Source organism: Papaver somniferum, chromosome 10 (assembly GCF_003573695.1).
Source record: "Papaver somniferum cultivar HN1 chromosome 10, ASM357369v1, whole genome shotgun sequence".
NCBI lineage: Eukaryota > Viridiplantae > Streptophyta > Magnoliopsida > Ranunculales > Papaveraceae > Papaver > Papaver somniferum.
In genome coordinates, this window is record NC_039367.1 from 143,049,340 (window position 1) to 143,121,428 (window position 72,089).

The following is a 72,089-nucleotide window of genomic DNA, read 5'->3' on the forward strand; positions in this document are numbered from 1 at the left end:
TAAGGATATCTTTAAAAATACTATCTATTTGTTTCTCATTAGATGGAGTTATAGACTTAAAATGACTAGTTATCAGGGTGCTTAACTGTTCCTGGCCTTCAATCCAAAGACCAGAACTGTCTCTAAGAGCATATATATTGTTATATCTTTTCATATCTGAGGCTTGTTGATGAAAAATTTTAGTATTACTATCATTCTCCTGCAGCCATTTATTTTTGACATGTTGACTCCAATATATCTTTTCTATTTCATACCAGGAACTTAATTCATGTTTAAGTTGTTCTATTTTACTTTTGGTTTCAAAATTTAAGGGTTTTTTATTTTCTTCTTCAATGTTGTATAAGATCGTAGAAATGTTTTTAAAAATGTTGCCAAATTCTGTTTTGTTCCATTTCCTAAGATCATATTCAACATTCGTAAGCATTTTAAGTAAATTATGATCATTTTCTTTACTCTTTGAGATAGAATTATTAATGACTTCGTTATATTTTTGATGCTCCATCTAGCATCTCATGTATCTATATGGCTTGTAACCTCTATCCTTATTTGGAACAGTTTTTAATAATATTGGGGCATGATTAGAAGCAATTCTAGTTAAGTGGTTATTGCTAGATTTTGGAAACATTTCTAACCATTTATGATTTACAAAAACTCTATCGATTCTTTCCTGAATATTTTTATCTCCTAATCTTCTATTTGTCCAAGTAAATGGAAGGCCTGTGAAATTTAGATCTACTAATCCTAAGGTTTGAATACGGTGAAATACATAAGCAAAACTACTTGTTTGGGGGTAATTTCCACCTTCTTTTTCATCTTTGTGAATTATAAAGTTCATGTCACCTATGATAGCCCAAGGGACATCTAGAACATCAACTTTATTGATAAATCCCACTGTTTATTCCTATTGGCATTGTCTAAAGCTTCATAAATGAAAGAAACAAACATATTCAAGTTATCTTTGATAATCTGAAAATGAAAAACATTATTTTCGAAAGAAAACAGTTTAGCTGATACTCCCTGATTCCAAGCTACAACAAATCCTCCAGACTTTCCCACAAAGGGCATTATGAACCAATCCTTGAATTTCAATTTCTTAAAAAAAATTTCAACTTTTTGACAACCAACTTTTGTTTCAGATAAAAAAATGACATCAAGGTCATGAATTTTGTTAAGGTGGCAAAGGTGATCTTCTTCAAGCTGGGATCTAATTCCCTGTAGGTTCCATGATAAAATTTTAAAATCATATCCTAAACTATTTTCTTCTTCAGTGACATACCTACATATCAATCTATTATTCAGAGGGAACAAAGTATAGTATAAGCATTTGAAGTAAATAACACTATATTTAAGACAAAAGTAATAAACATAATGTAAATCATAGAAATTGAATTGATAAAAGAAATTTGCATATTTTCTATAAGTATTCAAAATCTGAAGATTCCAGGATAAAATTCCTAAGTTATACTCATGTGCCTTATTGCCTATTAACTTTAAGAATAAAAGGGTGTTCATGAGATAGACATGTTGTGAAGTAACATTGTAATTTATATGCATTTTAAGAGTTATGCTGAAAAATCTGACTCTATTTAATTCAATTTTCCTAAAGAACATTCTAGTAAAAATAATCATCAGTGAAATAGCAAGAGAGGTGATATTTAAGCAAATTTAATTAATTTTTCTAACATTAAAAAACTGATGATTTTTACCAAGATTAGTTTTGTGAAAGAATACCTCATTTTGATTAACCAGAGAAAGAGTGCCAGCTCTATCCTCAGCGTTGGTCCTGCCAGTTTCAGTTGCTCTTTCTTTTTCTTCTGGGAGAATAACAGCCCAATTCACCATATCTTCAACGCAAGCAATTCTTTCTACCTCTTCATTATTCATTTCAACCGCTGCAGATGCACTGACTAAAACTTCCCCAAATCTTTTTTCTTGTTTTTTCTCTATGACTGACATTTCTTCTTTGTCTTGTAGAACTTCTTATGCCATTATGATAAGGAGATTATTTTCATCTTCTTCTATTTCCACCCAGTTCTTGCTCAAGTCCTCTCTGTTGCTGTTACTGTTGTTATCATTAATTACAATGCTGCTCATTCTTCCTAGGATAGAATACTGTCTTAATATTCGGAACCATTCAGATTGCTTCTTCTTCTGTTTGCTTTCTTTGAAATTAACCTTTTGTGTAGCACCTTCTGAAACATCTTCTCCCACAGTTGATTTCCCTTTTAGAGCCCTTTTCAAGTCCTCAGCAGTGATAACTTTTCTATCTCCCTGTGTTCTGGATTCTTATCCTTTTCCTACATTTACGTTACTCAATTGCTCAGCATCCTCACTTCCCCATTCCTGAACATCCATTCTCCTTCTTTTGCTTCCTCTATTGACATAGTCAATCCTATCAATCTCACTATCATATATACTAAGGCTAGCAGCTGCATTAGTGAGATTTTCAACCCTTCCAGCTTGAGTTCTGACATTTGTAGAGCTTCCCACATTTTCTGCTTCCTTATCCTCTTCACCATAAACAAAAATTGTAGGAAGTTCTTTTGATACTCAATGTACCTAGCTTTGCAAATATCATCTGAGTGTTTACCATCTACAAACCAGCAATCTCTACAGGTACCATGAGGGATTGACATAAAGAAAATCTTTAGTTTGATTGCTTCTCTATCTCTCCCCTCAATGATAATTATCTTCACCTGGTGAACCAACATTTTTGTTAAATCAGTAACCACATGAGCATTATATTCACCTTGGGGATTAAGACGACCAATAAGAGTGAGGACCCTTCCAACTTTATCAGTTACCATCTTTGCTACAAAGCCCTTTTCTACTAAATCACTTCTCAAGTTGAATTGATCCAGCGGTCTTGGTCATTGAAATCAATTTCTTCTATTTTTGATTCAATAGTCCACAACCTCATAGTGAGAAGCTTTCCACGAACACGATTTGGGATAGAGTAGACTGCAGCTGCAAAGTCACTAGCATTAGTGAATCTTATTATGAAGACTTTAGGATTAGATGTCTTTTTAATAATAAGCCTTCCAATAGGTGACCATGCTTGATTAAGAGCAAATTCCATCTCTCCCACTATTAAACCTTCAGGATCATCTTTCTTCTTTATTTCCTTAAACAACTTCACTACAACTCTTGGGTATTTTCTTTGATCAATGAGGAGAGCAGCAGTACGAAGGAATTCAATATAGTATCTGAAAGAAACCGTGAGAGGGTTGTATTGATCTTCTAGAAAACTAATGAGATGAGCAATATAATTGTCTGTTGGAATATCAGAATTTTTTTGATGAAATGAGTAAACCAGAGATGAAAATTTTGATCTTTATCAGTGCTGAAAGTTTTTTTTAAAAGCTTTGTGTTTCTTTCTACTGAGGGTGTTGTAGCAAGCTTGATCTTCCAGAGGGTTGTTATAAACACAATCTTTGCATGTAAATAGTGCTTTAGGCAGTCTGAGATAAATTGCCACTTGTATGAATCTACCGTTAATAACAATGTTGCAAGAGATAGATTTTCTGACATGAGCACAGTGGATGACTAAATCTTCACAATTTTTATATGCAATACTCTTCTTGGAAAACAAGTAAGTTGTAATGATTGAGATTTTCTCATTATTCTCATAGTATCTCTTCACTCGGTTGTCTTTTAATAGAAAGAACTGCTTCTTACTTGCATTTGAGGGAATGTCGCCGCCATGGGGAAAAGATGAGTTGAACTGTAGCTTTCCTTCTTTTCTCTGAAACGAGCAACTGACCTGACAAGGCCTTAACCGAGCAATAGCTCCAACACATCTTTCCCTGAAACACAAAGAAAAGATAAAGAAAATAGTTGTGATGAGGATTTTAGATCCAACCATGATAGAATAAAGCAATTAAGATGAGAGAATTAAAACAGATTTAAAAGAAAGAATAGAAATAAATTAAGATAGGGATTTTAAAGAGTGAAACAGATTAAGCCTATGAGCAAATACAGAATTTTGATTGAGAGGATTTTTATAGAAAAACCAGGTTTAAACCTAGAAAAGAACTAATCAATTGATGAAAATTGAAAAGGGAAGTAATTAATAAAAACGAAGCACTAGAGAACTAGAATTATAGACTTAAATCAGAGAAGAAAGTAAAGAAAAACATAAAACTATGTCGAAAAAAATATGGACTGAGATTTAGAATTGTTTCATTGAAGGCAAATTTGGCACTGAGTCAACTCGGATACTTATCACCGATCCGCCAAATAGTAGGAGTATGAATGTTAAACAAAAACAATTCAGATAATTCACTGTCTAGAATAATATTATCTTGATATTTTGGCACCAATTTTCTTTATAAAACCTAAACGGTAACAAATTTTTGTACATAACTGAATTTTTGATGATGTGTATTTCTCATAAGACTCTATATGTCTATTAAAAATAACTGCATTCTAAGATTCCAAACCCATTAATATTTATAAACAACTGTTAATATTCAGACTTTCCAAGTAATAGATGATGGCCTTATACGTCTTGAAAGCAGTTATTTTTGACAGGAATATAAAGCTTTATAAGAGAAACGTGTCTAAAAAAATTAAAATGTCAAGATAATGTCTTCTAATTAGACAAAAATTAGGAGATGATTAGATAAATATAGATAAATGGGATAAATGTGTTTGCAATACACCAAAACACACTACTTTCTTAAATGATTTTGTAGATCTTCTGTTTGTCTTTGTTACATAAAAACACCATTAAAAACAAGAAAAAAACAACAACATACTTACAACTTAAAGATCAAACTTATCACCAACTATTCATGCACATATTTCTCCGGCTAGCTTGAGATGTGGCAATAAAGATCCCAACAAAAGAAAAGGCTAGATACCAAGAGTTTTACGCATGAATTCAATTTGCTCGGCATAGCCAAATGATGGCTACAAACAGAAACGAAGAGAAAAAAGATCAGGGTAAAACAATGTGTTGCAAACTGTGCAGCACTTTCAAATGCCTACATAATTACCAATCTCAACAAGTGCCTAAAGTACTACCAAAGAAAATTTACCTTACTCCTGCTGTCGAGATCCAATTCCAGAGAACGGATGGAACACTTCACACAGCCTCTCACCGCGCCAAGTTGTTTCAGCTGTCTAAATAGCGGTGTACACTTGTCCTCAGCCTCTTGTAGTTTTGCTTGCAAATCCTTTAAGGAGATCACCAACAAAATAAGTTTTGAGGCGGAAAATCAGGCAAATGTCCTAAGAAAAAACAGATATAAGATATTACCCTAACACGCTGTTCATCAACTTTGTAAAACATCATCCTGCGTTTGTTCTCAGCTACTACTTCTCGGTACAGTTCGAAACTTGATTTTTGTTTGTAAGAAAATAGTTCTTCGAAGCATGGCAGATCAACAACGTAAGGATGCTGATCATATGTAAGCCAAAAAGGTCAGGACTTAGGAATCAATAACACCAAGACCATGGAAGGTATAGTAAACTGCATAATGTACTACCTTGTCAATTAATTCAATTCAGCATCATAGTATTCTTTATTGATAGCTTCGAACATGAATTTGAGAATAGCGTGTAGTGTCTAATGAACGAAAAACCACAACAAAAACAAGACAATATCAAGATGTTTTTCTTTCATAAAAAAGAAAAGAAAAAGGTGTCCTCTAACAATACAAACAGATATATACCTTCATATCCTTGATTAATTTTTCTTGATCACGCACTTCCGTTTTTTGTGGCAGTTCTGGCAGTTGGCTGAGATAACCACAGAAACCCTTTTCCATATCCTCAAATGTGTCCCATGTACGAAATTCTTGTAGAAGATCCTTCATGATATTACCTGCAGTAACTGATTAGAACAAATAATTAAAGAGAAAACTCAACAACCAAAACAACAATGCGAAGCAATTATCTAAATATGACTAGAACACGAGAGCCAATCTAACGAATTCAGATAGATGAAACACAGAACGCATCATCTAAGCGAGCAATGAGCACAAATTCTAACAAGAAAGTGTAAGAAAAACTGAGATAGACCCAAGTACATGAATGTCAAGCATAGCTCACCATAAAAGAAGGTTATAAGTAAAAAAATTTAAAGCAAATATATTTTCCAGTGAAAAGCCTGTCTAATCCAATAAAACTTAGGGTTTTCCGTCAAATTCAAAATCTACAAAAAAATTAAGGATTCAAACCAAAAAAGGATCAGTGTTTTATTGAATAGATACATTTGATGCGATGATAAGAAACCCTAGCTTTTATAATTTGCGAAAACAAACAACCAGATTTATTCTTAGGGTTATTCTTATCACAGGAAAAAAAAACACCAATTTCCATTGAAAGACTTGGAAAAACAAGCCAAGATTTGCACAACTTACAAAGATGAAGAAAAGATTAGCTGAGCCTAGAGATTTCGTACCTTTCTCACCATATGAAACAAGCCTCTCGATCGCGCCACGAGAAGTTTAGAACAAGGGTTACCCATGTTACCATGTCCGAGTGTTACTAGCATTTGTTTGAGAATCCTGATTTTGGGCATACCTAAATCTTTCTAGGCATACAAAGCAGCAATCCTAATTTGGGTGACCTTATAAGGGGTACCCTATGGGTAGTTTAATTACCTATATGCCCTAAAATATTTTAAATTACTAATCTATCCCTAACCCTAATACAAAAACGTATAATAAATAAACCTAAAATCAGTTTCATTCAACCCCTTCTTCTTCTTCCTCCTCCACATCCGAACCTTTTCTTTTTTTTTCTTTTTTTTATCGTATCATCGTCGAAATTTAATCGTCGATTCGTGAAAATTTAGTCGACGATTAAACTCATCTATATAATGGGTCGTCGTAAGTCAGTATCTCGTTCTAATCGATCGATTGAACAACCTATTGAAGAAGAAGAAGATTTAGAGAGTGAAAAACAAACTCAAAATCAACCACAAAATCAACCGGAAGAAGAGATTGAAGAAGAACCAACTCCGGAAATGAGAATAAGAAGGTTAGTTCTACAAACCCATCTCGTATTTGATGTTTTTGATTGGTATGATAGATTTAATTCGTCAAAAACATGTTTGTGCGGCGGTTACAGGGTTTGGTTCGGCGTAAAAAAAACCTTAGATGTGCGCCTAGTTGTTCTTGAAATTGAACCCTGAAAGTGCATATGAACGACTCGGCTTACAATGCATATTAGTTTTGAGCCGAACTTAAGGACACATAGCCTAATTTTTAGGATCGGCTTATTCAATGGTTTTAAATTTGAGCCGAATTTGTGTTGTGTGAATTCTATAAATTTTGCATGTCTATAGGATCGGCTTATATGGTTGTATTAGTTTTGCGCCGAACAAATGTTTTTGAATTTCAGAAATTTTGCATGTGTATAGGATCGGCTTATATGGTAGTATTAGTTTTGCGCGGATCAGTGTTGTTTGAATTTCATGAATTCTGCATGTGTAGGATCGGCTTATTTGTATGACACCAATTTGCATCGAATATATGTTTGAATCATAATTCTAAATTCGGCTTATTCGGTAGTATTAGGATTGAGCCAAATATCATTGTTAAAATTCATAAATTTTATAAGTGTAAAGGATCAGCTTATTTATATGATATCATGTTGCACCGAATACAAGTTTCAATTCATAATTATAGCTTCAGCTTATTCGATAGTTTTGTTTGTGAGCCGAATATGTAGAATCGGCTTATAAGTCTTTGGTACTTATGAGCCGAACTACTCTCTGTGTAAGGTAAGAAAAATGTTAACACATAGTTCGGCGTATATGTGCTATTTCGGATAAGACGAACCTTCTTATTTTCTTACAAGTATTTGGCATTCCAAATTCCTTTGTTGTTCGAATTAGTCTTATAACTTTCATACTTGTGTCAGGGCCAATGCATCTACAAAGAGGAAGAAGATGGAGGTAACACCTTCTACTTCTAAAACTCCCGATCCTAGAGGAGGAGGTAAGAAAATATTGGGAGCGGGAGGAAGAGGAGGATTTTTAGAAGAAGAATATGAACAAGTAAGAATTGAAAGACAAGAAGAAGGAATAACTGAAGATGAAGAAGTTGGTGATAATCAAGAAGTTCATCAAGAAACACAACCCCAAGGAAAACCCAAGAAAGACAAGAAAGGTAAGAAAGTGGCTAGACCCGAGAAAGAGAAGGGCGATGATGATAGACGGATCACTGGTTTACACATTCCTGATGAAGAGGACGTAATTACACCTCGATGAGATGGTTTGCCTCATGGTATTCCGGAAGATGGAGGAAATGTGTTGATTGGTTATGCCGAATCTTGGGTGAAGAGAATGTATGAGACTCCTAATCACAATCGTGCAGTCCGAGTATTGAGACACCAGAGCCAGCGGAATGGAGTCTTGATGATGATGTTCCTGAGGTGATTGCTTACGTACAAGCCAGTGCTTTATGGCCTTCCATCAATTATGGACATAAGCAAAATGATAGTGTGTCGGCTTCTGCCTTTACCAAGAGATTCTGTCCAGAAACTTACACATTTCAATTACCTTTTGGAAAGATGGCAATCACTCCTGATGAGGCTAGTAAGATTACATGCCTTAAAGCAAGGGGTAGAATTGTGGATGCTGATTTTTATGACATGAGTTGGGATGAGCTCTACAATTTGTACCGGGAAAGTCTTGGTTTGGGTAATTACAAAATTGAGTTGGAGTTTTTTCGATCCGTTAAAGATGTCGATTCCGTATGCACTCCCAATGGCAGAAATTAGAAGAATAAGAAGATCAAGCTGACTAACTTGAAAAAGGAATTTGAGAGCACAAAGGAGAGAGTAAAGAAAGGTTTCTTGGCAATGGATCCCATCAAAGTGAAGCAAACCGGAACTGCCTACTTGCTTTATACTATTGGTAGAGACATATTTCCCGACCTTACCGGAAACAAGGTAAATGCTAATTATCTCCAATTGGTAAAGAATCTTGAAACTTGTAACAAGTATGCTTGGGGAACGGATACGCTCGCTTACATGCTGGACCAACTTGCCACCGCGTCTAGGTTGACAAATACAAACATCGGAAGAAACTTCACTTTGCTCCAGGTAACTTTTGGAGTTCAGAGTATGGTTCGGCTTATAACCATAAAATCGTATAAGTCGAACTTATTATTTATTTGGTTCGGCTTATAATACTTGATCCATATAAGCCGAACAGTTCTCTTAGTTTGCAAACTCAACAAACAGACGCGTTAGTGACGTTCTATTCTCAACATTATAAAAGCCGTCAGAAAATATATTCATTTGTGACAGTACTTATGTAACATCTGTATTGTGTTAGCTAGGTGCTAAAATAGGGTGATCTTAATAATTTGCAACACCCGTGTTGGTGCCGTATAAACTAAATGAATTAATTTAAAAAGTAAAAAAAACAAACAAACAAACAAGAGATTTGGTTTTGGTCAAGAACTGAACCACCACATCTACATAACGGTGCGCACGTTGGACTAAGTTAGTTAAAATATTCTGATAAAAAAAAAAGTTAGTTTTGATATATTATGTTTTTGGTTAATACGTGGTGTAACCCTAAAATAACAAATATTATTCTCTTATTATCTTCTTAGTCTCCATCTTATTCTCTTCTTCCTTCTTCTAAACCAATCAACATGTCAACTAAAATAGCCGCCGCCGCCACCACCACCAAATCCTGTGCAACCTATAGACTCGAAAAGGACATCACACAGTACAAAGATAAGTCTTGTCTCCACCATTTTTTTTTTGTTGATTCTATATTTTTTGAACAGGTGTTCTTATTCCTTAAGTAAAAGGAAAACATTTCTTTGAAGATTTTTGATTTTCCTTTTTCTGTAAGTTTCGCTATTGTACTTTTCAGATTTTGAGGATTTGATTTTTCTTTTTTGGATGTATTTTTGTATGTAATCAAGAAAAAAAATGGAAGAAGCATAAAATACTTTATGGGCTAGGACTTTGAAGATCTGATCGGCGTTCCTTCGATCCACATGCTACTTTAGGCATACCGAAATCATTACTTATTTGAGGTTTTGTTTTCTCTTCTACAACATGTATCTTGAATTCCTTCACGAGATAGAAAAACATATTTGGGAATCATTGTCGATTAGTCATCTCTAACTCGGAGAAGCGATTCCAGATCCGAAGCAACAACCATGAAGATAGCTAATAAAAAAATACTTCATTGGTTTCTTTTTTTCTGGGTGTATCTTTTTTTCATTTTTAAGGTTACTTGTAATTTTTATTAATCTATTTTAATATATGATCATTTTGTACTCAATTTTGTTCAACTTAGCTCAATCTATTACACAAATTTATTTATGATTTATTTATCTTGACAAAAAAATATTGTGAAGATTATGAATTTAGAAAATGCAATACATTACATAAAATTTCAGAGAAATTATTAAAAAAGTATCAAAATAAATAAATGATTTATTAATAAAATGGAAAAATTAGCTTATGTGGTATATGATTTATTCCTGACAGAAAAAAACATTTGCAATGCAAAAGTTGTGTTATAAAAGCACCTTGATATAAGTAACGTTTTCCGCGTTAGACATAGTATTTGCAACACCTCTTTTTATAATGCACTGACCGACAAGCAAAAAGTGTCAGGAAAATATATTTCTGACGCAAAATCAATTATTTGTAACAATATTTTTCATTGCAAAAACTATGTTTTGTTGTAGTTCTTACTTTGATGTTTCCAAGTAAAAATTATTTAGTTTAAAACCGATCCCCTCGGCTTTGTTGTCCTTTAACTAGTACACAATTTACCTTCATCGCGTGTTCCTCAACCCAATCAAGAACTTCGGGTTTAGTTTTCCATCTCTACGTTCATTCCAAAACAAATTATTTGTAAGAAAAACTTTGGAATATTCTGACAACATTAAGGTAAACAAAAAGTTCTTACATACCAAATCATTTTGGAAGTGATCCTTGGTATCCTCGTGAATTATGTCTACTGGATCAGGTTGATTTTCCATGGGTACAGGTCCGCCAAGAACGATCTACAAAGAATATCAGAAGGTTAAATACTAGAAAAGGAATATAATAGCAATGTTCGGCTAATTCGATAATCATATTATGTGCCGAACCATGAACAATTACAAGTTTCGGCTTATACGATATTCTCAATATGTGTCGAACCACGAACAATATTTTAACCCAAAAATTAACAAATTCATGTTCGGCTCATACGATAATCATATTATGTGCCGAACCTTGAACATTGAGAGGTTTCGGCTTATACGATATTCTCAATATATTCCGAACCAATAACAATATTTTAACCCAAAAATTAACAAATTCATGTTCGGCTCATATGATTTTGAACATATTAGCCGAACCAGTAATTATTTTTATTCCGGGCTATTCAGGATGTTGTTCGGCTTACTATGAAACTTTCATATAAGCCGAACTAGTGTCTAGCAAAAGGGTTGGAATCGAAAATTATATAGGTTTGGCGCATTCTGTAAACAGATTCAGTGAGCCGAACCGTTCATCATTTGGTTGATTCGGCTCATAGATGTGAGGCGAACCTCAACCTGGTTCGCCGAACCATGAAGCAAAAATCCAAACTTTTGATAATTTCGAGCTATAGAAGTGAGATTCAGCATAAGATAGAAGTGTACATGTGTATTAGAAGTATTGGGTTCCTCATATATGTACTCATCATCTGGATTTGACTCATAAAAATCATCATCTTGAGTTTGTGTTTGAGTTTGAGCTTGAGCTTGAGTTTGTGTAAAATCATTCTCATAATCTATGAAATCAACCATTTGGGAATCATTGTTGTAGTTGATATGTATTTTTCTAGGTTTTTTATACGAATTATGACCCTCCTCATCCTCCATTGAATCAAGAATTAAAATCCACTCACTTTGTCCTTTTCTTTCTCTCCTTCTTAACCAAAACTTTGATTATTTTTTTCCCCCAAATTTTTTCATCTAAACAACCTTTATAATTCTGAAAATTATCTTAATCACTAAACAAAATATTTAATCACTAATCCAAATTACTAACACTACTACGTAAGGGGTAGATTTGCTATTATAAAAATTTTGGGTTAAGGGAATATCTGATTTTGTTATTTCACAACCTTTTATTGTCTTTATTCAGTATGCCTAGAAAGATTTCAGTATGCCTAAAATCAACATTCTTGTTTGAATCAGTTCACACTTGGTTTTCCAAGCCCAGGCCCATTCAGATTTATAAGTTTATCTGGATGCACTCTGAGAAGTTCGGCTGAATTGAGTAAATTGAAAATGAAAATGCAAATCAGATGCCGAAAAGAGTCGGAGTCAAAATGGTGCATTTGTTTATGAGAAGTTCGGCTGAATTGAGTATATTGAGTTTGCTTCGTTGAGTAACGAAATTCTCCGAATTGACATGATTGATGGGAGACTTTTGCTCTGTCCCCGGCATTTAGAATCGCAATTTGTCTATTGGCAGCTGTGAAAATAACTAGAAAGAAAATGTGACTTGAAGATGTGGCTTTTACTTTTTCTTTTGATGAGAGACTTGTGGATAATGATTGTTTTCTCTTCTCACTAGTATAGAAAAAATCTAATACACAATTGTCTTTGTTTCATTGTCGGGGAGAGTCTTTTTCTTGCAGGGGATAAAAGAGGATAGTTAACGGTTCCTAATTTACAGCCTGCTTGGTAGAGAAGCAGAGCACCCAGGAAGTTTAGCTCACATATTATGCCGAGGATGGCATGAGTTCTCCATGCGGCATCCATAGATCCCTTTAAACCGCAGGCGTTATATCCTGGCATACCTCAGAGAGGGTTCCACAAGAAGGGGAATATCAACACCAAGGAAGATATAAAACCAACAGATTTTTCTGGTCGAACAAATACAAAAGCCAACTCCATATAATCCCATACATGATATGATATTACAAAGTAATCTATAGTGCTACGAGTGCACCATGCAATCATAGAGATGCACATAATTAGCACCATGAGCATGAAGATTTGCAATTATAGAGATGCACATAAATAGATTGTGAAGCCTGACGTACTCGAAGTGCACGCTCATTGTGTTACTATGCACTCGAGTGTTCATCTATATAATATCAATATTGGTACAAAGAAAATAAACTAGTTATATGTACAAGATCAACGTTTCAGAAAAAGAAGAAAAACGAGCACAAAACCCTGTAAATGGTAAATCAGTCAAGTGTTAGCTATCATCCCACCTGCAATAACAAAATTCCACAACAGAAAATGTCAAAACGAAATTCAATTGATTATAATCGACTTCTAATCGAATTTCGGAAAGGAGGAGTAATTCAATTTAATTACCATTTGGATGGAGGACTTGGCCAGTGAAATACGAAGAATAGTTCTGATTAGCTAAGAAGATATAACACGGTGCTATCTCATGAGGCTGTGCAGCTCTTCCCGTAGGCGTCTCTTTTCCAAACTTCGTCACCGTGTCCTCATTATACGTATCCGGTTGTGCTGGAGTCCAAACCGGTCCAGGAGCAACACCATTAACTCGAATACCCTTGTTCACAAGCTCAAGTGCTAGTGCCCTGGTAAACGAAACAATCGCTCCTTTCGTCGCAGTATAGTCCAATACAATTGCATTTCCTTTATACGCATTCACCGATGTTGTGTTGATGATACTACTCCCTTCCTTCATATGCTTCACAGCATGTTTGGCCATAAAGAAGTAAGCAAAGATGTTGGTCCTAAATACCCTTTCGAGCTGTTCTTGACTAATATCTTCAATAGAGAATTTCATATGCTGTTCGGCCGCATTATTAACCAAAACATCAATTTTCCCAAAATTATCAACAACTTCATCAACAACCCTCTTTCAATTCTCGTCAAATCCAAGATCAACTGGTATAGCCATTGGATGTTCGGAACCAGTGTTTTCTCTGAACTGGATTAGCATTTGGAAAGTATCAAGTGCATCTTTATCTTCATGTCCTTTTACATATGTAAAAGCTACTGTTGCACCTTCTGCCGCAAAATGATAACACACTGCTCTTCCGATACCTGAATCTCCTCCGGTCACCAACACCACCTTTCCCTGAATCAACACAGACCATTAGTAATACACACACAAAAATGAAGGCTGCTCGAACATTTATAATCTAGCAGAATCACACCCCCAATCATTGTACATATAAAAATAAATTAAAATAAATCAAGTGAGAGATGAAGGTGTGTACATGAAACTTGTTGGAGGGTATGTAATGAGGGCTGATAGGTTGTGGGAGTGGATCCATGATATATTCTTTCCCTGGTTTAGTATCTTGCTTCTGTGGTGGAAAAGTTTGATTAGTTGATGCTGCTGCCATTTTATCACACTCACGGTGTCTAAAGAGAGAAAGAGATAAAAAGAAAAGAATTCTATGGTTTGAGTTGGAGTTCTCTGTTCAATCAATGTCACCGAATTTTGATTAAATAATGTGTGTAGTAGACTGTAGACATAAAGTGTTGTGTCGTAGTATGTAGATACGTGTCATTGCATGTAGAATCACGTGTCCCTTTTGGAAGTCACATGTGGCGTGGTGTTTGGATAGGACACGTCTTTTGCTTTCTAAGTTCATGAATGAAGAACGGGTCTAGAATGGGATTGGAGGCTTGGAGCACAGGGTGAACTTGAGAAAGTCCATTATAAAATATAGGCCCATTACGTTAACCCACATGTGAGATGACTCGCAATGAGAGGAAGTGTAGTAGGCGAACGTTCATCGTCAAACCAAAATTTGTCTCAAGATTGTCTGGACTGTGGGTGCAAAATACTGCACACTTATTACCCACGCGAATTAATACACTTACTAACTATGCGAATATGAACGCACGTTATATATCCAGGATGACGAATCCGATGACGTCACTAAGTCACGATAAAAGTGTGAAGATCTATGCGTCATCAAAGAATCCGTGCGGCAATATAAATGTCCAAGAGACTTTGACGCACGTCAGATCCGAAAATAGGGGCTTTCTTAGCTATCCTCCACTATGTAAACTCATATATAAAGGACCAACCACCATTATAAAAGAGAGAGATCTTTTTGGTGAGCGAAGGATAGAATTTTAAGAGAGAGAGTGTGTTATTTGTTTCCCAAGTTAGGGTTTCGTCATATCTCATTTGTATTTGTTCTACGTTTTTAATAAAAGATCTAGAGTTTATCATCATGGTTTCTTAGATTATTTCATAAATTATCATTAGGGTGTAGTTGTGGGATTTCCTGCAACTACATGAACGGTGAATGATATCTTCCCAATAAAATGAAGAATCATATGAAGCAAATGAAAAGCGAAACCAAACAAATGAACAATCTCATATTATGTATGTTATATTTAAATGAGCTCGAATGACATAACCCAGTTAGGATGAACATAAGAATATGGTCTATTGTAACACTTTTGGAGCATATGCAATAATGAGAGAGTTTTTCTCGATCAGATTTTATGTTCTTTATCCGAGTTTATGATATTTGCATTTTCAGTTGGTTAAGACACCTGCATCATAAGGATAATGCAAGGTAAGGATGGAATGAACCTGGATGATGCATCCTTGCACGAACAAAATCAATACATGTGTCCAGTTAAATATTGAGTCAAAACAAGGACCTAAAATTAGGTTTGCAGTGACGTAAGTGTAATTTCAAGGCATAATGCTTGGACAATATGTGCGAGATTGTGATGCGTACAAAATGCATTACCATTGGCCTTTACGACCTTGTATCCTTCACAAAACAATAGTAAGTTGGAATAATGTGGAGTTAGTATGAAAACTACTTTTGTCATGATTGAAAAGGTAAATCAACATGCATTTGCCGGTGAGAAGTAAACATTTATGTCCCGATGACTGCTTTACGAGTGGTACATTGGGAAGTTTCGACCAACTTGGCATAGTGCCGGATACAAAAAAGTTCGGTTCATCACATAGGGAGTCTTATATTCTTACAGAATCATCCTTTTGTTAATTCCATGGAACATCCAACTTATTAAAGATATACGATTAATCTAGTTAGGTGAAACATCTTGTACTGCCTTTCGTTGAAAGTCTTCTTTGGAATCAAGAAGCCTCAAGATTTACCTTCGGTGGAGGTTAACTATAAATATTTTTATTTAGTTTTTAGGAGTTCAATTACTTGTTATTGAGCTAACGCTATAGTAATCTTCGATAGATCAAACTTGTTTATTATATGATTTTTCCCTTCTCATATAAGTCCACTCAATTTCGTTTGAAGATCTACTAGTACTGATCTACGTCATTCTAGATCTGTGGGATAAGAACTAATATTTACAGACTCCGTTATGTATGTTCGATCAATAGTAGAATCCGGTTTACTTTGAAGATTATAATTAAAGATTGAAGACTTTAATTATTGGTTACGATTTTGGGTTACTGATGTATTTTCAAATGTTGTTGTAGACAGTGGTAAAAACTAGGTTCTTTCGAACTTGTGAAGGTAACTTTTTTTAGATTTAATTAAATTGTAAAGAAACTAACAAAGCGATTGAAATATTTTTGGAGGAAACTGGGGCTAAGGATTTCACTTTTCTACCAATTAAATTGATATTTCTAATATTTATTATGCAAATTTTTCCTTTCAAATAATTTTAATTATTGCAAAAACTGATTTTTTTTAAAATAGTAACTGTAAGTTAAAAGCATGGAATATCAAAAACTCTAAGTCAAGCATAATCCATCAATCAAAATAACAATTATTGAATAAAAATCTTTGGAAAAATCCTATATACTCAAGGCAAATAATTAAATAAATTTAATTGCATAAATAATAAAAATAGAAATTACCAATTTTTTTATTGGTGGAATTGCTTCCTCCGTCGCCCCAGAGAATAAGTTTAGCTCATCATTGTGTAATGCATCTCAAAATATATTATTATTTCTCCAAAGTTGATTACAAATCAGTAAACAATGCAACAGAGAAATCGCAACAGCAGTTCCTGTTGCGAAGACGATGTTGAACTGTTACAGAGAAACAATTGTGACGGAAACTAAAGTTTTGTGGTTGAATATGCTGTTGCAAATCGGATGAAGGAACCGTGGCCGATTCCTTGTTCTTCAGAGCAGCAGCAACGTGTATTTCTGTCAAGTTTTCTCTTGATGATTTCGACCTCCTAAACTCCTCCAAACACTCGCTAACACTCTCCCCTCTAATTTTACGTCTATTTATAGTTGTTAGGGACAAAAAATCCGACCATTGATGCAGTATAATCCTCATTTAATTCACTTATTCTCGCTGCCCAAAAATAAACAATAATTTCCATTTTTAGAAGATTTTCACGTCAACTTCAGTCCAGCACGCTCCCAATTGTCTTCTCCACGCCTCAGCACTCTCCCAACGCTAGTAGAACTCTCCCATGCACACAGGAACTCAAATTTTGCTTGCTTACAGTGCGTGTTGCTCTGTTTTGGTTTGGTGAATCGAACCAGGAATTTTAGCCAAAATTGACCGATTCCGTCACCCATACTGTGTTCCTCAACCTATATCACATCTCTATACCAAAATTCAGCCATTGAATCGACCTACCACTACATCATTTCTTCGATCGAAAATTCTCCTGTGCTGTGAACATTTTTCCCGCCAAAATCGATATTCAAATGAAGAAGAGGGTGTCCCCCTATCCTGTCTTGGTTTCCCCTTAGTAATTTGGGCTGAAATAGTAATTCTTGGGTTGAAATAAGTAATTTTTATGGTTTCCTCCGGGACATTTCTGGGACGTTTCCGGTACATTTATGGGGGGCCTCCAGGACATTTCTGGGGTGCCTTTAGTACTTTTCTCCGGGGTGTAAATCATCATTTTTTTGAGCAACTCTTTCCATACAAGGGTATTTTCTCCAAAAACACCTAAACAAACATAAAAACACCATAATGAGAACAAATGGGTACTAATAAAATACATAAAAGAGATCAAAATAGACACATAAATGCGTCTATCAAATACCCTCAAACTTATTATTTGCTAGTCCTCGAGCAAATTTATTCTAGAAAGGAAAATCATTTGAACCCCTAGGTGGCCCTAGTGGCGGAGTGTTGTCTCCGGAGGGTTTACCAGAGGTGTACCCACAAAACCAATACTCCAGACCCTAGCTATCTACGCAGAACCTTGGAAAGCACTAAAGAACCTCCTTGGTTGGTATACAATTATTGACTCTAAGAGGAAGAACCCTGATGCGAAATTCCAATTGCTGTACACGAGTTTGCACTCAAGCATACTAAAATTCATATAAGTGACAGAGCTCTACTAAGATAGTTTCACGATGGACATCATACTCGGAGTCAGACTAATCACATGAAAAGATTAAGAAGATGGAAAAAGAAAAATGTAGATGGTTGAAAAGCGAACGGTGTTTCCCATATATGTCTGAAGGCCTCTGCCAAGATGAACCTAACCTAAATGACTGAGATACCGGTCTGACTAATATTAACACACTGGCATATACAAGGGAACCAGCGGTCAATAACTTAAATCTAGATCAACAAACTGGAAAATACAAGGGAACCAGCAGTTGACTACACATAACAATAACCATTTTTTTTTTTTTAACTTAACGGCATGAATAGATCTTTTTGATCCAAGCGCATGATTCTTGTCAGCAGATTACACGATAGTTCCCACGGGTCCTGCATTTCACGCTTGCTTAGGCGACGGAAACAGGGAGAACACACACATATTGCTATCCAAGTGTTAGTATTTATTCCGATTGGTCTACTGGTCTGGTCTATTTTTTTTTTATTTTTTTGAAAAGGTAACTCAGTCAATCTATTTCACCCTAGCAAAGGTAACAACTTGAATCGTGTGCCCCACCAAATCACTTGAAATAAAAGAAAACTAAAAATAGAAAGTGAAAAGGACTCGAAGAGATATGGCGAAACTATCATGTTAATTCTAACACCTGAGCTCTGTGCTTTTATGAATAGACTCTATAGATGTTTCCATCTAGTCAGATTGGTTCCTCAACTCCTAAAACAAAAATGTTTCCATCCACTTAGATTGGTTAGTGCTATCCTTAATAGGCGTAAATTTCTAGGCTCTGGAGTTTATTTATTGCAACTTAAAACTAACAAAAAGTTTCTTCCCCACCCCCAAACTTAAATCTAACATTGTCCTCAATGTTTCTAATGAAAGAGCAGTACCAAAAGTAACATAACACGAGGATAAGTTGGAAAGATAGTACCTGGGTGAAGAAAATCAAAAACTAATATACAACATACAATCCGCCTCGATGGTCAATCAAGGGTAAACAGGGTCCTCCAGAGGGACCTCCTCAACATCACCTGTAGGCAAAGGCTTTAAAAAGGGTTTCAATCTCTGAACGTTAACCTTCGAAGAACTACTACCATCCGGTGACTTAATTTCAACAGCTCCATGAGGAAAAACAGTGCGAACAATAAAAGGACCCGTCCACCGAGAATGCAACTTTCCAAGGAAAAGATGTAAGCGGGTATCATACAGAAGAACTTTTTGACCTGGAGAAAATGTCTTTCTTGGAATATTCCTATCATGCACAAGTTTCATTTTGTTCTTATACTCCTTCGCACTATCATACGCATCTCTACGAATCTCTTCCAACTCATTGAGCTGGAGTTTCCTATGGGCTCCTGCCTTGTCGAGTGAAAAATTTAGCTGCTTAACAGCCCAATAAGCTCTATGTTCTAACTCAACAGGTAAATGACATGCCTTGCCATAAACAAGATGATAAGGCGACATTCCAATAGGAGTCTTAAACGCAGTACGGTAAGCCTAGACGACCAGTCTTTCCGATTAGGATTAACTGTTTTCTCTAATATACGTTTTATCTCCCTATTGGAAACCTCAACTTGACCACTAGTCTGTGGATGTTACGGGATAACTACCTTATGAGTAATACCATATTTCTAGGGCTGAACATGGTTTCGGTTTTTCGCTGGAACCGAACCAAACCAGACCATTTAGGAAGAAACCAAACCGAACCATTTACTAATGGATTGGTTACGGTGTAGAAAGTGGAAAACCGATAGTGTTGGTTTCGGTTTGGTTTGACCTCTAAAACCGAACCAAAAATCATTAGAAAACCGATTAATTTTTAAACTTAGTTTCTACCTTTAATTTACAAGTATTAGATTCTACCCATTGATTTAGAGGATAAATAGAAACCCTAAAACTAATATTTCATTATGATACTCTCCCTCTTTCTCTTTCTCCTTCTCTCAGTCGCCTCCCTTCTCCACCCCCAACTACAGCCGCTGCTACTCGACTTTTTTCTTCCCGTCTTCCTTCTTTTTTGTTTGTCAATAACTAAATTAAGATATATTATATATCTTCTTTTGATCTATAGAATTAGAGTAAGCTTTAACTATTCTTGATATTTTTTGTATTTTTTTTGTCTGTAAATTTGTGTAAACCAATACTATCGGCAACTACGATTTTTTTATCTGTAGATTTGTGTTTTTTTTTTTTTTGGTTTGACATAATTATTGGTTAACCAAAAACCACTGGGACAAACCGAAACCAACTGGAACCATTTGGAAACCAAACCAATGGTTAATGGATTGGTTTGGTTTAGATTTTTAGAAACCAATAATATTGGTTTCGGTTTTGGTTTGGCTAGAAACCGAACCAAAACCGACCATGAAAATCCCTACATATTTCTTCATTAAGAGCCTAAAAGGTCCATTACAAAAGTGCGACCCTCCATCACTAATTATAGCTCGCGGTGTACCAAAACGTGTAAGTATATTTTCTTTCAAGAACTCTATCACAACCCTATGGTCATTGGTTTTACACGCAACCGCTTCAATTCACTTAGAGACATAGTCTACAGCGACAAGGATGTATGGGTTACCAAAATAATTAGGGAACGGACCCACAAAGTCAATACCCCACGCATCAAAGACCTCAACAATCAGAATCGGGTTCAAGGGCATCATGTTCCTACGGGAAATGGTTCCTAATTTCTGGCAACGTTCACAAGTAACACAGTAACTATGGGATCTTTAAACAACGAAGGCCAATAGAATCCACACTGCAATATCTTAGCAGCAGTCTTCTTAGCACTAAAGTGACCCCCACAAGCATGATCATGACAAAAGGAAATAATATTGGACTGGTCACTCTCAGGTATACATCTCCTAATAATCTGGTCTGGACAATACTTAAACAAATAAGGATCATCCCAAAAAAAGTGCTTAACCTCGGCTAAAAACCTAGAACGATCTTGTTTACCCCAATGTTGGGGCATTCGACCAGTAACAAGATAGTTCACTATATTTGCGTACCAAGGCGATTGGGTAACAAAGAACAATTGTTCATCAGGAAAGTTATCCCTTATAGGAAGGGAGTCATTAGGGGAACTAACAACGAGTCTAGACAAGTGGTCTGCTACTACATTTTCTGCGCCCTTTTTGTCTCTAATGTCTGGGGAAAATTCTTGCAACAATAGGATCCACCTAATCAATCTAGGTTTGGTATCCTTCTTAGACAAAAGGTATTTTAAAGCAGCATGATCAGTATAGATTACGATCTTAGAACCTAAGAGATAGGGTCTAAACTTGTTTAGAGCAAACACAATGGCTAAAAGTTCCTTCTCTGTAGTGGTATAGTTTAACTGGGCTCATTCAGAGTTTGCTAGCATAGTAAATCACATGAAGTAATTTTTTCTCGCTGACCTAGCACAACACCAATAGCATAATCTGAAGCATCACACATGATCTCAAAGGGTAGGTTCCAGTTGGGTGCCTGGACTATGGGGGCGGTAGTGAGTAATGACTTAAGCTTCTCAAAAGCCTCTAAACAAGCATCATCAAAGACAAACTTAACATCTTTTGCAAGCAAATTGCAAAGAGGTCTAGACATCAAGCTAAAATCCTTAATGAAACGACGATAAAAACCAGCATGCCCTAAGAATGACCTAATATCTCTTACGGTTTTTGGGACCGGTAAAGTTTTAATAAGGTCAACTTTGGCTCTATCTACCTCTATACCCTTTGAAGATACAATATGCCCTAGAACAATTCCTGAACGAACCATAAAGTGACATTTCTCCCAATTAAGCACTAAATTCTTTTCCTTACACCTAGTCAAAACTAATGACAAATGATGCAAGCACTCATCGAAAGACGAACCAAACACTGAAAAATCATCCATAAAGACCTCTAAGAACCGTTCTACCATGTCAGAAAATATGCTCATCATGCAACGCTGAAAAGTCGCAGGGGCATTACATAGCCCGAAAGGCATGCGTCTATACGCAAAGGTACCAAAGGGACAGGTAAAAGTGGTTTTCTCCTGGTCTTCTGGGGAAATAACGATCTGATTATATCCAGAGTAGCCATCTAAAAAGCAGTAGTGACTATGTCCAGCTAATCTCTCTAGCATCTGGTCGATGAAGGGAAGGGGAAAGTGGTCCTTCCTAGTGACCTTGTTCAATTTCCTATAGTCAATACAAACACGCCAACCCGTGGTCACTCGGGTCGGGATTAACTCATTGTTATCATTCTGGACTACAGTAATACCAGATTTCTTGGGAACAACCTGAACGGGGCTGACCCACTTACTGTCTGAAATAGGGTAGATAATGCCTGCATCTAATAGCTTAAGAACCTCAGTTCGAACTACTTCTTTCATATTGGGGTTTAGTCGACGTTGCATCTCCCTAGAAGGTTTGGTGTCTTCCTCTAAATAGATCTGATGCATACAAACAGTAGGACTTATACCCTTAATGTCTCCTATGTCCACCCTAAAGCTTCCTTGTTGTTTTGAAGGACGGTTACTAGCCTACTTTCCTGATCTCTATCCAAGTCGGAAGAAACAATCACAGGTAAACTCAGACGGGCCTAAAAACACATACTTCAGGGTATCTGGCAATGGTTTTAGGTCCAACTTAGGAGGCTCTTCTAAAGAAGGAACTAGGGTAGACTTAGAAACTGGTAGTGGTTCGAACTTAGGTTTCCATCATTACTAGTATCTAACAAAGGGGTTGAATCTAACAAAGCATTCACCTCATTAATCACCTTATCATCATCAAAATCAATCCCAAAGTGAGCTAGGCATTTCTCTAATGGATCTTCTAACAAAGTGTTTGGTAATGACTCTCTCGACTAATGTTCCTATCATGTTCACCTCTTCTATATTCGAGTCATCTAGTTCAGAGGTAGCTTACTAATATTAAAAATGTTCAGCTCAATAGTCATATTACCAAAAGACAAATTCATAATACCATTTCGACAGTTAATGATCGCATTGGATGTAGCTAAAAACGGGCGACCTAAAATCACTGGTATTTGGTTCTCTGGGTCAGGGATAGGTTGGGTATCTAGGATAACAAAATCCACCGGATATATAAACTTGTCGACCTCTATGAGAACATCCTCGATCACACCACGAGGAATTTTAACGGACCTATCAGCTAACTGAAGTGTCATCTGTGTAGGTTTCATCTCACCAAGTCCTAGCTTAAGGTACACATGGTATGGCAGTAAGTTCACACTGGCTCCTAAGTCAAGCAACGCTTTCTCAACACGGTACTTACCTATTGTACAAGCAATGGTAGGGGACCCTGGGTCTTTATACTTAGGAGTAGTGGTATTCTGAATAATAGAACTCACATGACTAGCTATGAAGGCTTTCTTCTGGACACTGAGCTTACGCTTTCGCGTACACAAGTCCTTAAGGAACTTGGCATAAGAGGGAATCTGCCTAATTGCATCTAATAATGGAAGGTTGATATTAACCTGCTTAAAAACCTCCAATATATCATTAAAGTTGGACTCCCTCTTAGTCGGAACTAGCAGCTGGGGGAACGGGGCTCTGGGAACAAAGCCGGGCTCATCAGGACCCTCATTGGTCTCTTTGGAGACTCTATCAGTCTCCTCATTTTCTGGCTCATAAGGGTGAACTACAGCATGTTCACTATCAGGCATGGCAACCTTATTGTCAACTTTCTTTCCACTCCTAAGGGTTGTAATAGAGTTCACATGATTGTACGATTTCTGCTTTAGGATTGGGTTGAGTTTGACTAGGAAACTTACCTTTTTCCCTCAAAGACTCATTTATATGACTAACCTGGGTTTTCAACTCGGAAATAGCCTGAGAGTTAGCCTGACCTATTCTCTTATTTTCTTCTATACCTTGAGCAACAGATTGCTGAAACTCCATAGTGTTACGAGTTAACAAAGCAAGAGACTCTTCTAAACTCATAATCTTCTTATCCGAAGGGTTCTGAAACTGTGCGGGGCTGAAGGATTCTTAGGATAGCCAAAACCTGGGGGAGCTTGAGAGTTACTAGACTGACCTTGATTCTGGCCCTTAGACCAAGAAAGGTTGGGATGGTTTCTCCAGCCAGGGTTATAGGTTTCTGAATAAGGGTCAAACTTCTGACGGTTATCGAATCTAGTGTTGTTATAAAGAGCATTGGCTTGCTCTTCAACAGTATGGTCTTCCCAAAAAGGCTCTATTCTACCACTAGTACCACTAGAATGACCTAATTCCAACGCTTCTAACCTTTTGGCTATGGCTGCTATTTTAGCATCTGACTCATAGGATCCTTCTACCCTATTGACATTTCCTCTACTTAGAAGAATTGTTTTCTGGGGTTCCCTATTATTTTCCCATTGTTGGGTCTTATTGGCGATTTCATTCAAAAATGTCATCGCCTCATCAACAGTTTTATTCTCAAACCCACCTGTGCATAAGGACTCAACCATGGTCGTTGTTGAATAGTCTAAACCCTCGTAGAGGATCTGAACTAACCTAACCTTCTCTAAACCATGATGAGGACATTGAGAAATTAAGTCATTGAACCTTTCTAAATACCTATATAAAGATTCTCCCTCTTGTTGAGCAAAAGTACAAATTTGTGTCCTAATAGACGATGTTTTGTGCCTTGGGAAAAACTTATGTATAAAGGCATGTAAGTTGTTCATAGGTTTCAATTGACTCAGAATCCAAACTATACAGCCAAGATTTGGCTTTATCTTTTAAGGAAAAGGGGAATAACCTAAGTTTCAGTGCATCATCACTAAGGTTTTTAATTTTCAGAGTACTACATACTTCCTCAAATTCCCTAACATGAAAATAGGGGTTCTCATTCTCTTTTCCTAAAAAGGTTGGGAGCATCTGTAAAGTCCCAGGTTTGAGTTCATAATTTGCCTCGGTTTCAGCTAACTTGATACAAGACGGACGAGAGGTCCTAGTTGGGTTCAATAAAGCTTTTAAAGTTGCCATTTCTGGCACTACCAAAGGACTAGGAGAAATTTCTTCACAAGACGCAGATTCTCAAAACTGAAGTTTCCAAAAACGGGCTCTCTAAAGAAGAGTCTTCGAGCTCCCCGCCTCCACAAGAAGAACTACTAGGTTTATCACTAATCAGACGACCTAGAGTATCTCTTTTCCAAGCCCTATTAACAAAATCGGGCATACACTAAAAAAAATCAAAAAGAAATAAAAATCCTAACAGGAAGGTTCTAGCAATCACACAGCAGGCTGACTCGACTTTACCACGCAAAACCTAGAGATTTCTAGCAAACAACAAGCATGATGGCTCACTTAGATTGTTTCTAGACTAGCTTCTATATCTCGAAAGGGAATTCGTTACAATTTAAGCAAACCCTCTGGAATCAATCCGAGTCAAAGTAAGTTGAATCGAGGCGAGGGAAGCTTAGTGGAGCTTTGATACCCAAGGCCTCACCGCAGTACAAGGCGGCGCAGTCACGCATTCAACTCACAGAAACCGTCATGAACTTCGAAGTATGCTAAAAGAATAACCAATATCCTTCGAAATTTTTTCCTAACAAGCTCGATACCCTATAGGTCTCTTTCTAATCAGATTTTAAAGCTTGGGTTCGCGTTAGGTTTTGTTCTCCTAAAGCGGGCAAGAAGGGAGCGGTGATGAAATCCGAACCCTTATCTTGTTTAGGCCAGGCCTTGCCCTTTACTAGGAAAATAAAGACAGTCCAAATTCGTCCTCAATCAATGATCACCTTAAGGAATATAGTAACTCGCTTACAGGAGATTCGCGAGTGTTTCGATTGGACTTACCTCCCGTACCAGACGGGGGATGAGCCGTTGTCGTCGACTCGGGCCACGACTCCTATGCCGTGTGCGAACCCGAGGGGCCGAGGTGATAGTGTAATCACCGTCCTTCCCTGCACACAGTTTGTATTTAACTACCCTTCCGTAGGGTTTTTAAAAAAAAAATAAAATAATAAAGTCCAAGAGTCAAGTCCAAATAAAGTAAAGTGCAAAAGAAAAAGAAAAAAAATAACCTAAAAAAAATATATAAAAATCTCTTTTTTTTTCTCTCTTTTCTATATATAAAACAAAAAAAAAAATTCCTATTTCGCTCCTTTCGCTAAGATTTTCCTTCCAAGGTCCTTAGTACTCCACTTCGAACCTGCAAATCAAAGACAAAAAGAAACGTAAAATGGAAAAAAAAATAATAAACCTAAAAAAAAAAAAATCTACCTAAGCACAGGTCCGCGTCGGCGGCGCCAAAAATTTGATGTATTTTCAAATGTTGTTGTAGATAGTGGTAAAAACTAGGTTCTTTCGAACTTGTGAAGGTAAATTTTTTTAGATTTAATTAAATTGTAAAGAAAATAACAAAGTGATTGAAATATTTTTGGAGGAAACTGGGGCTACGGATTTCACTTTTCTACCAATTAAATTGATATTTCTAATATTTATTATGCAAATTTTTCCTTTAAAATAATTTTAATTATTGCAAAAACTGATTTTAAAATAATAACTGTAAGTTAAAAGCATGGAATATCAAAAACTCTAAGTCAAGCATAATCCATCAATCAAAATAACAATTATTTAATAAAAATCTTTGGAAAAATCCTATATACTCAAGGCAAATAATTAAATAAATTTAATTGCATAAATAATAAAAATAGAAATTACCAATTTTTTTATTGGTGGAATTGCTTCCTCCGTCGCCGCAGAGAATAAGTTTAGCTCATCATGGTGTAATGCATCTCAAAATATATTATTATTGCTCCAAAGTTGATTACAAATCAGTAAACAATGCAACAGAGAAATCGCAACAGCAGTTCCTGTTGCGAAGACGATGTTGAACTGTTACAGAGAAACAATTGTGACGGAAACTAAAGTTTTGTGGTTGAATATGCTGTTGCAAATCGGATGAAGGAACCGTGGCCGATTCCTTGTTCTTCAGAGCAGCAGCAACGTGTATTTCTGTCAAGTTTTCTCTTCATGATTTCAACCTCCTAATCTCCTCCAAACACTCGCTAACACTCTCCCCTCTAATTTTACGTCTATTTATAGTTGTTTGGGACAAAAAATCCGACCATTGATGCAGTATAATCCTCATTTAATTCACTTATTCTCGCTGCCCAAAAATAAATAATAATTACCATTTTTAGAAGATTTTCACATCAACTTCAGTCCAGCACGCTCCCAATTGTCTTCTCCACGACTCAACACTCTCCCAACGCTAGTAGAACTCTCCCATGCACACAAGAACTCAAATTTGGCTTGCTTACAGTGTGTGTTGCTCTGTTTTGGTTTGGTGAATCGAACCAGGAACTTTAGCCAAAATTGACCGATTCCGTAACCCAGACTGTGTTCCTCAACCTATATCACATCTCTATACCAAAATTCAGCCATTTAATCGACCTACCACTACATTATTTCTTCGATCGAAAATTCTCCTGTGCTGTGAACATTTTTCCCGCCAAAATCGATATTCAAATGAAGAAGAGGGGTGTCCCCCTATCCTGTCTTGGTGTCCCCTTAGTAATTTGGGCTGAAATAGTAATTCTTGGGTTGAAATAGTAATTTTTCTGGTTTCCTCCGGGACATTTCTGGGACGTTTCTGGTACATTTCTGGGGGGCCTCCAGGACATTTATGGGGTGCCTTTAGTACTTTTCTCCGGGATGTAAATCATCATTTTTTTGAGCAACTCTTTCCATATAAGGGTATTTTCTCCAAAAACACATAAACAAACATAAAAACACCATAATGAGAACAAATGGGTACTAATAAAATACATAAAAGAGATCAAAATAGACACATAAATGCGTCTATCAGTTACTTCTTTCAAATGATTATGGGATCCATAAACACTTTATTTTGGTAAACTTAAGAATTGCATAATATCGAACAAATTGCGTAGTTGCAAGGATGATTACTTTGAAAATCATTGTCTTGGTTTGATATTCTAGAATAAAGTATACCCAATTAATGTAAAGGGAATATCCTTTACTCTACTTTATCACAGATCTAAATATTTATCTTGCTAACCGAATAAGTGAGTTGGTTATTGTAACATATTTATTAGTCTTATGCTATTTTGAGTTAAAATCCAAAGGAGTCGAGAGAAGAAGTCTTCACGACGGTGAAGCAATTCAAGATAGTGAACTCTTTCTTGGGATTGACATGCTTTGGCCAGATTAGTTGTAGGTGCACTGATTTCGAAGGAACTGAGTAACAAAGGGTAATAAATTTGTATAACGTCTTAATTTTAAGAGTGTCTAAAACTGGACTAGGTCTCGGATTTTTTCACCAGGAAACATGAATTCCTCGTTAACAATCTTGCATGTGGTTTTATTGCTTTACTTTCCGCGTTAAAAATATTATCATAGTTATAATAAGTAATCATAATACTTGTAATCAATCAACTTGGTAGTTAGTTTGTTTCGAACTCTGACTATTACCAAGTGGACCTTGTTGAATCTAACCGTTATTGTTTCAGTAAAATTGTATAAGGTGTGCTTGCACAGGTTTTGGTATACTCGGTATCCTCGGCATTTTATGTTGAAATCATACAAAAAAAACATTTGTATTTGTGTATACCTACTAACATAGGCATTTCAAGAATGAGGCAACAAGTCGTCTGATATTTCAATTATTTTTATACAGAACTCCTTGTTTGATTAATATGTATTTTTCTATTATATATAAAAAAAGCGTTAATTGCTCTTGAGATACCGTAATATTTCTCTATATAAAAACAGAGTTTTTTCGAGCGCTCTTATTAATCGGAGCTTCTGTTGATTCTGTCCCCACCATTCTAAATTTCGGCCAATAAAATTTCAAGAGAACCTTTTGGGCCCACAAAATATTATTTGACCAATCACATGCTAGAAAATAATTATGAAAATTACTAAATCTTATTTAACCTTGAAAACATAACAAAACAAATATAGACAACTTAAACATTACCAAAAAAAAAAAAAAATCATAATAAAATTAAATATGAAATATTCATCATGATTTCATCATAAAATTATATCAATCATAAGAATTAAAAAAAAAATCCAATGTCCAATGTCCATTTACAATTTCTATAAAATCCGCCTAATTACAACACCAAAATCCCGATAAAACAAAATACTTGCAATTACACTTTCAGTTGGTATTAAATAACTGGATCATTGATAAAATTTAGATCGACGATTAAAAAAAATACCTGATTTGTGGATGTCACACATGAATCGAGTAATCTTCTTTCGAGGGCTTATATAAAAGGGTTTGTTAATCTTGTACAAATAAAAATAATACAAAATCATTAAGAGTAAAAATCACCAAACAATAAAATTTGCAGAGAGGGAAAAAAAAGAGAGGATCATTATCAGCGACAAAAAATAAAATAAAATTGGAATAAGATATTGAAAGATACCAAAATAAATGTAGATATAAAATTAAAAAAAAATAGTTTTTCGAAATCCAATATTTCCGCGTTTAATTTGGCCATCAATAGATTATATTCGAAATCCAAAACTATAAAGAACTAACTAAAAGAATATATTCGAAATAAAAAAATTATAGAAATTTTATGGAAATTTTGATATATTAATTTATATTATTTCCAAAATATCGCCTTTTTTTTGTTGGAATGATCGCACTTAATATAAAGAGCTTGGGACAACACCAAATCTCATCGTATGCATGTTGCTTTTTCTTTAGCTAGGGTTTAGTAGTTCTTTTTCTTTTGTTTCTTCGTTTTGTTGTCTAATCCATTCGTTTTTGTTTTGCATAAACCTCGAAGGTGTGATTAGTGGCATGGCTGCGGCAGTGGGAGGTCATGTGTATTGGAAAAATAATTGTGTAGCATTCTGGCCATTACAATAAACTCATGCAAGGTATAAAATCGTGAAATCTATCTGTATACTTGGTATTTGTTTTAATTTTGATTTGATTTTTTAGATGTTGATGGTACATCACGAGCACTAGAAAATAGGGGTTAAAGTTTTATTTACTAATGGAATTTCTGATTATAGCTCACGAGCTATGCAGGTTTTCTCTATCCTACGTTTCTCTTGCCAAATATTTCAGCAGATAAGGGTATTTTCGGGTACAACTTAACTATTCCGCGATTAACTACTCTGCAATTTTTAGCCAGGAGCTTGGCCGAATTAGGATCTTAGTTATTGATTAAGGAATAAATGAGTTTGATTGCCTCTATGTTTCAGTTCAAGACACAAACATAATATAATGATACACCACTAGAAATATGATCGACGTACACCCACGATAAAAATCAAGTGATAGCCCAGGTAAATATTTTCCAACTAACTATCGGCTTTACTAGCAATTGAGGTAGCCTTCCTATAAGAAGAAATTGCAAGAACGTTTATAAAGCTAACGACAAATAGGTGAACAAGATCTATACTGCATTACCATTATTAAACAATACCAATTATCACTATAAAAACCTTACGTTACTACTCGGAACAGTGTCAAGCCAAAGAAAAGTAGACATAACTTTGATAACGAACAAACTAGGGAAAACTGCCAAATATGGACCATCTCAACTAAGCAATGGAATAGTGAGCAAAAGGTATCTTACTTCCGCCGTGTCTCCACGAACCTCTTGTAAGGACACTCACGCTCGTCGGTGTTATTAGACTAGTCGAGAGACGTTTTAGCCGATAATAACTCGATTAGTTTAATTCGAACATTAATTAATAGGAATTAATCTAACAATGATTTAGATACGAAACTAGTATCGCTGAATAGATCTCGAAAAATTATATGTATTGGACTACCTGCACGCGTCATTCGGACACTGGGTGAGAAAGATTTATCAATTTGTTTTCGGAGGGTAAAATAGTAATTTCGGATAATACCCTTATGGTTGCACGTGTCGAAGCGAGTGGTGTCTCATCAAATTGGGTCGGCCTTATCTCAAGACTAAATCGAGAAGATAAACTCGATTTCTCTTTTTTTTTCTCTTATTCTTCATTCTTCTTCTTTCTGTTCCTATTCTCTTTCTTCTTTCTCCGTTCTTTCTCTTATGCGAGTGATTGTGAGATTAACAGGAGGTTGTGTGATCGGTAGGAGATGGAGAATATCATGGAGTAGTTGATGGTGGCGGTGTGGTTGCTATTTGAGTTTAGGAGGAAGATGAATCGAGAAATCAGGAAGTCATGGTTTCTGAGGATTATTCGAGTATGAAATTGATGGAGTTATTGAAGAATAAATGATGGGTTTTTCGTTGTGGAGACCATAACGAGCATTCGGTAATTGAATTTCAACTTGAAGGAAGATTTGTGAAATTAATTAGGGTTTCAGTTTGAGTCGGGGTTTTGATGGAATTAACAAGTTTATTGAGTTAGTAACAGATGAATAACACGAGGGTTGTGGATGAATTGTTGTGTTGAGGTTACTCTGATGGTTAATTGAAGAGTTAGGGTTTCATGAGAAGAAATTCTAAGAAGATTAGAAGATGAAATTGTTGTTCTGGAGGAATGATTTGATATGGGTATTGAATGATTGAGTGGATTAGAGTTGAGTTATAGATGGAAACAAGTTTCAAGTGATGAAATAACAATTCATAGAGAAGTTACGGCTTCCAATTGAACCGTGGATAATTGATGATCCTGTGAAGAGCTGTTGAACTGAATCAAGGGGAAGAAGAGTTTGAATGCAATTGTCTCAATAAGATTAATTTGAGGTAATAGCTCTTCATCAGTAATTTAGTAAAGGTATTTGTTTTCTATGATGAAGTTGTGTCTTTGTTAATGATTGTATGGATAGAGATGAAGATGGAATTGAGTCTCTGTTGTTGTTGTTAACTGAAGGAGATACAATTATGTTTGGTTGTTGTAGATGGTGAATGAATTAGGTTATGCATGAACTTGTTTAAGAAGAAGTTTGGATAATGAATGAGTTAATCAGGGTAATGGTTCCGCAACTGTTAGGATCTGATTGTGCAGCTACGAAGGATTAGCAGGGTCTGTGGGGAAGATATTTGGTAGTGGTGGTTTCGTATGTTGAACTGAAGCTGAATTGAGTATTCACAGGTGCAGGGCTGGCTGGTGTTGCAGTTGTGATTGAATTATAATGTTGGTGCCAGGGTGTCTATAGCACAACTGAGATAGGAAGTCTTGTAATGCTGAGAATGGGGTTCATCGTGTAGTAGTGAATTGGCTAAGAACTGAGCTGCAATGGAGATTGTCAAAATTGTTGTTGCAAGGATAATTGGTAGTTGAAGACTTGTATGTTAGTGGTTAGTGAGATGGTTGAATTGTGTATGGAGAATGAGATGGCTGGGGTAATGGGATTGTTTGACCGTACAGTTTAGAGATTGAGTTGAAGGTGTTAAAACATGCAGTTAGAATTATGGGTGATGTTTAGAAGTATATGTTAAGTTGAATCTTTTTAGTGAAAGCTTGGAACTACAATTGCAGGTAGGCTTTAATTGTATTTGTAATTTGATTTTGAAGTTTTAAATTGAGAACTGTATTGATTTATAGTATTCTGTTTTAATAGAAATTATAGTTAAGAGTCTTAGTGTGTTGCATAATGAATGTGCATTAGTAATCTTTGGCCTGAGAAATGGCTCTGGCCTGTGCACGAGTTTTGACTTTTGTGTCATTCATCTTAGTCATGTATCTGTCTCTAGCTGACTTAGTCCATCTGACTGAGTCGGATCAGTTTGAGTCAATGACCAGTTGACTCGTTTGACCTTGGACTTTGACTGTTGACCCGACCTTTAGACGATGACCGACAGTTGACCGCGTGGACCTTTAGTGGCCGTTAGTTGACCTTAGTGGACCAGGCCTTGTGTAATGGGTTTGTTTAATGAATTTGGGCTTAGGTATAGTTTTCCTATTTTGATGTATTAGACCCTTATGGTCTGAATTAGACTTTGACTTCTTCTACAAAGTTGTAGATATTCATTTGGCTTAGGTAATGGACTATAGGACCAACCTAATACAATTAATAAACCTTAGCTTTGTTAAAGATAGAGAATGAAAGGATGTAAAGTCATAAATGGACTTAGAACCATTAGTTAGACTTGTATGATTCTTGTGTGAGCCATCTTGGCTAGCTTCTTATAGTTCTTGTGTGATTAACAGTTAGTTATTAACAACGATCGATTCAAAGGATGAACCAGTGGGTCGTGGATCTCGAGGTAGGCGTGGCTTGTCATCAAAAGAGGTGGGAATACTTTAACTCTTTTGTAACCATTGTTGTTGTTTCTTTTACAAAAGTTTATGTTTACAAACTCATGCATTGTTCGTTTTTATATTCCGTACATTGTTTAGTTTGCATTATGATTGTTCTGTTGATTCTTTGAAACTTTCCACGAATCGGAAAGGACTTGTATTGTTTTGTTGTCAATATGAATTGTTATGGGAAATAAGAATTTCCACTTGTGGTATATAGGATTAGCTTCTTCGCATTTATACCTATTATATGTTTATTAGGTGTGGAATTGGCATCAATATTACTATTCGGTGTGGAAGTGGGCATCAGTATTATACATTGTTTGAAGAAGGAGTTTGTCCATATACCTGTCTGTTTATTTCAGTGACTCGGTCACTTTTTAATGTTTCGCGGAAAACAATAATGTTTTCCAAATCTTGCCATGATTACTTGAAAGTTAAATGTTATTCCTGCTGGGCGCCCCTTTTAGGGATGATGTGCTCACCCATTCCCACTTTCGGTTTCAGAGACAGATCAGAGTTGTGCAGTGAAAGCTTCGAGGAGTTGAGTCCGTTAGTTGGTTAACTTCTACTATGTTTATTATGTTGCATATTGTATTTGTAAATCAAATGATTATTGTATATGTATCATTTGAGAGGAGTTCTTGTATATATATTTCTGAGTGGGGTTAGTTTTGGGTTATGTTTTGTAGCACATTTCTTAATTGAATGTTTAAGTAAATGATTTGGATTCTTAGTGCCTCTTTATTTAGTTAATCTCTTGGATTGTTCAGCTGTTAGCTTAGGGGGCATTTACACACATGATGACTTTCTGTGGCGACATTTACATGCCGTAATATTGATGGTCGTGCCACCTAGATCGTTTGTGGGTGAATGTACACACCCGTAATATTGATGCCAATTCCACACCGAATAAAGCACAACAGTAAAATAACGAAGGAGCGTATCTGATATACCATAGTTGGAAATTCTCATTTCCCAAAGACAATCATAAAGACAAACAAAGCATTACAGTTCCTTTCCAGGAAATGGAAAGATTAAAAGAATCAACGGTACTTTCGGAATTTAAAATAAACAATGCATGAATACACAATCAGGCAATGCATGAGTTTGTTAAACAAAGACTTTTATAAAAGAAATAACAGCAATGGTTGCAAGAAAGGTAAAATATTCCCACCTTTTTTGATGACAAGCCACGCCTACCTCGAGATCCACGATCCACTGGTTCATCCTTTGAATCGATCGTTGTTAATAAAGACTAACTGTTAATCATACAAGAAGTCTAAGAATCTAACCACAAAGACTCCCACAAGAATCATACACTACATCTGTGACTCTACACCTTTTCATTCTCTGTCTTTAGCATAACTATGATTTACTAATTGAATTAGGTTGATTCTATAATTCATTAGTTAAGTCTCATGAACATCTACAACTTTGTAGAAGGAACCAAATGCTAATTCAGACTACATAGATCCACAACATCAAACTAGTAAAACTACCCCTAAGCCCAAGTCCACTAAGCGATCCCATTACACAAAGCCTGGTCCACTAAGGTCAGCTAACGGTCTCCAACAGTCAAACTAACGGTCAACGTCAGTCAAATATCAACAACCAGGGTCAATGGTCAAAGAAACCAACTCAGTCAAAGTTCACTGAGTCAAGTCTGGTTAGGTCTAGTCACTGAGTTAACTCAGTCAGTAACACTAAGTCATCTAAACAAATTGAGTCATCTAACTGATTGGGGTGACTAATAGGTCTAACTACTGATGCACAACAGACTTTCACTTCTTGTTCATAACTAGACAGAGACTAACACCCCTATTGACAGAACTTCACAAGCTAGAGTACAATTCAATTATTCTTAAATAAACTTCATAATTTCAATTCCAATTATAAACTATGCCTACCAGCAATTGCAGTAGTTGCAAGCTTTACATCAATCACTAACAACAATCAACACCAAACTCAACTACAGTCGCCAACAACAACATCGTTATCACTTCAATCAATTCCAGACAACATCCCAAACAACTTGTTCATTATTAACCCTGTGGCATCATTACAACACCACTACCAAACTCAGTTCATGTCCCTCAATGAACTTCCTATCAATCTGATATCACTGGCAATATCCAACAACATCTAAACTCCAGCAAACACACAACATTCATCACACGCGGCAATACAATCTCAATTAGAAACAATCACCACTACCTTTACTATCTCATTCATAATCCACCATCTTCAGTTGAATAACTCAATTACAAGTTGTCGCAACCTTACTCAAACTCAGTTCATATTAACACCACCAGCAAGCACACATCCCTGCATCTCAACTCTTAACCCAACCACATGCATAACAACTTACAGTTTCAACTACACAACTTCTACTCCATACACTCTACAGGACCAACACTATCATAATCTCTTCCATTGCAATAAAACCAAACCTCTCCCATTTCAGTTCATGCCTGCACAACAAACTGAGCCTCTACTAGTCTCAATTACCAGTTAAACAATTTCATCTCCATTACATACCAACCATGTTCATCTTAATCTTAATCCAATTATCAAACACGTATAGTAATTCAATAAAACTGAAAAACTGAATTAAACATCTTAAGGAAGGATTACCTTAAAATCCATGGAAACCAATTCTTCTTTACCTTGATTCTGTTTATCTAATCGTCTCAAAAATCACTATCACCAATTAATCCTCAAAGCCTTCAATTTCGTTCTCAAACTGATTCCAGAAAACCCTAACTTCAGAACCCTATCTTCGATTAATAACAACATCTCAATCCTCTTTTCATAATCAACAGAAACACCAACTCCTTCTACTTAATGATTCAATTAACATAAAACCCATCATCAATTACTCAGTCAATCTCATAACAATGAAACCCTAATTCTTGATTTCTCAAATAAAATCCTCAAATCAACACAGTCATCTTCTTCTTCATAAAACGTACTCAAAACCCATCTTCAATTTGTTACATCCACCCTTAATTTCACACAAACCCTCAATCAATCTCTAACTCTCCAGTTTACAGCTGCATCAATCTCTTCTTCTCCCGAAACTCAAACTTTAACAGCATCACCTTCTCCACTGATACAACTACGAGCTTCTACAAATCACCCACATCAAATCAAACTCGCTTCGTCGACTTGAAATCGACAGAAAGAAAAAGAAGAAGAAAAACAGAAGAAGAGAGAAGAGGAAAGAAGAAAGAGAAGAAGAATAAGAGAATGATTATTCTCTTCGATCCGTTTGGAGATGAGGATGGCCAAACTTGCTACACGTGCAGCCACAAGGGTAATATCCGAAATTACTATTTTACCCTCTGAAAACAAATTGATAAATCCTCTTCACCCAGTGTTCGAATGACGCGTGCGAGTAGTGCATTCTGCGTAACTTTTCGAGTTCTATCCAGTGGTACTAGTTTCGTATATACATCGTTGAATTTATTAATTTAGTTATGGTGTTTTGTTCCAGTGTTATTTTATATGAGTTTCGACTCTACTTGATTAGGCATCCACGAAACCCCGAAAACATATGTACGTCCTCAAAAAATATGTACTTATCAAATAACGAACAAAACGTCTTCCTAGAATTTTCGACTATGCCTGCTCATCATGTCGGTTCTGGTGTTGCACTTAGTATCGGGATCTGATGCTGCACTATATAGTTAAATATTTTGTAAAATGTAAATACACAATTTTTTGTTGCCATGAGATCGCTTCTCATAGTGTTCATAAAATTGCACAGAGAAAATCTAACTGATAGTTAATGGGTGTTTCTATGGGTATATCAAATAAAAGTATAAGTCTCCTTCCACGTATCCTGCTGCTCGATCTCTCTGTCATCAACCTTCCGTTATCATATTGTCTTCTGAATTTTTCTCTTTTCTCTTTACTGAATGACTGAATCATAAATTTAAGAAGTTCATAGGATATAACCAAGTATTAGTATATATACAGGGAAAAAATGGTGTTCGAAACATCTCAGTGGCAGACCAAACGAGAGTGCCATTGAAGTTCTTTTACAGGCACATTGCCGAGGTTATTATAAAAGATCGTAGTTGTTGGCATTTTTGCTTCTCAAAAATTTTGTTCCTATGTTACAACTTGCAAGTAATAGTGCAAGAGTCTGTTCAATCACAAGAGGAAAAATCTACATATTTAAGTTGATTGAGTTGACTGCTTCGGAATGTAAAATAAATTAACCTTAACCAGTTATAAATCATATAAATTATTATTACCCATAACTTAAGAAGGGAATGATACTGAATTGTAACTTAAACCAAAAATAAGTAAAATCTATATAAACAGATCTTGGATAGTCTTGCTTAATTTCTTTAAACGTATTGCAGAATTCATTGAAATGTGCCTGACGTGCCGGTGATAAAGAGTTGGTATGGAAGGAAGTAACGAAGGTTTATACGGGGTAAAGTCTTTCTCATAGCAGGGATCCTTTACCCAAATCCTTGAACAATTTAGTGTTGAATCTGACACGCGGAAGCTTCAATACTATGTCGAGATGGTGAACCAAAATTTCAGCAAGATTTCGGTAAATCACTATTTCATTAATTGCATATCAAAATATGTACATTATCTCTATACACTCCAACTCTAGAAATATACGTCTCTCACAAAACACTCATCTCGCTGAAACCAATATTTCAGCAAGATTTCGGTAAATCACTGAACTCTTTATGCACACTACTTAATCACTTACACCACCACTGACCTCACAACAACTCACGGTAGGGAGAGGTCAGCTCTCTCTTACTCTCACTAAGGAGAGATTTGCTCCTTCCCACACGCCTTACAAGCTCAACACAAACTCCTATTTATACTTGCCTAGGAACTATCTAGAATAACTCCCTAAGTAACCAACTACACTAGTCTAGATAATTCAGTACCCCACTTATCGGGTACTCTAGATATTTCTAGAGAATCATTTAATACATGCTAACTATTGTGCTCTCGACGATTCTAGAGAGTCAACAAATGAGTTTGGGCTTTGTTGGGCTCTTTCCTGTGAAGTCTGTGTTGATATCTCAACGCGGAAAATTAGGGGAGACTCAAAAAAAAAAAAATATTCTCATTCTCAGGTCCATAATTAATTTTAGGTACCGTGACATCCATAATTATATAAAATTATTAAAAATATGCATGACGGATTATGCATCCGCATGACGGGTTATGCATCACGGATATAATTGGCAACGCAACTTTGATATAACATATCTAAAAATCCGCGTCTTGGAATTTTACAAATTTTATATCGGTGGAAATCTTTTTAAGAGAGCTACGCAACGAGTACAAACAACAATATTAAATTTTTGTTTTTTCACGAAAAAATCGGAGGTGATCATCATTTTAGGCAAAATTTTCGAAAACTGACTGCATATTCATTATGCAGCCACCAAAAAAGATGCATAACACATTCTGCAGACGCATAACGAATTACGCAACCATTTTCTCGACTGCATAACAAATTATGCGTCTGCATAACAAAGTTATGCATCTATAACAAGTTATGTATCCATTGTTTTGGTTGATTTTAGTGCGTACATAAAAAATTGATGCATAATGCATTATGCAAACATATTTTCGGATGCTTAACAGGTTATGCATCTATTTTCTCGATGCATAAAAGATTGTGCATCTATTTTCTCGATGCATAATGCATTATGCAGTCATATTTTACGACTGCATAACATGTTATGTAGATATTATTGTAGGTGCATGACAACCTTATTTTTTGTTGGTTTCAATACTAAGAAAAAAGTTGTTTCTGAGATCCTCCAACCCGGACTTAAAACTTTTTCAAAATTTATATCGATACGGGGGGCATGTTGGTCTCGTTACTCACTACTTAATTTCACCATGATCAAAAATAACAAAATGATTAACAAAAAAAAAGGGAAGATACAACTACGGTCGTGTTAGAATCTGTTCTTAGTAAAAAAAATGAGGTACATATGCTCCCAATATATCGTTTAAGAGCTCAAACAGATGGAGGACTGTTCTTCCGCAAGACCATGAAGTAGTAAGTCTTCAGGTTTATAAAAATAATTAATGAGTTAATGATTGATGCATGCCTGGAGCTCGAGATCTCCTTGTTCATTGGGATCAGTTGCAGAGTTATGGAGTATTGAAGAGCCCACTAAATAGGGTAGTTACCAATATAGATCGGGAGAGAATTTCTTTGGGTATGTTTTATATACCAAATGTCAATAAAGAAATTGAAACTGTTGCTGCATTAATTAGCGAGAGTAATTGAACATGTCCTGAATTCAACAAATTTGAAATTAATCGATTATCATAAAGAATCGAATATGTGCCCATCATAATCTTCCCCTGGGAAGCAACTACGAATTAAGAACAGAATAAAACATTCAATCACCTCGCAAAATCTTTTTCCTCGTTCATTCTATTCTCCGATCTCACCTAATCTTCCTCTCGTCTTTCTCTACTCCGGTCTTTATTTTGTATCTGAATGAAACGAAGAAAGGAAACGATATGTTAACCATTAAAAGGAAAACAAATCTCCGAAGAAATATAATTTTCCAAAAATATGGGTCTTGCTATAATTATTTCCCCATATATGGGTGCGCCCATGAGTTTTTGTGGGCGTGGATTTCATAGTAGGGAAATGTGTAAGAATGGGTCTCCCTATAGTTTTCCTATCTCAACACTCCCCCTAAACACTGACTTCATTTTCTCATCTTCTAGATTTTTTTTCTTTTTTCTTTTTCTATTTTTTTATCCCGCTTCTTTGGGTATTCACCATCATTTTGAGTTGTGTACTTTTGTTTGATCTTGCCGAATCTTTCATTGGCACTGCCAACAACCTCTCCCAGGTTTTGTCCTCCCAAAAGATTTCACATGCGACTGCTGATACGTGGTTGGTGTCCTCCGTGTTTGCGAGTCTCCTTTGTCCCGCTTCTTCCATCTTCCTTGCTGTGATCCCAACGACCTCCTATCGCCTCTAGCATGATTCCTGACCATCACACTCATAGTCCTAGACTATATATCGTCGTGGAACCTACAACATCTTGGTCGCAACGTAGTACTCCCATGTAACACCTCTGTTGCAACGTACTCTCTGTTGGATGCTAGCTAGTTTATAAGACACGGTTTGTAGGGAGAGTCCAAATTGTGTGGAACTCCAAAATCGTGTATTAGTCGGTGGCCTTTGTTTATATCTCAAAGCAAGGTCGGTCATGAATTCCTAACTTGTAGGAATTGTTTTAGTCGGCCAAGGAAAAACCGTGAAAAGACTTAGCTAGCTAACTAGTATAAATAGGGGTCCTTGGTAGTGTTTGTGATTTATTATTCTCATAATAGTTCTTCTAAAGAGTGGGAAAGTTAGGGTTTTCGGTCTCTTTGTGAGCTTCTTGTTTTTGGGGAAGGGTGAGAACTGTTTGAGAAGGTAAGAGTTCTCTTTGTAATCACCTTTACGGTTAATTGAATAGATCGTGTTCTTGTCCGTGGTTTTTACCCAGTTTGGGATTTTCCACGTAAATCCTTGTCTTGTGTGATAGTTTATCGTTTATCGTTACTCTCTTGGTTCTTTGTTTTCTTCTTCGTTTAATCCCAAAGATCGAAGTGTTATGGTGTAAATCCCAACAATTGGTATCTAGAGTTAGGTTTAGGGAAAAACAAGACGACAACAAAAGTTTCTGCGGGTTCTACGCGGTTCAGGTAGAGAAGTTCGATGGTTCTATTAACTTCGGTTTGTGGCAAATCCAAATTAAAGATGTTTTGATACAATCAGGGTTAGTCAAGGCGCTGAAAGGACAAGCTGAAAGCGGTGTCAAACCTGAAGACTGGGAAGATGTTGATTTAAGAGCTGCGAGTTAAGTACGACTATTATTAGCAAAGAATGTTTTGCCTAATGTCTCAAAGATTACTACAACAAAGGATTTGTGGAGTAAACTTGAAAAGTTGTGTATGACAAACACTCGTTCCAATAGATTGTACTTGAAAGAGCAATTTCATACGTTGAAGATGGATGAAGGTACGTCTATTGCTAATCATCTCAGTGTTTTGAATTCAATTGTTTCTGAACTGGAAGCGTTAGAAGTAACTTTTAATGATGAGGATAAGGCACTTCGTCTCATATTGTCACTTCCACCATCTTATAAACACATGGTAACGTACTTAAAGCATGGAAAAGATGCTTTGATTCTTTCCAAAGTTACAAGTGCTCTCTTGTCTGAAAAAAAGGAGATCAAGAGTAGTAAGGGTAATTAGTTGGAAGATGATGTTTCATACGCTGGCGAGAAGAAGAAACAAAGTAAGAGTGTTTGCTGGAAGTGTCGCAAACCAGGCCATATTAGGCGTGATTGTAAGTGGAAAGGAAAGGGGACTGGTCCGGCAAAAGGTCCCGAAGGTCAAGCTAACCATGTAAACGATGCTAGTTATGAAAGTGATTTCTCTCTTTTGGTTGCTGTTGTTTTTAATCAAGAGGAGGGTTGGATTTTGGATAGAGGTACCACGACACATATGTGTGCACACCGGTCATATTTCGATAGGTATGTGGGGTGTAGTGGAAAAGTGTTTACTGGAGATGGCTCGGAACTATCGGTTAGGGGAGTCGGTGATATTCACATTAGGATGTTTGATGGTAAATTTCGAACAATCTAGGAAGTAAAACACGTGTCGGAGTTAAGGTGGAATCTAATAAGTCTTTCCCAATTAGATTCTGCGGGTTTTGGTTATTCCGGTTATGTTGGAGTAATTAAGGTTTATCAAGGGTCTACTATGATCATGAAAGGAAGTCGTAGCAGCGGCTTGTATACTATGACCTCTCGAGTGAGAGCTTCTTGTTTTCGGGGAAGCTAGGGTTTTCGGTCTCATTGTGAGCTTCTTGTTTTCGGGGAAGAGTGAGAGTTGTTTGAGAAGGTAAGAGTTCTCTTTATAATCACCTTTACGGTTAATTGAATAGATCGTGTTCTTGTCCGTGGTTTTTACGCAGTTTAGGATTTTCCACGTAAATCCTTGTGTTGTGTGATTGTTTATCGTTTATCATTACTCTCTTGGTTTTTTGTTTTCTTCTTCGTTTAATCCCAAAGATCGAAGCGTTGTGGTGTAAATCCCAACACTCTCATGCAACACCTCTGTTGCAGCATCTGTGGCCTCACACCACTCGTGGTCTCACACCACTACATACATGCAGTTCTCCCTGACTGCACATCTGCACGACGATAACCATGACCTCCCGACGTCTATCCCAGACCGTCTTATTGTCATCTCTCACATGGTCTCACGACGATAACCATGACCTCCCGACGTCTATCCCAGACCGTCTTACTATCATCTCTCACATGGTCTCTGATCATTACACATGCAGTCTCACACTGCATGGTCCGTCACGACCAAACGGTATACGGCCTCGATCGAACCTGCTCTGATACCACTTGTTGAGTCTGACACGCGGAAGCTATACTATGTCCATATGGTGAACCAAGATTTCAGCAAGATTTCGGTAAATCACAATTTCATTTTAATTGCATACCAAAATCTGTACATTATCTCTATACACTCGAACTCTAGACATATACATCTCTCACAAAACACTCATGTGCACTGAACTCTTTATTCACACTACTTAATCACTCACACCACCACTAATCTCACAACTGACGGTAGGGAGAGGTCAGCTCTCTCTTACTCTCACTAAGGAGATATTTGCTCCTTCCCACACGCCTTACAAGCTCAACACAAACTCCTATTTATACTTACCTAGGAACTATCTAGAGTCCCTAAGTAACCAACTACACTAGTCTAGATAATTCAGTACCCCACTTATTGGGTACTCTAGATATTTCTAGAGAATCATTTTAACACATGCTAACTATTGTGCTCTGGACGATTCTAGAGGAACGATTTTTTGAGGACCATGGTTTTATTTTGGGTAAAGACATTAGAAGTAAATCTAGATATTTATATTAATACCTAAATTACCATCCTGATTAATTTTGGGTGATGATTAGTTATTTTTAATAATAGTTAGTGTAATAATTAGTGAGATGATTAAGTTAAAGATAATTAGTGAGATTAAAAAATCTGATGGTTTTTTTAAAGAAGTAAAATTATTGAGAGAGTAAAGTTAGAGAAGATGAAGAAGGAAAACATGAAAAACGATGGATTTTACCAACCACAATCGGAGGAAGGGTATTTGGGTACCCAGGTATGCTTCAAACTTAGATAATGTTGGTTGAATTGGTCCAAACTTTCAAAAAAAAAAATGAAATTTCTTATATAGATTTGGGCCAGTACTGTTACCATATGTCAAGAACATGTAAACGAACACACTTGAAAGTGTAGTTCGGTTACGTTTTCCAAACACGTAGGTTACCAAACTCGCTCGTTAATGGAGGTTTTGGTCGTACAGTGTAATGTTCGGTTACCTAGGATAAAATGGTAGGTAACCGAACTTTGAACTTAACAATTTATTTGGGTACATCTTGTGTGTTCGGTTAGTTCGCAAACTTCAACGCAACCAAGTTCCCAACCAAACTGCAGGTTAAAAGTAACCTAGTGTTATAAGTTCGGTTGGTTCGCAAACTTCAACATATTTTGCGAATCAACCGAACTGGGCTTATATATTCATATATGCAATTAGGCAAACGTTCGGTTACTATGAAATTTATTTCTTGGAGAATTAGGTAGAGTTCGGTTACGAAGTTTCAAAGGTAGAGTTCGGTTACAAAGAAAACTTAACATTTTTGCGAACGAACCGAACTTGTGGACTTCTCATTATTTTCGTAAACTAAAGTTCGGTGATATCCTTATTTTGCGAAGGAACCGAACTTATGTACTTGTGTTGTTCTAATACAAGGAGTTCGGTTAAGAAAAAATTAATTCGTGATAACCGAACTTTTCTCTGAAAAAAACTCTCCATTAAACCTCCCTGCAACTTCCATTTTCAACTCATTTTAATGATTACTTCTCATTTATTCAACCAAAAACGAATGACAAGTAATGGGTTTGTGACAATATCTTTGTTAATGTTTTAAATTAAGCTATATATATATATATATATAGTGGTGGTGCTGGTTGGTGGTGGTGGTGATCGAAGGTGGTGGTGATAATCGGAGGTGGTGGTGGTGGTAATCAGCGGTGGTGGGCGGTGGTGGTGGTGGTAATCGGTGGTTGGTGGTGGTGATAATCAGAGGTGGTGGTGGTGGTGGTAATCGGCGATGGTGGGAGGTGGTGGTGGTTATATATATATATATAGGTGGTTATTGGGTTGGTTTTAAATTAAATTAGGTTAAGGGTAGCTTACTCGTTTCAATGTTTTAGGACACCCCTTGTAACTATAAGGAAGGTGGCCTAATAAAACCATGGTCCCTAAAAAATCGTTCTTCTAGAGAGTCAACTAATGGGTTTGGGCTTTGTTGGGCTCTTTCCTATGAAGTCTGTGTTGATATCTCAACATTTAGGAGTATGCATGCATTTAGGAAGAACCCTGATTTTGGGAATACCAAAATCTTATTAGGCATACCTAATAAAGACAAAAAGGGATGTGAAATAACAAAATCAGAAGCCCCCTTAACCAATTTTTTTTAATGGCAAATCTTCCCTTTTAGGATTAGTGTTAATACAAATGATTAGTTAAAATAATTCTGAGTAGTGATTAGTGATTAGTTTTAAGATTATTTAGTTAGATTTTTTTGGAGAAGGAGAAGGGGAAAATGAGAAAAATACTTGTATTTGATTCAATGGATGAGGAAGGTACACTTCTATCTTATGTTTAATCTCACTTTTGTAGCTTAAAATCATAAAAAGTTTGTTGTTTTTTCACTAAGGTTCGGCGAGTCTGGAATATGTTCGGCTTAATATATCAGCCGAATCCACATGGATATTGACAACTAATGAACAGTTCGGCAAGCTGAAAGTGTTATTAGTATGAGCCGAAATAGTTTAAAAATGTCATAATGAGCCGAACCTGATCCTGTGTGATATGGAAGAAAAATTATGTTAGGTTCGGCTTATATTGAGAAAATCGTAAGCGCCGAACCTTTTGGTAGTACATGGTTCGGTTATTTACATAGGTATTATATAAGCCGAACCTGATCATTATATTCCTGATAATTATTGGGGTAAGAATTTTGTATTGGTTCGGCACATAATATGAATATCGCAATATCCGAACCTCGTAAATGTGCTAGGTTCGACACATATATTATGATTATCAAATACGCCGAACCCCTATGCATCTCTATTCGTGACTAGGTTCGGCTTGATATTTCATGCCGAACTGTTCATATACACTTACAGGAAGCTTTTGTGAAGAACAATTCGGCTAACAACGCAACTCAATTTTGAGCCCAACCCAACACTGTAACCGTCATTTAATCGATGAGAAACAACAAGTAGGAGATTGGGTTTGTAAAACATACTTTTTTATCCTCATTTCCGGAGTTGGAGATGCAGTTGGTTCAATTTCTGGTTCAATTTCAGTTTCTACACCTTCATCTTCAATTGGTTCTTCTTCTTCAATTGATGGATTAGAAGATGATTTGGTTTTCCTAGTCCCAGCTTTTCTTGGTACGAGTCATCATGTAATTGAGTTTAATCGACGATCAAATTTTTACCAATCGACAATTAATCACGGTGATGAAAAAAAATTTCCCGAGAAAGGAAGAGTTCGCCTAGAGGAGAAAGAACAAGAGATGTTACGGGAAACTGATATTGATTTTCTAGAAAACTGATTTTAGATTTTTCTATTAAGGGCATATAGATAATTGAACTACCCATAAGTTACCCCTTATAAGGTCACCCAAGATGGGACTATTTCTTTGTATGCCTAGAAAGATTTTGGTATGCCCAAAATCAGGGTTCTTTAGAGCATCCACAGTGGGCGAGTATAATTAAAAATTTGGGATGAGATCGTAACACAGTGGGACGGAGTAAAGATCAAATCCCAACCAAAGATCAAATTCCAGACCAAATATGGTCGCGACCAAATCCCAAATTCTAATATAGTCGGGCGTAAATTTAAAGTACGCTTGTTGCTGGGCGTAAATTTAAAGTACGCTTGTTAACGGGCGGAGATTTAAATTACGCCCGATGAAATTTTAATTAAATAAAAAAAAAAGAATGAGGCGGACTTTTAAAGTCCGCCTGATGAAAGTTATAAAGAATGGGGCGGACTTTTAAAGTCCGCCTGATGAAATTTTAATGGGGCGGACTTTTAAAGTCCGCCTGATGAAATTTACAAAAAATGGGGCGGACTTTTAAAGTCCGCCTGATGAAATTTTACAAAAAAAAATGGGGCGGACTTTTAAAGTCCGGCTGACGAAATTTTAATCATGTACCGTTGCGTCACAACACGGACTAAACCCAAATTTTGATCTTTTTTTTGATCTTTGATCTTTGGTTTTGATCGCACCACTGCAGTTGCTCTTAGGAACCATATAGGAGTTCGCGTTTTTAAAATTGGTCACCGTTTGGTTCAGTAGTAAGGGACCGTTAGGATGCCTAAAAAATTGAAGAGCTTCATTTACAGTTTTGTTTTAATTGGTGCTATAGATGCTAAACTAAGGGTTTACAATTAACACTTCAAAAGTTCATCCTTGATTTATATGTGGAACTGCAGATATTTAAGGCTGATCTTTTGATCTCTTCGTGGAGTGCAAAGAAATTGAACAATAACTCCCTTCACTTAATTACTTTTTGTACGCTGTTTCTGAAATAAAGTGCATTTGGGAAACATATTTTCAAAAAAATTAAAATGAAGTGCATTTGGGAAACATATTTTCATTCAGTAGTGCAAATATATGTAGTCTTTGTTTTGTTAATCTTGATGATGTCGACATTATGGCCTGTGAACACATAAATTACAAAGACATCCACATGTTCACAAACAATATTTGCTTGATTCGATAAAACAATACGTAGAATAATGTAAATATAAAAAGGCACAGATCACGTTGACTCATCGACTCAGAGTCTTCGGACCTGTCCTTGTCTAGTTGTGAGAGATCGATTCAATTATTCTACACAGTTCTGAAGCATATATCATGAGACATAATAATGATAACAGAAAGTAAGTGCTGAAATGTAAATGAGACAATGATTTACGTGGTTCAGCACTGAGGCCTACATCCACGGGGTTGAGGGTTTCACTATATATGGAGAGATTACAAAGATAGTCGAATGACTTTTAGGTGAATAACGATGCCATGTGGAATAGAAACCATACTTACTCTTCCTATTTCTATTTCCTAAACTCTTCTCTAATTTTTCTCTCAATTGGTCGACCCCTTCTCTCTTGATGGAGAGGGTATTTATAGTAGTGATACATGGGGTCCACCGTCAGAGGCCGTTGGAATCTTATCTTCTTGTTCTTTGTGCAGATCCCGCTGGTATCCCCGTTCTGAACCGATGCCCCTAGCAGTTTATACTTGGTGACGATGACTCGCCTCTTCATCCTCCACAGGTTGGTTGACACGTATGCTAATCTAGGGTGTTTAATGCAGGTAGTTGGGTCGTCTGCACGCGCCAGCTAATTGCCTGCTACCCCTGTCACATCCGCGTCAGTTGGACCAACCCTTGTCGTTGATCTTGGATCCCTCTCGAGATGGAATAAAGTGAACCCTTGGGTGTTCTTCAGGGCTTCGCAGTAACCTTTTCCTTCAATGCTCCTCGATTCTCAGCCCTCAGATCCATCAAATGATGATCTTATAATGATGAAACGTGTTTCTTAGATATCCACGCGTGGCATCACATCTCGATGCTCCAGGCTGTGTGTCCTCCACGTGTGTCTCTCTAGACACGTGGCGAGTGATGAATTATTTGCATACAATTTGCCCCTTTTCTTCTGACTAAGGCGTCAGATGAGGTTAGAGGAAAATCGTTCTCACATATTTTTCATCTCTCTATAATAACTTCCCCTAGATTTTAGGGAACGTTTCCCACTCCTGGTAATAACTTCTCCTTGGATTATGGGCATGTTTCCCACTCCTGGTAATAACTTCTTCTTGGATTAAGGGATGTTTTCTATCTCCTTTAATGTTATAAATAGGAGAGAGAATGCTAACAATTTGAAATAAATTTCATTCCTTTATTTTCTTGTCAGTTCAGAATTCTTTCTCCTCTAAACGTTCTCATTCTTCTCTTCTTGTTTTTTATCCATTAACTTCTGCTAGTGATATTGTGAGTAAGATTTTCCTAGGATTCATCGAAGTTTGAAGGTTGCTGTTGTTCATTGTCTTCCCATCGCACGCTTCAGCTCATAAGGCTTTTGATACAGGTATGAGATTATTACTTGCCCCTGTTAATTGTTTGTTCATCTTCTGCTACTATGTTCTTAGTTTTGTGATGAAGAACAAATATACAAAGTATATATACTTGCCCCTGTTCTTTATCACAAAACTTACGGATTCGTACTCGAACATTTAAGCTTGTCCACGATGTTCCCAATTAAGTTAGGGTTTTTCGTTTTTAATGAATTTAGGGTTTTCAGTTGATATTTTTGATGGTAGAAGTTTTGACAAATTTTACGTTTTATGATCTTCATTTGCTTCTCTGCTTGTATCTTTATCTTGTTTTTATGCTTCTTCGTAGATATGGCTGATCGTCAGCAGGCTCCCTATCAAACACCGCTACTGATCCCTTATAGGTCTCCCACACATAGAAATCCTGATATATCTCCGCCGAAGGGTGCTTCGTCTAGGCCTTCGCAGTTAGACCCTCGAGCTCAGAGGACCTCATCTACTGCTGGTCCAAGAGCTTCATCTGTCAAGAAAGGGGATCATACGAAGGGTCCTCAGGGTTCTAGGTATGCCGTTAATCGCCATGCTGCTTCTCAACGTGCTTTGCCAGCAAATACGCATATCCCTTCGCCTCATTGTACTGAGTCGCTGAACGCCCAACCTCTTCGTTCTGATTGATCCACCTACGATGCCCCTACATAAACCTACAGCTCCACCTTCTACAGTTCCTGTGAGAGGAAAATCTACTAAGGGTCCCGCACCGAAAGCTGATCTATCAAAGAATCATCCTACCAAAAGGAAAGCTTCAGATATGAGTCCCCCGAAGAGACCTTCGTCAGATCCTGCTGACAATTCGGACACTGCCCCATTTATACGAAGCGTCACAGTTGGTAAAAAGAAGGTTACTTTCAAGCACGTAGATCTTGCAGCGTTCAAGGCGAAACATGAACTTGAAGCTTTTGATGTTAGGTTTTACGATCCCGATGATGACTCACATATGATCTTATTTTGAATTATCAATACGATGAGTTCCACCTGTTAACTACGGTGGGAGCCTTCGAAGCTGGCCTCATGTTGCCTTTATACAAGTCGGGATATTCTTTCTACTATGACGTCTTGGCTCATCGTGAGCGCTCCACTCCTCACACCCATTTTCGCTCGGTGGTGCAGATGACTGGAAACTATCTTCGTGCACTTAAAGAGTGCTATCTTCGGCGCAAAGGAGAAACAATGATGACCTGCTACACTCCTGATCCTGCTGAGAGAGACTGGTATACTCCTGAGAATTTTAATACTTCCTTCGGGGATTATGTTAATGGTAGGAACCATAAACAATGGAACATTGGCCTTCGAACCATTGCTGCTCCTCGTGGTGAGATTCGGCTCTTGAGTGAAGTAAGTGATTCAAAGCTGAAGTATGTTCTTGGTACCGAAGGGACTCCCCGCAGGAAGATTTTTCCTGCTCGTGACCGGATAAAGCGTGATCATGACTATGAGTGGCATGCCACCGTTATCGAGATTGTTGGTCCTAGGGCTTATGGATGGGTACTGATGAGTGCCAAATATTGTATATATTATCCCTTTTTGTTGGCATTTAACTCATCTTTTGTGCAGTAATTCTACATTTTATTCCATATTCTGTATTTTCATTGTTTTCAAGAATAAATATTTTTCTTACTTAATTTTGCATTTTTAGGTTGTAAATAAAGTTTGGATGAATTGCGGAACGAAAAGAGCAGAAAAGTAGTGAAAAGCCGGGAGGAATTACACAAGGAAGCCGCGAAGAATGGTGCGCATAAGCCCAAAATACTAGAAATGGGCTCAAGAAGGAAGAATTGCTCTTAAACAAGATATGGGCTTGGCATACCCAAGGCCCAAAACCCTTACCCAAACCCATTTTCTATAACCAAAACCGCTTCCATTCTCATCCGTCAGATTGGATCCAACTCATCATCCTACGGTCGCTCATTCATAGAGCATCAAAATCTGAAGTCTCTGCCAAACGCCACAGCGCATAAATTCCAAGCCTTCAGATTAGATTGTAGTTGAATCCAACGATCGCTTCTATGCCTGTGCATCAAAATTAGATACTCCCGCTTTACACTACAGTACCTAACATCATCTAACACCGTTGACTTCGTTGTATATCACAATCCGACGGTCGAAGTGATTCATCTCTTATATTACCGTTAGATCTACCAACCATATTTGCATCCAACGCTCAACGTTTCTGATCATCATCTCCGATGTACATGCTCCACAGTGAAAATTCCTATACCCTAAAAACCATCGAGAGTTTTTTCTCTCATTCCCTTCTTCTCTTCCGTTCTTCTCCCCCATTCCTCTGCAGAAACACCCATTCCGCCACCATCACCTCCACCTGCTACTTCCACTGCCATCGCCACCACCTACACCAACTACCACCAACTCCACCATCTCCATCATTACCCGACACGACCCATCCCCCTAATTCGAAGTGCTTTAACCTCTCTCACCAACTGACCTAGGTGAGGGTTGATAAAACACCTCAAATTAGGGAGCAATTATAGCGATTGGGAGCAGGAGAAGAACCGAGAGAGGCAGAGAAGACATGGGGCGACGTCAATTCAAAGTTTTGGTGAGTAAATTTCGGAAATTGAAAACCCTAATTTCAATTCTAGGGTTTCGGAAAAATTGGGTATTTGGTGATATAAATAGGGGGTGATGTAGAGCAGAGAGAGGGTGTTCTTTGGCTAGCCAAGATTCCCCCAAATTTGGGTTAGTGTATGTTTAATTTTAATTTTCAATTTACACTTCAAATCAATTTAAATCTTTAGGGTTATGTTTAATTTGTTCTCAATTCTGTTATTTTGTGCTGTTTAATTCTTGTTGTTATATTTCTGTTTAATATTTGCTATTTTTATAATTCCATGACCTGTTTAATTTCTGAATACCATGTCCTGTTACTTGATGTTTAATGCTTACTGTTCCTATTCTTCTTATGTTTTGCTCACTGTAATTCCTGTTCTTGTTCTGTTTAAGTGTCCAGTTTAGTGTTCTGTTTAGGGTTCATGTTTAGGTTAATATTGTTCATTGTTCCTGTTTGTAACCTGTTAATGATAATCCTGTTAGTGTTAATTCTTTTTAATGTTAATGTTAGTTTAAATGCTCAAATGTTAAGTTTGTTCATTGTGAAGTGATGGAATGTTAGGCTAGAAGCCTTTAAGCATTGTATTGATTGAGCAGTGGGGAGAAACTAGTGCTCACTAGTGACTGTGAGCAAACTGGTTCTCTTCCCACTCTAGTTGTATTCCTAAGCTCTCTTGTCTTGTCAACTGTTATCTTCTCAAAGGTTAGGATTAGTTTACTGTTTTGTGTGAATGTTAGGCTAAAGCCTTTGAAGCATTGTTTTGATTGAGCAGTGGGGAGAAACTAGTGCTCACTAGTGACTGTGAGCAAACTGGTTCTCTTCCCACTCTAGTAGTATGCCTAGGCTCCCAACTTTGCCTTTCATTTTTTGTTGTTGCTCACCTTCACCATCTCACCTTCACCATCTCCCCTGCCCTTGGCTTAGGCCTTGGTTTACTTCCATTGTTCTTGTTTAGTTTCATTGCACTGTCACTTTTCCTCATTCCTTCACTGCCATTGTTTTACTTTCACTTATCCTTCATTTTGTTTGCTATTTGCTCCTGCTACTTCAACTACTCCTTGTTCTGCTGCTGCTACTACTTTCTGTTGTTGTGCTGCTGCTGTGCAGTACTGCTGCTGCTTTCTTTTCCTTGCTGCTGCTGCTGCAACTGGGCTGCTTTCCACTGCTGCTGCTGCAACTGAGTTTGGCTCACAGCATAAGCCCAGTCCAGGTTAAAAGGCCAAGAGCCCATTAATTGTTCAAGGATCAAGAGCCCAGTTCAGTGCCTGACCACGAGCCCAGTTCATTGCTTGGCTATAGGTTCAGTTCAATAACAAGCCCAAGTTCATTATCAAGCCCAGTTCAATTCATTTCAAGACCACTGAGCCCAGTAACTTCATTACCAAGGCTCAGTCCAGTACATTAAACCAAAGCCCGACCAACTGAGTCCAAGGCTCAGTTCACTTCAAAGGCCCAAGGCCCAAAGCACTTCATTATCACACAAGCCCATAGTCCAAAGCAAAGGCTTAATCAAAAGCCTATTGTTATCAAAACCCATTAGTACTCAAAGCCCATTGACCATTCAAAGCCCAACAGCAATTTAGAAACCCAAAATAGCTAGAAACTCCAAACACACCCAGTCTCTGTGGATCGACCCGTACTTGCACGAGCTACAACCGACGACCGTGCACTTGCGGTATTACTGTAGGCCCGCGTTTCATTTCGCTTAATTTTTCACGTTTCTCCGGGCCCACCAAGTTTTTGGCGCCGTTGCCGGGGATAGTTTGTGACTCTTTTAGAGGGCCAACCAAGTTTTTGGCGCCGCTGCCGGGGATTGGTGCTGTGTTTTTCTTGTTGTTTTATTAGCTATTTTTGCATTTCACTGCATAACATTTGCATCTGCATCTGCTTCACTTCATTTGCTGTTGGACCTGCTGTTCTGAACCTGTTTTTCCTCTGCTGGGACGCCACCAAGGAAAAGAACCAAAGCCCAACTGGGTTTTGCAACAATATCAGAGCAGCTGGGCTGTGCTTAAAAGGTAACCCATTTAAGAGAACCCGAATTGTGGGCTTCCAATTTTTTTATTGTGGGCTTGTAATATTAAAGCCAATTTTTGGGCTTCTCTTATTTTCTGTTGGGTTTGTAATTAATTTTTGTGGGCTTGTTTGTTTAATTTGTGGGCTTGTATTTAATTTTTGTGAGCTTGTTTAATTTGGACTTGTATTTTGTATTCTGGGTTTTTAAACCCAGCTGAGCTTGTAACCGATCACGCTAGGTTAACTCGTTAGTGGGCCGAGTACCCAAATTCTAGGCCGAGATTTTGGACTCAGTTTCACCAAACGTTTTCAAACCAGCTGAGTCAAAGCAAACACAAAACCAACAGTGGGCTTGCTCCCATTCAAAAACCAAATTTTATTTTCTTTCTTAAAAAAATTTTTTTTTTTTTGCTCCCAATTTCAAAAACCAAAAATTTCTCCCATAAAAACCAAAGTTTTCCAAACGTTTCCCTAAAAAACCAAAATTTTTCTTTTTCCCATCAAAGCCAAATGTCTCCCGACAAAACCAAATTTTTCCCAAAAAGTCCAATCCCATTAAAAACCAAATTTTCTTAGTTAAAATTCCTTTTGTATATATTTTGTGCTCATCCATTGTGACTCCGAATATGTTGGAGTTTTTCCTTGGATAACGGAGTTTTAATTCTGCTTTCGCCGAAATCGGGTATTCCCTCTCCTTTTACTCTACTCAGCATGTCCCTTTCCATATGTTGCATTTTAATTCTTTCCATATTTTGAAACATTGAGGACAATGTTTAGCTTAGGTTTGGGGGTATAGAGTAGATACCATGATAATATGCTATAATTGAAAACAAAACTCCATCTTTTTGAAAAAATCGAAAAAAATTCAAAAAAATTAAAAAATTAAAAATTAAAAAATCATAAAAATGGAGCTCATTTACCTTGAAATGTTGACTCTTGTGCAAATATGTAATTATTAGGAGTCTTAGTCTAGATATTTAGGCACCCTGATTCTAGCACAATTCACATAGTGATAAGAAATTTGCACGCGCACGATCTACCAATACATGTTTGGCCTCGATCTTCAAGGTGTTTGATAGGAAGTTACGATTTCCAATCACTTTAGAATACTGAACGAAACTTGACTAGCTTGTTCTTTGGTTGGTTGGGATAGAAGGTGGAGGTTACATTAAGAAAGACAACCATCGAATTTAACTGGGTGCATCAAAAAGGGCTACCTCTTGCAAAGTGTCATGTAATCTTTTGTTTCCTTTTGTATTTGTATCAAAAGTGTTTCTATGTCAAAAAAAAAAAAAAAAAAAAAAAAAAAAAAAAAAAAAACGATGTATATATTCAGAAAAAAAAAATAATAATATCAAAAAAAAAATAAAAAATAATCAAGTATTTATCAATTCCATCCTCTCTTGTTCCAAAAATAAAAGAGAGTAGTCAATGTAAATAAGAGTCATGTAAAGAATCATTTTGTTGTTTCATTGTAATAAGCAAGGAGGGTGTATGCCATTGATGTACAACGCGAGTAATTGTGAAATACCTCCAACTCATTCACAATTCTCGTAAAGTCCGGACAGCTAGCTAGATTTCGACCTTGGTTCTTAGCCTGAGAAACTATCTCTTGGTGATTAATAGTCATAACTTCAGATCTTTCTTTACACATGTGTAGATACACTTTACACTCTTATCACATGTCTTTTTTTTTGTTATCAGTGCTAGGATTGTGCCTTCGATAGCTAGATTGACATCTCCATTTTGCTGTGAGCTTAAACTGTTTTGCACATGTCACATTTGATGGAATCTGAGCTTATATTTTGACCTAGAACTTTGTAGGTACGTTCTAAGCAAACCTTCACGAGACTTCAACTCGTCCACTGGGGACACTTAGTGGTTTAAAAGGCTTAGTGCATACGCTAAATGCATTCGAGAGACCAGCGACAGTGGTATAGTTAGGATTTCCTTAGTTTTGTTTTACTTGAGGACAAGTAAAATTCAGGTTTGGGGGTATTTGATGAGTGCCAAATATTGTATATATTTATCCCTTTTTGTTGGCATTTAACTCATCTTTTGTGCAGTAATTCTACATTTTATTCCATATTCTGTATTTTCATTGTTTTCAAGAATAAATATTTTTCTTACTTAATTTTGCATTTTTAGGTTGTAAATAAAGTTTGGATGAACTGCGGAACGAAAAGAGCAGAAAAGTAGTGAAAAGCCGGGAGGAATTACACAAGGAAGCCGCGAAGAATGGTGCGCATAAGCCCAAAATACTAGAAATGGGCTCAAGAAGGAAGAATTGCTCTTAAAGAAGATATGGGCTTGGCATACCCAAGGCCCAAAACCCTAACGCAAACCCATTTCTATAACCAAAACCGCCTCCATTCTCATCCGTCAGATTGGATCCAACTCATCATCCTACGGTCGCTCATTCATAGAGCATCAAAATCTGAAGTCTCTGCCAAACGCCACATCGCATAAATTCCAAGCCTTCAGATTAGATTGTAGTTGAATCCAACGATCGCTTCTATGCCTGTGCATCAAAATTAGATACTCCCGCTTTACACTACAGTACCTAACATCATCTAACACCGTTGACTTCGTTGTATTTCACAATCCGACGGTCGAAGTGATTCATCTCTTATATTACCGTTAGATCTACCAACCATATTTGCATCCAACGCTCAACGTTTCTGATCATCATCTCCGATGTACATGCTCCACAGTGAAAATTCCTATACCCTAAAAACCATCGAGAGTTTTTTCTCTCATTCCCTTCTTCTCTTCCGTTCTTCTCCCCCATTCCTCTGCAGAAACACCCATTCCGCCACCATCACCTCCACCTGCTACTTCCACTGCCATCGCCACCAGCTACACCAACTACCACCAACTCCACCATCTCCATCATTACCCGACACGACCCATCCCCCTAATTCGAAGTGCTTTAACCTCTCTCACCAACTGACCTAGGTGAGGGTTGATAAAACACCTCAAATTAGGGAGCAATTATAGCGATTGGGAGCAGGAGAAGAACCGAGAGAGGCAGAGAAGACATGGGGCGACGTCAATTCAAAGTTTTGGTGAGTAAATTTCGGAAATTGAAAACCCTAATTTCAATTCTAGGGTTTCGGAAAAATTGGGTATTTGGTGATATAAATAGGGGGTGATGTAGAGCAGAGAGAGGGTGTTCTTGGGCTAGCCAAGATTCCCCCAAATTTGGGTTAGTGTATGTTTAATTTTAATTTTCAATTTCAACTTCAAATCAATTTAAATCTTTAGGGTTATGTTTAATTTGTTCCCAATTCTGTTATTTTGTGCTGTTTAATTCTTGTTGTTATATTTCTGTTTAATATTTGCTGTTTTTATAATTCCATGACCTGTTTAATTTCTGAATACCATGTCCTGTTACTTGATGTTTAATGCTTACTGTTCCTATTCTTCTTATGTTTTGCTCACTGTAATTCCTGTTCTTGTTCTGTTTAAGTGTCCAGTTTAGTGTTCTGTTTAGGGTTTATGTTTAGGTTAATATTGTTCATTGTTCCTGTTTGTCCCCTGTTAATGATAATCCTGTTAGTGTTAATTCTGTTTAATGTTAATGTTAGTTTAAATGCTCAAATGTTAAGTTTGTTCATTGTGAAGTGATGGAATGTTAGGCTAGAAGCCTTGAAGCATTGTATTGATTGAGCAGTGGGGAGAAACTAGTGCTCACTAGTGACTGTGAGCAAACTGGTTCTCTTCCCACTCTAGTTGTATGCCTAAGCTCTCTTGTCTTGTCAACTGTTAGCTTCTCAAATGTTAGGATTAGTTTACTGTTTTGTGTGAATGTTAGGCTAAAGCCTTTGAAGCATTGTTTTGATTGAGCAGTGGGGAGAAACTAGTGCTCACTAGTGACTGTGAGCAAACTGGTTCTCTTCCCACTCTAGTAGTATGCCTAGGCTCCCAACTTTGCCTTTCATTTTTTGTTGTTGCTCACCTTCACCATCTCACCTTCACCATCTCCCCTGCCCTTGGCTTAGGCCTTGGTTTACTTCCATTGTTCTTGTTTAGTTTCATTGCACTGTCACTTTTCCTCATTCCTTTACTGCCACTGTTTTACTTTCACTTATCCTTCATTTTGTTTGCTATTTGCTCCTGCTACTTCAACTACTCCTTGTTCTGCTGCTGCTACTACTTGCTGTTGTTGTGCTGCTGCTGTGCAGTACTGCTGCTGCTTTCTTTTCCTTGCTGCTGCTGCTGCAACTGGGCTGCTTTCCACTGCTGCTGCTGCAACTGAGTTTGGCTCACAGCATAAGCCCAGTCCAGGTTAAAAGGCCAAGAGCCCATTAATTGTTCAAGGATCAAGAGCCCAGTTCAGTGCCTGACCACGAGCCCAGTTCATTGCTTGGCTATAGGTCCAGTTCAATAACAAGCCCAAGTTCATTATCAAGCCCAGTTCAATTCATTTCAAGACCACTGAGCCCAGTAACTTCATTACCAAGGCTCAGTCCAGTACATTAAACCAAAGCCCGACCAACTGAGTCCAAGGCTCAGTTCACTTCAAAGGCCCAAGGCCCAAAGCACTTCATTATCACACAAGCCCATAGTCCAAAGAAAAGGCTTAATCAAAAGCCTATTGTTATCAAAACCCATTAGTACTCAAAGCCCATTGACCATTCAAAGCCCAACAGCAATTTAGAAACCCAAAATAGCTAGAAACTCCAAACACACCCAGTCTCTGTGGATCGACCCGTACTTGCACGAGCTACAACCGACGACCGTGCACTTGCGGTATTACTGTAGGCCCGCGTTTCATTTCGCTTAATTTTTCACGTTTCTCCGGGCCCACCAGGTACCTGGTCCACATGGATGGCGTCCCACTGCTGACAGTCAAGCTCGTGAGAGTTCCCCGGCTCGTTATGGTAATTTCTTCCCTTGGTAGTTGAATTTTGAAGGAATGAATTTTGACTATGCCTACGATGCCGCTGATGCCACTATTCCTTCAAAGAGTAATGCTGCTGCCAAGGTATGGCTTCTTGTTACACCGTATACTTGACACTTTTCTTCTTTGTTTGGATTTTTAATCAATATAAGGAGGAAATAGTCGTCATAATAATTCCATGTTATATTTCTAGGTGACCAAGAAGAATAAATTGGGCCTCTTCAATCTTCCACTGCTTTGAATGATGAAACAGAGGTTCCTGAGGAGATTGACAGCCCCGTGAACGAAGAGTTCATCGTGAAAGACGAAGATCTTACTGATGACGAGGAACGTACTGATACTTTTCCTCCTAATCACGAGGATGGCCGAAATATTGATGATGATGTTGCTGAGGAGAATATTTCCCCTGGTGATGGTAAAAATGTGGAAAAAGAGCCTGCCCCTGGAGGTAGTGGAGTTGTAGAGACAAAAGCTTCCCCTGGTGGAGGCGTCGGATTGACTTCTTCTACGGAACCAATGGAAGAAATCATTGGTCCTCCGCTATCTATTCCTGTCAAATGTCAAGAGCTCTCCTTTGGCAAGATATATTTCGTGGGTGAGCCGATCGACATGGACGCTGCTTTGGGGTTTGCTTCAGAGTTTTCTATACTTTTCCCAAACGATGATTGGGATGTTCTTGGTGAGACCGTTGGTAAAAAAATGTTGAGGCGGAAGAGAGTTCTGATGGCGAGGATGCAGATGCCCTTGCTAACAAGGAAACAGAGGCTAGGAGAAATCCCGAAGCTAAGAAGGACTCCGATGCTAGGAAGAATATCGTTGCTACTGAGACTTCCGCTAGGGTTACTTCCGAGGATTTTCCACAATCCTTAATGCGTGATGGTGATGATGCCATCCTTGACTGGTTGAAGAAAAAGAACCTGATGTTCATGCCCAATACTGCTAAAATAATCCCTAGTGAGAAGAATTCCGATGCTTTTACTCGCCAGGCGATGCAACGATCTTCTGAAGGGAGAGTTGCAGAAGTGTGGGACAAGGACTTGAGGGCCACTTCTGCTAGCCTTCTAGTTGATCCCCCGTCTGCCGTTGCTGATATGATGGCCATAACTGATGGATATCAGTATGGTTTTCCTCAGCAGCGGATGCTTGAGGTAAGTCATTGTAATTCCTCATAATCATCATCTACTTATTTGGAACGCAGGTGATGAGAAGCGAACATTGTAACCATACTCTGTATCAGTTTTTCAAGGCAAAATCCCTCAAATTGGAGGCCAAGCTTCGTTATAGGGAGGAAGAATTTTCCGTCGCCGAGGCTGTTATCTCTGCTAGAGATAAAGAGATACTTGAAGTAAAGAACCAGTTGAAGGGGAAAGAACAACTTGCATCCGAAGAGGAAAATCTTCTTGTTGAACTTGCCATGGCTCGTAGTGAGTTGGAGAAGGCCCGTAACGATGCTTCGTCCTCTAAAGGTTTGTATTCTTATTAAACTTTCCTCTTTATCTCCCTTTCGTGTTCTTAGCACGCTGTCTGAGTCTCCCTGCCCTATCTTCAGCGGGTTATGTCAGAGAGTTAAAATGGATTCAAAATGAGAGGACTCGCCAAGTCTCTCGAATTCGGGAACTAGTGACGAAGATTAAGGGTGAAGATGAGAAGTGGGATGCCCGAGATGATGAACATAACGAACTGGTTGCACGACATCGAGAAAGGCGGGACAGATGGTTAATATGCATAAAAAGTATAACTCTGACTGCCGCTTATTTAACGGTGCTTTATTGTGGACTCGGGAAAATCTTCGTGAGTCCCATGAGAAAATTTCTCGCTTGGAAGCTAAGGTAGCCGGCTTGGAAGAATAGTTGCATCAAGCTCGATCCTCCCATGATCCTTAAGTCCGAGACTATATACAACGACTTGTTCGTGAGAGGGATGATGCCAGAGCTGAGGATTTTTCCCTTAGCGATGCTTTGAACGCTTCCGGGAGCGATGTTGGTCGTTTAGTCGAGTCTGAAAGAAGTCTGGAAATGAATATGTACAAGCTTAGTAAAGGGATACAAGAGATAAACAGTGAAGTCAAGCACCTTCGTCACTTGGACTCCTTGAAGCAGGTAGAGTTAGATGAGTGTCAATTTACTCTCACGACCCTTCGATTGGATTATAAGAAGATATCAGATGAGTATGATTTCCTTGACGAAGCCCGGGACGCTGTAGTTAATGAATATGAAATAGCTTCGGCCAATGTCGAAGGTATACATTTATTTGGTCGTGTGTAGTTATGTAGTTCCAGCCTTCTAACCTTTGGCGTTATCTTTTTGCTCTAATGAGCTCGAGGGACAACTTCTCGCTGCAGATGAAAAACTTGAAAAATATCAATCTTCCTTAATGCAGCAGGAGAGCCAGACTACGTATTACAAGGGTCTAGCAGGGTCTCGGGATGCAGCGGCTAAGGAGGCGATTAAAGAAGTCAACTGACTGTCATCTCTATTGTTGCAGGATGAGCTGAAGAACACCGTTATTGGTTATAAGGCACGCTGCCAGCTGACCGAAGATATTAATAAGACTCTTGCACGGATTGAGCATGACCTCCAGATAGAACATGGGATCGTCAAGAATTACCCTCGTCGTCGTATGCCTAAGCCATTAACTCACTCTTCGGATCCTTCTTCAAGTGGAAGCGTACCTTCGTCACGGAAACAAAATCCCGCAGGTCCTGTTGAAATATCCAAAGAAAAGTAGATTCCCTTGTTTGTCACAGAAAGTTGATCTTTGTTGATTACTCGGCTTCGAGCCATTTTTTGATGTATCTTGTGTTTCTTGTGTACATTTCCGGATCTTGTAATCAACTTTTATGGAATAAATCATCGTTTGCTTGAGTATGTACAGTTTAAATTTTACCTGCATTGTTAGTTGAGTTTGTTCTTTCCAGATAGAGGTAACTGTAGTAAGAAGTGAACTAAGTAAAATGACAAAAAGTGTTTGATAACGATGCCGAAGGTATGTACCTTCGTGATCGTCTTTGGACCTGTCACCCCGCTGGATAATCCTTGGCCAGAGGATTCCCAGACGGTTGGGTTCGGGGCAGCGTCCTGGGACATGTGGTGCGTTATAGGAATATTTACATGCACCCATTCCACTGAACCACTGCCTTGTAATTGGTTGGGTATCTCTTTCTGCTGGATACTTTCCCCATGGTCCTACACTTATAGACGCTGATAGGGGAGTCCGGAGAGATTGTATATGACTAATTTCCCCAATAGTTTTTGCAAAAGTTCGTTCGTATGATTGATAGGTTGAGGTCTTCTACGCCTCGTCCAGAGATAGAAACACGTCGAGCGGATACGCTGTCTTCTTCTTCTTCTGGTACTCTTCACGCAGGTGCAGTGCTTCCTTACGGATAGTATGGCTTTAGGTATTTAGCATTCCATGGGTGTCTGAGAACTTCTCCTTTTAAGTTACGCAGGTAGTAGGATCCATTCCCGGCAATGTCGTGTATTATAAACGACCCTCCCGATGATGGTGCTAACTTGCCCCACTTTTTCTCTCGCTGGTATTGTGGTATGGTTCTCAGCACATATTGTCCTTCTACAAAGTTCCTAAGCCTAACCTTCTTGTTGTATTCTCTGGCTAACCTTCGTTGGTAGTTTTCCATCCTTTGAACTGTTGTCTCTCTTCTTTCTTCTAGATCATCGAGCCTTTCCAGCATCATATCTGTGGTGAGGTTCTTCTCCCAGGCTTCGATTTTCGTAGTTGGCATGATTATTTCTGTCGGGATGACTGCTTCGGCTCCGTACGTAAGGAGGAAAGGTGATTCACCTGTGGCAGATCTTCGTGTTGTTCGGTATGCCCATAGAAAGTTGTGTAATTGTTCGCACCATCGTCCTTTATGTTCGTCCAATTGATTTTTGAGAATGAGACCAAGGGTCTTGTTTGTATCCTCGGCGTGGCCGTTACTCTGGGGGTTGATTTGTTCTTCCTGATTTTGAAAGTGTCGAAGAGCGTATCTATGTTTTTCCCCTGTAATTGCTTGCCATTTTGAAAGTGTCGAAGAGCGTATCTATGTTTTTCCCCTGTCGAAGAGCGTATCTATGTTTTTCCCCTGTAATTGCTTGCCATTTTCCCCTGATTTTGAAAGTGTCGAAGAGCGTATCTATGTTTTTCTGCGGGAATGCCGAACCTGCAAATGATGTTCAGAAAGATGAATGTGAAAACATCCACGCCTCGGATTCTAGCTAAGGCTTTGGCCTCTACCCACTTGATGAAGTAGTCTGTGGCTATGATCAAGAATCGCCTTTTCCCTGATCCTTCGATAAAGGGTCCAACGATGTCTACACCCCACTTTGAAAATGACCAGGGACTATCCACTGAATTCAACTTTGTGGCAGGAGCGTGATTTTTCTTAGCAAACCGCTGTCATTCTTCGCATCTCCTGGACATCCTGGCTGCGTCTCGGATCCCTGCATTTTTCTTTGTCCAACAGTGATCTCATTCCGCTGTGGTTACCTGCGTCCCCGTAATGGATGTCCTTCAAAATACGACGCCCCTCCTCTCTGGATAGACATCGTAGCAGTGGTCCAAGAAAGGACTTCTTGTACAATATCCCATCACGAATATCGTATCTCCCTGCCTTTGATTGTATTTTCCTGGCATGCTTCAATTTTGTTGGCAACGTTCCTTCTTCAAAATAATGGTGAATCTCGCCTCTCCGGTCTTCTTCATTGCTGAAGTCCTCGTCTTCGTTTTCCCTTGTCATGATATTGTCTTCGATGAAGTCTTCAGCAATGTCTTCCTCCACATCATTGTCACCAATGTGATCCCCCACATAGTTGCGAATCACTTGTCAGTCGCACATATGTTATTTCCATTTCTATTATTAAATGCAGAGCATGTACTATAGCTTCATATTCTACGATGTTGTTGGTGTGCCCCTTGAATTCCAACCTCAGCGCATCCACAATCCTCTCCCCGGTGGGGGTAGTGATTACGATGCCGATGCCTGCTCCTTCTGTATTTCTTGATCCTTCTACAAAGACCTCCCATCGCCTTTGGCTTGAGGGTTCAAGGATGTTGATTGGGTCTTTGCCTTCGTCTGCAAGGAAATCTGCCAGGACTTTTGACTTTTCAGAGTGTTGGATTTCATGGATAATGTTGAACTGGTCCAGGTGAGTGTTCCACTTGGATATCCTTCCCACTTTCAAAGCGCTCTTGAGAACAGCTTCCAATGGTGCTTTGCACGGAACACGAATATAGTGAGTCAAAAAATAAGACCTCAACTTTGGGTGGCCCATACTAGCGCCAGGATGAGATGCTCTATCTTCGTATAATTTCTTTCTGCCGCATTGAGTGTCTTGCTGACATAATAGATTGGCTTCTCTATCTTCGTGTTAGTTTTGACCAACACTGCGCTGACCGCGTCCTCTGTAGCTGCTATGTAAAGGGCCAAGACCTCATCGGGATCGGGTTTTTGAAGGATTGAAATTGTTGCGAGATATTCTTTGATATTCTGGAAGGCTTCTTCACATTCTGTGGTTCATTCAAACTTGCTTCCCTTTTTAAGGATGTTGAAGAAATGCTTGCATTTGTCCGATAACCTGGCGATGAACCTGCCCAAAGCTTCTAGGGATCCGTTAAGCTTTTGAACTTCTTTCAGGTTCTTCGGATATGGAATCTCCACGATATCTTGTATCTTGGATGGATCGACATCGATGCCCCTCTTCGTTACTAAATATCCGAGGAACTTTCCTGATGTAACGGCGAATGTACATTTTTCCGGGTTTACTTTCATGTTGTGTTTCCTCATTGCTTCGAAAATGTCCCTCAAGTCCTTATGGTGGTCTTTGCGCAGCTTACTTTTGATAAGCATGTCATCGACATAGACTTCTAGGGTGTTCTCGATCCAAGGCTTGAAGATAGCATCAACCATCCTCTGGTATGTTTCCCTTGCATTTCTAAGTCCGAAGGGCATCCTTGTGTAACAATAGAGGTCGTACGGGGTGTATAATGCCGTGTGTTGTTGATCTTCTTCAGCAAGGGCTACTTGGTTGTAGCCAGAATATCCATCCATGAATGAGAGTTCTTTGTATCCTTCGACAACTTCCACTAGTTGATCGATGCTTGGGAGCGGGTAGCTATCCTTTGGACATGCTTTATTGAGGTTGGTGAAGTCGATACATATCGTTACTCCCCCATTCTTCTTTGGTACTATGACCATGTTCGATATCCATGTAGGGTATTTGACCTCCTTGATGAATCCTGCCTCTAACAATTTGCGGAGCTCTTTCTCAATTGCTTGGTGATACTCTGGTGCTAACTTTCGTACTTTTTGTCTGAAAGGGGGCGTGCCTTGATTTATACGAAGTCCGTGCTGAATATTTTCGGATCAATCCCTGGCATATCCCCTAACTACCATGCGAAGACATCTGCGTATTCCATGAGTAGTTTGATTAGAGCAGTCTCTCTTTCTTCATCCATTAGAGTCCCTATCTTGATCATCTTCGTTTTTTCTTCAGCCCCTATGTTGATCTCTTTCACGGGTTTTACAGGTGTGAAAGTAGGCTTTGGTTCCCCTAGGAGAGGGACATTCCTTAATTGCTATTTGGTAGGCTCTTCAGCTTCAAGCTGTCGAAGTACATGCCTCAGTGTATAGAACGATACTCTCCTTCGTCAGGCTCTTTCCAGAAATTTCTTCGAGGTAAAGATCAATTTCCTTCACTTTCGCGGCCTCTTTGTTTCGGGCTCTTCGAGATTCACTCGAATCGATTCATTAACTTTATGGTCACGATTTGCAAATTGCATTCCTTAGTTAATATAAATATAAGTTCACAAGTAATCGTCTTCAGATATAACCAACTCAAGTACGCGGACTTAGTTCGCAGACTTAAGTTCCCGGAAGGAGTTCACAAACTCCAGCAGATATTCTCGGGATGAGAACTTCCGCCAGTTCGCGGACTGGGTTCGTGGACTGAGTTCACAACTCTTGTTTCGGTTTTCCTGATCAACAAAGTACGCATACTTTGGTTCAAGGAATAAGGACTTATACATATATGTGCTACCACACAATGCTTATATCCAACAATGGTTATATAATCTAAACTCGCATTTCAATCATTGAAACATTCTTAGAGGACGTTATATAGTTGTTATTCACAAACTATTTTTCGTCAAAGCAATTTTCAAAGTGATTGAAACATAACATGACTTTCGTCACTAGGAGATGAACTTGGCCAAAGCGAAAGGTTACCACCACGTATTTCGAGAAATAGATAGGCGAGATAAACTCGGGTCGAAAGAACAAATGTGTATAATCAAATAAAATTCATTCGTAACAGTGAGACTAAACCCAAAGTGTGGCTTGTCCTGCTTACCCCTCGGACCTGTCCTAACTATATGACCCCCTTGCCTCCATAATTTTTCCTGCATCATCAAATAAAGTGACGCCAGTTTTTAAACTACTAATTAGTGTATGCAGTGACAGGGAAATTGATATTCTCAAACGGTCCCATATAGGTTACCTTCTTTTCTGGTTCCCTTTCCAGAACTTTGAGAGCTTCGTCCAGCGTTGGATCATACTACAGTGTTTACATATTATTATATTTAGGTTCGCTTATATACATGAAGCTATTAATAAATATTGCTCCTGTTTTTGTTGTATTTGTACTATTCTGATACCTTTTTTGAGAAAAAGTCTAATTCGAAAAAATTTTACCAAGAGGATCGATGCTATACATAGGGACTTTCGATCGGAAAAAAATCTAATTTGAAAGAAATGTATATATAAAGTCCTCTGAGAATCGTGCTGTGACAAAATCACCTTCTTAACAACTTCTATAAGGGTCCACCTTACGACCATTGGATATAATATCATCGATACGTTTATATCTCGAGAGAATATTTAAAAAATAAATATCTCTCTATTATTTTTCCTTATTTTTCTTTTTCTAATACATCTTATGTTTTGTACATATTTGTTATTTAATCCTTCCAACAAATCAATTTTTTTTGAAGCAAATTTAATCCAAATTATGAAACTTAAAAAAACTAATTAGGTTTGAATTTTAAGCGATAGAAAATCTCAAATTTAACCCAACTCGAACTATGTAAGTAGTATTAAGTTTATTTGTCTTGTTGATCTTATTAGCTAGTTTGATTAATTTTAATCATTTTGATGTGGCTTGGACCAAGAGTAGTATTTTCCATGAAGTATCTGGAAGGTATGGCGAACAATGAAGAAACAGATGACATGGAGAAGTATTTCTGCGAGTCTGTAAAAGTTACAGAAGCTCTGGTTTTGTTTTACCAAGTTTGCCACCGTAAACTATAATCATACAAACAAAGCAATCATAGTTATTAATTATTATCCATCCAACGCAGATGGTTTCACCAGCTTCTTAAAGAACAACGATGTACATAGCTAGTCTGAATTCTCCAGAATCCATACTCCGAAAGACTTGAGCAAAGAACAATTAAGTGCTCGCTTTAAATTGATAATAACCATTTGAATGAAATTACTAACCGGTATGTTTACAAGAATAAAAACAACTCTCGGATACTTTCTGTCTAGCCGCCATGAGTGATCGACTTTGCATTGAAGTATTGTATATAGCGAATTTTGATACTTAGGGTTTAGTCTCACTGTTACGAATGAATTTGATTTGCTCGAGGGACATTAAGGAGCAAATAAAATAAAATATAACCATATAAGGATGTAATTATAAAAATAAATACAACAAAAACGGTAGCGAGACTTATTAATAGCTTCATGTATATAAACGAACCTAAATATAATAATATGTAAACACTGTAATATGATCCAACGCTAGACGAAACTCTCAAAATTCTGGAAAGGAAACCAGAAAAGAAGGTAACCTATATGGGACCGTTTGAGAATACCAATTTCCCTGTCACTGAATACACTAATTAGTAGTTTAAAAACTGGCTTCACTTTAATTAATGATGCAGGAAAAATTAGGACAGGTCCGAGGCGTAAGCAGGACAAGCCCCACTTTGGGGCAACAAAAAGTGAGGGACAACAAAATAGATCTTGCACATTTGGGTTTTTTTGTCTAATTGGGCCGACCTGAAGGCCCGAAGGGCCTGAAGGGAGGGAGTCCCTTTTATGGCCATTTTTTTGTCAAGGAAAAATTAGGGGAGACCCAAAAAAAAATATTCTCGTTGTCAGGCCCACAATTAATTTTGGGTACTGTGACACCCATAATTATTTCCGTGACACCCATAATTATATGGAATTATTAAAAATGTCTGCATGACGGATTGCATCCACATGACGGGTTATGCATCAGAGGTATAATTGGCAACGCAACTTGGATATAACATATCTAAAAATTGGCGCCTTGGAAATTTACAAATTTTATATCGTTGGAAATCTTTTAAAGAGAGCTACGCAACGAGTACAAACAACAATATCAAATTTTTGTTTTTCACGAAAAAATCGGAGGTGGTCATCGTTTTAAGGAAAATTTTCGAAAACTGATTGCATATTCATTATGCAGCCTCCAAAAAAGATGCATAACACATTATGCAGATGCATAACGAATTATGCAACCATTTTTTCGACTGCATAACAAGTTATGCATCTATAACAAGTTATGTAGCCATTGTTTTGGTTGATTTTAGTTCGTACAGAAAAATTGATGCATAATGCGTTATGCAACCATAATTAAATGATGTATATCAGGTTATGCATCCATTTTCTCGATGCAAAAAATATTATGCAACAATTTTCTCGATGCATAATACATTATGCAATCATATTTTCGGGTGCATAACAGGTTATGCATACACTTTCATGACTGCATAACATATTATGTAGATATTATTGTAGGTGCATAACAATTTATGCAACATTGTTTTTTGTTGGTTTCAATACTAAGAAAAAGGTATCTGCATAACGTAGATATTATTTCCTTCATCAAACCACTCATCCTTAAAAGTGCGTGGCAACCATTTACAGTCCCTGCAAATTTAACACCAAATTCAACAAACAAGTACTACACTGTAAAAAAAAATCAGAAAAAACATATATAGTGTTGTTTCGAATCGATTACCTTGTGTATTTATACTCCTTATAAGATCTAACAACATCCATTCTAAGAACGCCACCGACGCTTTCATTAAATTTACGAACTCGACAAATAGACAGTAAAACAACAACAGTGAAATGATTACAAGCTCTTAAATCATTTTTCACTAATCCTAATATCTCCTGACCTAATGATGGATCTTGTTTCACAGCAAAATTGAAATGCAATAATACAGTTCCTTCAACTTTTCTAACAATTGAACTCACTTTACTTAATCCTCCAAGAAATCCAATAATTCCATCAATCACTTCTCGTTTGCTAAAATCATTCGAAGCTAAAATAAAAAGTTGGTAAATTAATGAAGGCAATTTATGTAAATCAACTTCTCTCATTCTAATAAAAACTTTATCTAGAAATTCTCTCGACCTAATCTTATCGAGAACTGTAAAATCTGAATCAATTCTCTCGACCTAATTCCCTGGACCTTCTTCTTTGATTCTTCCATAAATTCATCACAAAATCTGAATCAAACTTGAGTGATAACCAATACCCACTCTTCTTAATCGACCACAACTCATTGGGAATTCACGGTAGAGTAGAGAGGAAGAAGAAAAGGAATTGAAGATGAAGAAGAAGAAGAAAAAAAAAAGAACGAAACAGAATTTTATAAAATATGGGTTTCAGAATAATATTTTTTCCTAGAAAATGGATGCGCACCTTCAGATTTCTAGACGTGGGTTTCACAGTGGGAAAAATCCGAAGAATGAGTCTCCCTGTAGTTTTCAGTTTGATAAAAAGATTTGGCGGAATTCCGTGGCTTTTTTTCATTACTTTTTTCATAGACGAAAATAGCCTTCCTTCCTTAATGAATCACATCTTTTTCTTTTCTCTATTTTCTCTTCGGGGTAGAGATAATCCAGTCGTCACGATAATTCAAACCAGCGCCACTGTAACCTGCACAACCCCTCCACCACCAAAAGCTCCTCCTCCACCTCTAGCGACATCATCTTATTTCGTCACCTACCACCCCAGTCACAGCCACCGCCACCAACAGAAACTCCACAATCAGTCAGTCACCACCTCTGCCGCCACCACACCATCAACTCCACCGCCACCAACACCACCGCCAAAATCAAATTTATACCCTTATCATCCAGTCACCAATAACCACCATAAAATCCTGAATTTGAGTTTACAAGGAGAAACAATTCTGATTTTGAACTTATAAACTTATTTCCCGACTGGAATTGGGGACTCATCATCAAATTCTTATCTTCTGATGGGAATTTGAGTTTACGACTACCACAACCTCCATCCCGTCAGCGCCGCCGCTAGCAACAGCAGACATCACTACCATCACCACCATTAGAAAGACGTTTAAACCGTTACCACTGTCCAAGCCCCATCTCATTGTTAGAGCCACCATCACCGCCATCTTTTATGTTAAATTTAATAGTTGTTGTCTAAATTTAATCAGAAGTTTCTCCCGAATCACCATCTGAGATAAATTCAAACCAAAATTGAGATGTACACCGTAAGAATCTCAAATTCTCATTATTACAACACCTCAATCACGAATTCACATCATTTAATAATTACAAAAATCGAAACTATATGTATAATTTTAAAGAAACCGAAGGACCTAATTAAGGCATCAATCAAAGCAACCTAGATTTTTCTTCCAAAAAACCACTTTTACCTTTATTGATTGATCAAAGCTGAGAGATATGAACGAATGAGGTTGACAAGTTGTAGTGATGTTGCCACGGCGGCGACGGTGAGATAACATGCTAGATAAAAAGATCAAGGCTGAAGTCTTTTAGGACTGATCATGTATCTAACACGTGCTTATAGTGAACACATAAATTACGATGGCATCCACGTGTTCACAAACAATATTCGCATTTGTAAATAAAAACATTATAAGAAATAAAACAGATGTGACATGGTACTGTTGTAGTATTAATTTTGTGGTAAATAAGAATTCGTTGGTCGGACTTGAAAATATTTTAAAACAAAAATATATACAAAATTTGTCACAGGATCAAGAGACACTGGGACTCAGGATTCCACCATCAATCATTCACATGATTCATACATTTATTCCAACTAGTTATAGCTCAAATAATAAGGACTCTCATTCTTGCCAAGGTAGATTTGTAGAAGATCAACTGTAAATCGAAAGCATGGTATATCAAAAGCACTATGACCAAGCATAAACTATCAAATGAAATGACAATCAATTAAGAAAAATCATAAAACGATTAATAAAAAGTGCAAGTAGTCAAAAAGAATTAAATATAATTATCATATGCGTGAAATATGGCTTCCTCCATCATCCCAGTATTGGAGTTTAGCTACTCATATTAATCATGTTCTCAAAATACATTTTTATAGCTCAAAAAGTTGATTAAAAGATGAGAAAATGCTAAAACAAAGATTCGCAACAGTTATAAGCGTTACAATTGCGCTGTATAAAACAAAACTGAAGTGTAGTAAAGAACGATACAACCTTAGTGCTACAAACAACGACACAACTGAACTGCTGCGGGTACTGTTGAAGAACGACGCTTCTGGAGCGTCAGTTCTTCATCTTCTTCCTCCTCCTCGAGCGCAGCAGCAGCAAGAGTGATTTCTCACCTTCGCTTCTCTCGGATCCAAAACTTCCCCAAACTCTTGATAAAACTTCTAAGACTCAAAGGAAAGTTATTTGTACGTAATCTCTCTCAAAACTGCCTAGAAATCAAATCCAAAACCATGCAGGCGTGATTGACTTTTTCCCGCCAATTCCGTTATTTGAATTTTGAGAAGGGAAGCCCCTTATCCTCTGATGGGGCGCGAATAATAAGTTGGGCTGAAATATAATTCTTGGGGTGGAAATAACCAAATCTTGGGTGCCTTTAGTAATTTTTCTGGGATGTTTTCCGGACTTTTTCGGGCTTCCTCCGGGGTATTTCTGGGGTACTTCCGGTATACTATCAACGGAGCTCCAAACGCCATATTTTAGCCAATTTCTCCGCAAAACCTTATTTTTCCAAAAACACCTACAAATAAATAAAACACCATAATAAGTACAAAATCGAGCACAAATATTATAGTTATATTAGACACATAAATGTGTCTATCAAATACCCCCAAACTTATTATTTGCTAGTCCCGAGCAAATCAAAACTACAAAATAAAATCCTAACTCACTTTCGCAGGCATCGTCGATTGCATTTAGCGTATGCAATAAGCCTTTAAACCCCTAGGTGGCCCTAGCGGCCGAGTTATAGTCTCGGGAGGGCTTACCAGAGATATACCCACAAAATCTTTGCTCCAGACCTAACTATCTACGCAAAATCTTAGACAGCACTAAAGAACCTCCTTGGTTGGCATAAAATTATTGACTCTAAGAGGAAGAACCCTGATGCGAAATTCCAATTGTTGTACACGAGTTTGCACTCAAGCATACTAAAAATTCATATAAGTGACAGAGCTCTACTAAGATAGTTTCACGATGGACATCATATTTGGAGTCAACCAATCATATGGATAGAAAAAGAGATGGATATAGAAAGATATAGATGGTTTTGATGTTGACTAAGTGAACGGTGTTTCTCATATCTGTCTGAAGGCCACTACCAAAATAAATCTATCCTAAATGACTGAGATAGTCTGACTAATATCAAATCACTGGCATATACAAGGGAATCAGTGTTCGATAATCCTAACTCTAGGTCAACACAACTGGAATATACAAGGGTTCCAGTGGTCGACTTTATTGAATTTTATTCCGTTTGGTCAAATGGTCTGGTCTAAAATTTTTTTTTCTGCATAACTTTTTTTTTCTTTCAGTTTTTTTTCTTTTTTTTTTTTCAAATTTTTAGTTACTCT

The 72,089-nt window shown here is 37.5% G+C and overlaps 1 long non-coding RNA gene and 1 pseudogene across 1 annotated transcript; both read right to left on the bottom strand.

Annotated features, from left to right (window-relative positions):
• Nucleotides 1-3,182: 3,182 nt before the first annotated feature.
• Nucleotides 3,183-6,223, bottom strand: LOC113316895. The gene is made up of 6 exons (XR_003343069.1): nucleotides 5,679-6,223; nucleotides 5,493-5,572; nucleotides 5,264-5,404; nucleotides 5,043-5,180; nucleotides 4,765-4,914; nucleotides 3,183-3,806 (listed from the first exon to the last, which is right to left on the bottom strand). It is a non-coding gene; the product is annotated as an uncharacterized LOC113316895 (long non-coding RNA).
• Nucleotides 6,224-12,861: 6,638 nt separating this feature from the next.
• LOC113319450 lies at nucleotides 12,862-14,364 on the bottom strand (annotated as a pseudogene).
• Between the last annotated feature and the right edge of the window lie 57,725 nt (nucleotides 14,365-72,089).